We start from the raw sequence: 71811 nt of genomic DNA, 5'->3' as shown, positions 1-71811 counted from the left end.
TATCCTATTGTGAATATAAATGAGAAAATTGAAGACAGGTCTGGACATTTTTATTTATTTTTTATTAAACCATACAAAGAGACATAGCCAACAAAGTTAGATGAAAACTAATTATTGCCTTTTTCTTCACACAGCTGAATGTTTAAAAAATAAGGCAATGTTATAACTCTAAGGGCAAATGCATCCTTGATTATGTTCTTTGGTCTTATGGGGTTATGTTAAGAGGCTGTTGTAAATCACATAGCCTTGATAAAATAGAATAACAGATAGTCATAGGCGTAGGCAAATGATTCACCCCAATCTGGAAATAAAACATGATCCCAGGCCATCTTTATTGACCTCTGTTGATGTTTGAACCCCAACAGTCTTTAGACCAGTGCAGATCTTAAGCCAGCTGCTCTGGGATAATGAGGTGGAGCGATAGTAGCAGCGTGTAGTCTGACCACGCTGAGTGCACCTACATCAATGCTAGTGCTGCTCCCATGCATCATAAACAGGCTGCCTTTCCACTCTTACACTCCTTCAAATGAGTTTCTGATGGAGGTAAAAGATTATTCCTCTCAGGATACCCCCTGCTGGGGCAACAACAGGGGTGTAATTGAGTGCTGCTTATAATTACTGAATTGTTCACCCAAAACAAAACTTCTTTACAGAAATGATGAATCAGAAGTCAAATTGATCTCTTAAGGGATATATTGAACATGTTCTGAGGTGATATAACAACTCAACTGGCTTTTTCCTTCACAGCTGCTGGTCTCCATGGAGATGTAATTTCTTTTCCTGTAATGTTTTCTTTATAGCAATCAACTTCAAGTTTGTATTTATTCAATAACTGGATTTTTTATTAAAAAAAAAAAAAAAGTGGAGAAAAAAAAAAAAAACACCTAGAAAATGTGCATTCTTATACCTTTTGTGAGCTTGCCTCTCCACAGACCTGACCTGTAATTTAGCCTGATGGAGTCACCTGCTTTTTAAATAAGTTTAATACCATACTATGGAACATTACAGGTAAAGCATTAATATCTCTGTGGAGACAAGCAAGTGGTAGACGCTCCACCAGAACTGCACCTTTAACTTGAACAGACTTCTTCAGAATGTTTATAATCACTCAAAAAGCTCAGACATAGAGATGAAGCATGAATGACTTTTAGGACCTAAACCTAAAAATGCTGTATTTTAAAGTACGGAACAATTTTGTGCTGTCAGTTAGTAATGGATTGATTGATTTAGTAATATTTTTTGTTACTACAACAGTTTGTCTTATGTGATTCTAGAGGCCTGTTTGTACAGTACTGAGTCTCAGAATGTCTCACCATTGTGTTTATTCCCTCTTTTATGTGTTGGATCCATCATAGCACACACATGAGACATGCCACTAACTGTTGCTCAAGCCCCAGCCATACTTCACGTTCACTCACGTTCACTTTCTCGTGTGGCATTTTTCTGTCAAAACCTGCTGATGTCTGTGATGATGATTCACTGTTTTCACTTTAAATTATTGACCCAAGATTGGATTTTTAGATGGGTTTTTAGACTTAAGGCTTCAGGTGATTCAGTAAAATGTCAGATTTGGTTCAACCGTGAGGAATCCTTTGTTGAAAGTAGTATTAAGTTGATACTTTTTTATAATGTTGTTTCTTCATTAAAAACATACCTGGAGTTCTGTTTTGTTTCACTCACACACGTAACACAATAAATTTGGATATTTAAGCAGCGTTTTTCTCTCAGATGGAAAACACTCTGTTCCACCAAGTGCGCTACTGTGTTTATGTTTTTGTTTTTAACTCCATACACCTTCACTAGAATCATTATTTCATTTCTGTCCTGGAATATCAAATCTGTACTAAACAAGAGGTAAAAGACAGCTGTTAACCTGAGAACTACCACTGGTGGAACTCTGAGCTTGGAGATGTAGACTAATAATAAAGGGTTACTCAAACAATATTCTAACATTGGTTTAAAGCTCACATGAGTAAATTTTTGTGTTATATAGGACCATTAAATCTACACAGAAAAATAACATTCCATTTTCGGCTTCATCTGAGTCAGGCGGATGCAAGACTCAACTCCCCGGATGGAAAACCCAAACAATTCCCAGTCCATCCAAAAAACATGTCAATCCAACATAGGTCTTTCTCAGGCTAATAATCCTTTGCTACCTCAATCTCTGCCATTAATCACTTTTTTTCCCCTTATTACACAATATACACAAATGTTTTCCACTAACTCCAGCTACAATACTCCAGCTGGGACCTACTGTCTGCCTGATTCCTAAACTCCAATATCTTCCCCCATTAATGAGATGGATAGGATCTTATAACATGTGATGGCTTTTATGTGTTCCCCCGAAAACAAAAATCATGTCTTTTTTATTGCATTACATTTCTATAATTCAGAACGTGTCACCCAATATTACAAGTGCAATAATTTCCTGGCAGCGTGCGGTGAGCTGTTGTAGACATTAGTGTGTGTGTGTGTGTGTGTGTGTGTGTGTGGGTTTGTTGTGTCCTCGTTTGAAGAATTAGCCTGTGTTTAATATTGTTACTATGCCTGACAGTTGACATGCATTGCCACTTAATACAGAACTCAACACTGCCAAGAAATGAATAAGGAAAACCAAAACATCTGCTGTTCGTGGTGATAAGAATTTTTTTTCACTCAACTGAGAGCGCCAAATATCTAATTAGAAAAGTACAATCTGTCAGGGAATATTGAACATTTAACTTATTTATTACTTCATTTGTCAAACATGATTTATTGATTCCTTTTCTTTTATTGTGTGAGTTTGTGGAACAGATTTTAATGTGTTGTACACAAAGGCATACAAAGACTAATAATAATCTCCCAAAAAAGCTTCATCAGTGTGTGTCTTATGAGTTTTATTACCATTAAGATGTGGAGTACTCCTTCAACCTCTGCTGAATGCATTAAATCTTATTACCAAAGGCCAAACTAATTGACACTGCTAGTCTCCAGTTTCCTGAGCCTAGGGGCAGAGCTGTCAAATATGAGGCAGGCTTTTCCCACAGCACCCACCCACTCTGCTCCATCGCCCCCTCTCTCACCCATGGTGGAGCACAGGCCGGGTCCAAACGGGGAACCAGAGGGGGAGAAGGTGGTGCTGATCTGTGCCTCTGCTCCACTGCACCAGCTGCTGAATGCCCCCTAGAAAAGACACAGTAAGATTTCTATAAACTGCAAATAAGGCACAGTAAATTGTATATTGTTTGTTTGAGCGTGTGATGGACTTAAAGGTGCACTGTGTAACTTTCTGGTGGAGGGTCTTCATGAAAGTTTTACTGTTTTGTTTAGAATGTCGCACACTATGGGGCATTTATTGTGTCTATTTCCATGAAGACATGCCCACAATGCCCCCAGGCCAAGTTATAAGTTACAGGTCAGGTGTGTGGAGAGGTGCGCTCACTCACTGTAGGAATGTATGTTTTACGTAGTATTTTTTGAGTAGTAAAACACCTGTAAGTGGATGAATGCAACATAGGTGAGTTTAATGCCATAATGTGAAACCTTTCAGGCAAAGAAAAAAATATCTTCATGGAAACAAGCTCATGGCCTGAAAGGTTACACAGTGCACCTATAAATACCACTGCCGTTACAGATGCAGTCATTATTGTATATCATTGGTATATTATTATTATTATTATGTATTCATTTGTTTTAACTGGTCAGTTTCTCCACTGTTTTTGAGCTGTGCATTCATAAATCATGTTTCCTGATATAGCCGTTTCTGCCAAAACATTTGGGCATGTGTTGACAAGCTGTTCATGGGCAGAGAACTTAAACAGCAGTGCGTTTTTCAGCAGCAAATATTAATGTAGCTAACTAATGCCTGCGTCTTTTATCCTTTCTGTGATAATCATGGTTTCACTTCATAGAAACCACCTGACCTCGTAGCATTGGAATTCGTTCGCTCGAGGGTAGGCGGGTACTTTTTTTATTTAACCAATTGCTGTTATTTGTATGTATGTAATGCGCCGCTAACGGAGCTAACTGGTATATTATGCTTTTTCAAAATCCTGTCGGAAGAAGGGCAATAACATCTTTCCCCTTGATAAAATTCACCAAACATTCTCTTTGTTCTGGCTTTAAATCCTTGATCTTGGGAATTGTTGCCAACACAGCTCTTCGCTGGAAGTGCCCGAGCTCGCACTTCCAGGGTTTTGCGAACTGTCTAGTGTATTCCAATTCCTGACCTATTCGCTGGAGAGAAATGCAATTGAGCGGAGGCACTAAGTGGCTCCAGCCTGGCGAAATCATGATCAGATGTGTTTAACATTTAAAGCCACAGTATGAAACTTGTTTAACCAAAAATAGAATATATTCAGAAAAAAAACTGAAAAATAAAATCATGTTTTTTTTGTTTTGTTTATTTTTTTCCTTTCTTTTTTGAGTAAAACACCTGTAATTGAATAAATGCAACATAGGTGAGTTTAATGGAATACTGTTAAACCTTTCAGCCAAAGCAAAAATTCCAGACCCTCTACCAGAAAAGTTACACACTGCACCTTTAATACAATAAAGGAAATTATTGTTATAGATTACTGTACGCATATTATTATTCATCCATTCACTGAAGTTTATTTTGAATAGTCAGGCAGCTCCACTGTTTCCGAAGCATGTAGTCATAAATCATGCTCCCTGATAAAGCTGTTTTATGCTCGAACATTTGGACATGTGTTGACAAGCTGTTCATTTTTCAGCAGCAAATATTAAAATAGCTAACTGTCCTGTGTCTGTTTTTTTTATTTATTTATTTTTTATCCTTTCAGCACTTTTGCAGTAATCAAGATCAGATGTGTTTAAAGCCACAGTATGTAACTTCTTTAGCCCAAAACAGACCAAAATAAAAGCATGTTTTTTGTGTGTGTTTTGGTTGTGTTTATTGTACTGAAAAACTTCTCCACAAGCCTGACTTTCACTCAGCCTGGTTGACTTGGTTTATTTGTGCTGCTTGTAGAAACCTGTAGTAAGAAATGGAGTTCTGCAGTCTGTCGAGGTATGTTCTTTCTTTAGACTGATTTTGTTTTGGGCTTTTTCTGAACAAAGAGCTGCTCACAGAGAAGCACTGTGCAACCACTGTTTATTTGTATTCATTACTCAATAAATAAAATGTCATAGGCAATATTCATAAACCAGTGGAGCAGAACAATATTGAGATAATGAAGTAATGTTATGAATTTTTCAAAAGTGTTACCAGCAGATCATTTAGAACATGATACTCCATCTTACCAACTTTATCAGCAATTTAATAGAAAAGATATCAGAGGTTCTCAACCTATTTACAGCAAGTACCACCCAAGATAATATGTGGCTTTCCAAGTACTACCAGATCTAAATCTAATAGGACAACAACAGGTCTAAAATTAGACTAAACCATAGATAAGGCAGTTCTGAAATAGGGTTATGGTTAGCCCTAAAACAAAGGAGGACAAAAACATAGATTTGTCTCTAAATAGTTGAACTGCAGAGGGCCCATGTACCACAGTTTGAGAAACACTGATAGAGAATGGAGCAGTACAGTGAGTTTATAGTGGTGCTTTACGTTCAAGGGCCAGTCACACTCAAACTCACAGCTCTATGACGTCCTTCAGCAGATGTCCACTTGGAAGTGTGTATCCTGTAATGTCCTGTCCACATGGCTCGCAGTGAATCTAGTAGGGATGGCAGGGATGGGGCAGATTGTGTTTGAAATGAAAACTCCTCTGTCTGAAGAGGTGTTGGGCGTTTGTTGAACTTTACTCACTTTGACATGAGTCATCACTACTGACAGCTCTGTTGTGTCTGCTCTGTCATATTCTTGAGAAAATTGTTGTGGATGTTTCCCAGAACAATAGTTTTCACTCAATAAGCAAAACAATATGTGATGGACAGTTAGTTCTGTAGGTAGGCTCTGGCAGGAAGGAAGTGATGATGTAGTAGTGGTAGTTGCCACTGAACTAAGTGGACTGAGTGTGACGTCAACAATAGCGTTCGGCTCCTGTCAAATGAAGCTCAATAAGGCTAGCAGTTATGGGGCAAATTTGGGACTGAGTTCCATATTAGGTATAGCAATTTATTTATGTATAAAATAACAAAATAAAAACACCAGGATCATGCAGAGTGGGTTAATAAAAACATTTTAAGATCAAAATGACTAGTCTGACAGCAGCAGTTATAGACAGGGGGTGGTGGTATTTCAGCAGAAAGTGAATTGGAGCTGGAGTCGATAGAGCTGGAAGTATGCTCATGTTCACTTCCTGTATATCGACCATGACATTTAGCCATTTATATACATTCTGCATATACAGTCTATTGTTGCCATGGTGCATAAAATTATGTTGGGATGCCTAAAACTGTTATATTTTGACAGTGTTACATTTTAACTTAATGTTTTAAGTTGAGCATAGGTGAGTAGGCTGTTCATTTGTTTTTTCTTTTTTAATGTTACTGCTAACATGTTACTGCTAACATGCTGTTACATGTGACACTTGAGTGTTGGTGTGAGTGTTGGTGGTGGTCAGAAGGCCAGTGGTGGCAGCCTCGCTTCTGTCAGTCTACCCCAGGGCAGCTGTGGCTACAGTTGAGACTGCTGATGTCTTCAATATTCCCTGAGGGTGTGATGCTAACTGAAGTTTAAAACTGTCTAAAGCTTTGTTACTTAGTTGTTACTTTGATACATAGAGCACCCCCCAGCGTGATTTCTCTGCGAAGTATCAATAGTAGCTTCAGGATCAGAATTTATTTTCAGTATAAAAAATATACTGAAACAAAAACACTACTAAGGTCCAGGTTAGCAGCAGCATAAAAAAGAATTGTTTAAAATATTGTACGTCAAGTGCAGTGTTTAAAACAACCCTCACCCATCCCCATTTTCTAAAGTGCTTCAAAGTCAGAACAATTTTGTTGGCGCATTAGTGTCAGGGCTACAGAGTTGATCATGACCAGCTTCAGGGTAAAAGCTGTTCTAGAGTCTGGTGCTCCTGGCCAGTAGGTGGTGCAGCCTTGTGCCTGATGGGAGAGGTAAAAAGTCCATGTGCTGGAGGGGCAGAGTCCTTCATGAGGCTGTAGGCTTTTTTTCCTGCACCCGTTGATGTAGGTGTCTTAAGTACAGGGCAGACTAGAGCCGCAGAAGCACTCAGCAGCTCTCACTATCTCTGCAGGGCTTTTCACAGAATCATGTTGGACATGAGGATGCTCTCAACCACACACCCCTGATACCTAGAGCTGGAGAAGCTGCTACATCACTGTGCGCCGCCATGCCATCTCAGTGGTGATCGCTTACCACTACCAAGTGTGGAGTGAATGGATATAATTATGAATGCCATATACTGCGCATTCTAGGCAGAAATTATCATCATCATAGAGACAAACTATCATCTTCATGGAGCCATGCCCTCCACCAGAAAAGTTCCATAGTGCACCTTTAAATACAAACCTTTTACTTGCATTTGATGATTTTGTTATTTTGCCAGACACAACTTTTTCAATTATGTCTCCATGCCCAGGTATGAGTACACCTGTCCTGCTTGTACTTCCTTATGTGTCTAGATTGTGACGCACATATAATCTCAGTAAATGTCAAATACAACATTTTTATATTTCTAATGTGTCCCAAAGCTGATGGGGTGACTCAGCCCTGAGATCATAACCCTGAATGATTTTACAGCGGTCATACAGCGCCATAAGGTAATCCATCAATCGCTCAACCAGGACTCCTTGTTCAAACTACAGCAGAATCTTAATTGTGGCTGAGAGCTTAATGTTTTCACACTGTGTTCGTGGGCCTTTTCCAACCAAATGCTTCTGCAGCTGAGCCCCTTAATTAGCTTTGGCTGAATGGTTATCACCTCCGTCATACGCAGGTGCCCAGAATAAAAATACTGGCCACAAAGATAGATTTATTGCCAGAAAGAGTAATTTACTTGTCTTGGGGTTTTCGACATTTTGACTTCACTGTGGGTGCTTCACTGAACAGCAACCTCTCATTCATGTGAAGTTCATCCACTCAAAAGTTTTGTGATTTTGCCAAACTCCTAAAAAACACCCCCACACAAAGACAATTTCACCCAATACTTCATCTTCACAAATCAAATACAAAATCACATTGCTGAAACTGGTGGGAGCTGATTTTTTCTTCTTCTTTTTTTTTTTTTTTCAAATTTAGAGCTAGAAGAAGGTGCTATGGATAAAATGCTCTGAAATTTCCCCATGCAGCGCTGTCATTGTCAGGCATTGTCTCGGCATCCACCTGAGTGTTGCATAATTCATAGACCCAGCGCCGGGACCCATCACTGTAATAAGCCTCAGTGACAAGAATACACAGTTTCAGCAAATAACAACGTCACATGGAAAACAGGTATTCTTATGTGTTTGCCTTGACATGACTAATAGACTTTATCTTGGACTTAGCCTTCAATCAAATCAGATCAACATTTCTATATTTTAAGGACAGCTTCTTAATATATGCAAAATTACCTCTGGGCACAGTCGTTGAAAAGGAAAAAGAAGGAAGCATGTGGACTGTAACCTAAAAAGCAGTGAAGATAGTTGACATAGAGAAAGTATTACCGTGACAACGCTACTGTGTTCACTTGTGCCTTGATCCCGTGAGGTTTTCTGTCATGAGAACTGGATTATAATAGAACTGGATGTGAGAACAGGTGGTCATGCAGTCAGTTAACCTGTATAAAGAGTTTTTTGAGGAGGGTAAAGCTGCACTGTGTAACGTTTTTGGTGGAGAGTATGCCACCTGCATGTTTCCATGGAGATGGTATTGCATTATCTAAAATGTTCCTCAGTATGACATTAAAGGTATATTCTGTATATTGGTATACAAAATATACCTGTATAGGTATATATTCTGTAGATTTTTTCCATAGAGATGTTATTGCTTTGTCTGGACTGTTTAAAATTATATTCTATCATCGTGAAGACCAAGTCAAGTTACAGGTCAGATCTGTGGAGTAGCAACCCTGCTTGTTCTCAGCTAGGACGTTAAAAAAATCTGAGAAATGTCTATAATAACTTATATCCCCTATGGATGGAGATGTTTATTAGTGTTTATATGTATGTAAATGATACACAACTAATATTAACTATATTATGCTGATATTATCTATCAAAATACATGTGATTCTCACCTACGCACTTTGTATGTTACCTTCAACAGTTTGTGTAGATTCATCTTGCCATGTCCATATCTCACTCATCACTGTATTCTCTATGAAACACTGGATTGGTTACTCCCTAATGCAAGAATGCTCTTTCATTTTTAAATGCATTTTTCTTTTCTGTCCATCCTGTCTTACCTTCAACAATACTTTTTTTTTCCATTTTCATCACCATACTCACTTAAACAATTAGATTATCCTTCCTTTGTGGTACCCAAGACCTCCAGAATCATCGGCCAAAGAGCATTCAGATTCAAAGCACCATCGGACTGGAACAAATTACCAAACTCTGTGCTCCACATCACTCCATATATTCAAGAAAGACTTATTCATTCATCTTAAAACACAATGTGACTGCTTTTAGTGAGGGATCTATTTAGTTGTTATATTTATGGTTCTTTATGTGTATGTTTAATGTCTATCTGTATCTATGTATTTTGTCTTAATGTTTTATGTTTCTGTTTGTTAGATATGTTGTTTTGTTTTTGTATTGTTTTTGTTTTGCTTGTTTGTATTTTTCTGACTTGTTGTATTCTTTGGATGCTAAGGATCCCCCTTGAAAATGAGGTGACTCACCTCAAGGGGCTTTTCCTTAATAGACAACTGTATACATGCAATAAAAGACCAAAAAGTGTCATTAAATATATCAAAAAAATTAATTAATTCATGTAATCAAAAAATCAAACTAAGAGTCAGAAATAAAATGAGTAACAAAGTCTTTGCAATGTCTTGTGGGAGGTTGTAATTAAAAGGTCAGAGCTCCTTCCTCATGTTTGAACCTGTGTCAGTGAACACCAATGAACACATGTAACTCCTTTACAATTGTAATGAACCTGTCTAATGAGAGCGCATTAAGGAAAGGTCAGAGCTTTAACTGCACACGACTCACCTCCACTGATGAGATTAACCCAAACACAAAGATGTTTGTTTTACGCAGATTTTTTCTATTGCTAGCCCTGTCTATGCCATTTGGAGATTATGGGTGCAGGCTAATAGTATATGTCAGAATTATAGAGATGTCAAAGTGAACCAGTAAATTGATAATTATGATGTCACAAAAAAGTAAAAGGGTTTTAACTTAATTATATAAATAATTATAAAAATGTGACGGTTCTTCTCACAATAATTTTGACACAAAGTCTTGAAACTGTGCTTTAATTTCTCTGTGAAACAAAGTTGTGAATTAGTGAGGGTTGCACTCATAGCATGACATTGGCAATAAGAGGAATGTCATGTTAACATTGGATAAATGCTTTTTGCAGGGCTGTTTTTATATCATTTATGTAATGAACCATTTTGCCACGTAATTTACAGTGCTCTACTCAGGGTTAGGTGTTATAGTATTATTCATAGCAATATGAATTATAATGACAGATGTGTCCTGTTGAGTAATGACTAATTGCTATTTACCATATTTACACTAGTTACTATAGTTACCATGCTATTTCCATCCTATTACCCCTGTGTTTTCTAAAAGTAATAAAGCACTTGAATCCCTAAACGTCCTTGTTATGCAATAAAAGGGGTGCACAAAAATATTGAAATATCGATATATCATGATGCTGAATTTGGTGATACAGTATTGTTATTGTGAGCTGCTGTTTTCGATATATCACCAAGAGTATTTTCTGTGACCGCACTGCGATGTTGTTATATATTTAGTGTAAGGAAACTTGTTTATTCAGTACACTTGATCCATTCACAGCTTTGATGATTAAAATGTATTTCATATTAATTAGTGGTTTAACAAAGAAATACTGAAGCTAAAATATATTTGGTTCAGCAATATTTCATGTGTAATGTGCAATGTTTCATCATATCGTGATAATATCGTATCATGAGCCATGTTTTGCGTGTCATATTGAATTGTGAGGGGCCCTGTGATCCTCAGCACTTTTAAATACTCTTAAAATGTGTAAATGTTAATGTGTTGACCTAAATACAGTTGATCATGTGTTTGCCTCTGTATTTGTCTCTATATGTCCCCACAAACTCCATCTGTTTGCTAATCAGAGCACACAGCTCCCCTGCCTCCCCACCGTTACTCTTCTTCACGGTGAAGAAGCTCCCACTCACTCAATATTTTAGCCCCAACTCAAATTGTTTAGTCCCCCTGTGCAACAACAGCCGTCTGTCATCGGAGAGCCAGACCAAGGCTGCACCTTTTTCATGTTCGGCTGCACCCCTGTGTTGTGCTGTTGCTAAATTTTATATGCCAGATGCCCTTTCTGTCAAAATCAAGGTTGGTTAGAAGGCAATCCCTTACTGACTGGACAGCTCTGAGGCAGCTTAAAGGAACTATTTTCTGTGCACAGTGAATTTGATAGTGTGGCACCCATAGTGATTTTTTGATTAGAGATGTGTTCAGCTATATCCTTAAAAATGACCTCCTGGCTCCACTTTTTACCAGGTTTGTCACGGTTTCACAAATCTAAAAGATAATAGGGTGGTATACTTTTTTGGAAGAGTTGCTTTGGGTCAAAGACACATTTTTACCTTGAATGTTAAAATGAAGGATTGAAGGCGTATTCTCTTGGGCTCAGAACTTTTTTGAAATGTTGATCTTGGCATGTCTTACTCATCATCTCTGGCCCTCTTGGGAGCTTTGCATTTAAATATTGAACACAGAAACTCTGCCTCTGTGCAGATAGCTACATCTTCACTGTTAAGTATAGCCAATATTTGGTCTTTATTTATGCATTTTGTCAAACTCAAGGGCAGGCTGGTGTGTTAATTAAATGAGAAATGAGAATCATTCTCTTATGAAGAAACCTCATCATGTCAAGGATTTTATTATGAAAAGAAAAAAGAAAACTGAAAAAAAAATCTCTTTATAATGATCTTACCTGAACCAAAGGGGTTATTTGCAGTATGTAAATAATTTCAAGATGTTTTCAGTGTGATTAATGGATCAAGGTGGAAAGTATTGATTGGTGAGCTAATCTTCAACATTAGAGCAATATCTGTAACTGTTGACTACTATAACATGATAACTGCAGCCCAACTCACAGCCGGTGTACTTAAACCAGGCAGACTAATCATAAAGTGACTTTTGTTTTTTGAAGTGAAGGCTACAGTAATGACAGCACTCTTCAGCCACAAGTGGTTTTCACTTCTGAGGAATCCTTAGTGCAAGTCCAGCACTGTCTTTGCATTGGCCTTGGTAAAGCTCTTTAAAGATCATACATGCTTTTCATAGGCAATATATAATAGACCTTGTTATGATAAAACACAATTTAAAAATTATAATTTAACAACTGTGTTGTGATTGTGAATAGTCTGAAAAGTTCTGAAAAGAGACAAAACTTTTTACCAAATATTTATTAGGCTACCTGATTATCCATCTAATTCTCTTGCCACAACATTATCTGAACATGATTTGTACATCTGTGGATGCAGCCTGCTGACTGGGTCGTTTCCATGGAGACCATTATCTTGATTGAACAGTGTAGCTCCAACTGTCAGAAATGATAACTCTGGTTTAACTGGAAAATGGATCATCACATGAAGTGGACTCAAGGACCTCAGCAGGTGTTTGCAACTAACTTAAATCTTACTAACTATCTAAATTAAACTATCTTAAAGTCTTATTCTCTAATTTCTACTTAAGATGGTGGGATAATACCTGTGGTAAATATAAATTATAATTATACACCAATCAAGATGCTTTTTTTGAAGAAATGTAAAAAAAAAAAAAAAAAAAAAGAAAAGAAAAGAAAAATTTACAGGAAGTAGAAGTGTTGGCTGCTTTTTTTTTTCTTTCTTTTTTCTTTTTAATAGCATATCATTGAATCACCTAAGAAGTACAACACGTGCAGTTCAAAGGACACAAGTAAGGGACTGTTGGAGTTTGTGAAATGAGCTGTTTTTTGTTTGTTTGTTTGTTTGTTTGTTGTTGTTTTTTTCGTGTAAGAGGCTAGCGAGGGAGCTAGCTATGACATTTGAGATGCTACAGGATTTTTACCCCATATATGGGAGCAATTGTGGTAGACAATCTTCCAGAAGAAACACTTTGAGGGAATGGACCATTTTGTGACCAAACAGGACACCAGAGCAGCGTAAGAACAAGGCCTTCCCTGTTGTGATTGCAATGCACAGTGGAAATATTGCAGCAACATCAACAGCAACAGTTTGCTGCAGCAAAACTTGAATTTTACTCAAGAGCAATAAAGTATTATATTATATATAATATTGCCCATAAACAGGAAGTTGAAACTCATGAGGCGATATTAAAATAAACTCTATATTATAACCTCAACACTTTCACGTAGCCTAGTACCATAACATTAGCCCACATCTTTTTTGTGCCTTTCATCTATTGAGAAGATATGACAAAGACTAGACCACAGGTGAAAACTCAGTACTGACCTCTGGTGGGCAGGTAGATCACAACAGCACCTGAAAACAACACACAGCAAAGTCCAAACCACAAGCTGTGCCCCAGTTCTGGTTCACAGCAGATCTTATGAAGTCTATTTTTTGAGACTAAAGGCAGACCCACTAGGCTTGGCCCATTTTGAAGACAAGAAATAGCCTGGCAGTGGGAGACCGTGGACTTGAGTTTAATATGAGGATTACCAAATAACTTCTGACACATGCGTTTTTTCTTAAAATATTCTGCATTTGTCATACTATAAACCCCTATCTTTGCTTCTTTTTATTCAAGCAGACCAGCTCTAGCTACAGCAGTATATAAAGGTTCTGTGAGGTGTAAAAATGCAATTTTCTCTTATATTTTTATGTTATTCATTATATTATTAGAGTTTTGAGCTATGGACTAAATCCTGAAAGAAGAAATTAATTGAAAAATTGTAAAAGATAGCGGATTAAAATTCTGTCATAAGTAAGAAGTGCCTTTCAGATCATTTCAAAATACATCTTAATTGGATCCATGTTTAATAACTCTTTTTTAGCCTTTATCAATCATGAACAAAGACTTAATTCATAATGAACAAATAGCTTATCAAGAATGATTCAGACTTTGTATGCGACTCTTAACCTCTTAATCAAGTACTTACTAAACCTGAATCATTCAACAGTTTGTCAAGCTCTGTTCAAGCGTCATTAAAGCTGTTATCATAAAGTGGCTCCACGGTTTCACATAAAATTAAAATTACATATTACAGAAGTAATTTGGTGGTTTATCTTTCCTATTTCATGTTTTATAAGTTCAGAGCAGGGTCATGTATCATCTCGTCTTCCCTGCGAAGCTTGAGTCTGGAAGAATGATGTGCTGTCTGCCCAGCCCTCAAGACAGATCACCAGTTCCTTGTGAGAAACACCGACCACCACTCAAACAAAATGTACTGAACACTTCATCTCATTTATGCATAGATATATTTTTGTGTATTACATATGCAGTCAAAAGCTATAAATCAGAGACTCATCTTAATGAAGGTAAAGTGGGGATCAAAGGGGTGTTTCCAATAATAGTTGCTTCTTCTTCTTCAGACTCCACTGCATTGACGTGAGAAAAACAAGCCTCTGTTTGATTAAAGCCTTCACGGTTAATTATTTCTGCCTAAGATAAAAGAGCCAAAACATGAGGTGTCGGTGATGTTGATTACTGACTATATGTATATTTAAACATGTATCACACTGATAGTGTAAACATGTAATGGAGTGTAGAAAACAGCATTGCATATAAACCTTTAACCCAAGGCACTAATCTCCTCTATATTTTAACTGTTTTTCAAACTAGATACTCATACACTGACCACATGAAAATTTTGCAAAAAAAATTATATGCTTATAAGAGGTGCAAAAGTATAGCTATATTAAGTCTTTAATTCTATCACTATATTAGTTAGTATGAACTGTATTAATGTATTAATTAACTGTAATCATTTTCAACAGGGCTTTGAAAACCATTGAAATTAAAACATTTTATAATAATTACACCATAAGTACTCATAATAAAGCATGAACAAAGTCATAATAAACTAATATTTTATTATTTATATATTATATTATTCAGTCTTATTATTAATTACTACTCATAATCCTTTTATTAAGTAGTTAATTAAGTTAAGTAGTAGAAGCCTGAATTATTCTTAATAAACTATTAATTCATGTGAATTAAGTCCTCCTTCCGGCTTTACTAGGGTGTAGTGTACTGTAGCTATTATAAAGTCTCACCTAAATATGTTGAAATTGTTATTCTAGTGCTCATAGTCACTTTGCTCATCGGGCTAAAAAGACAAGTTGTGGGTGAGTCAGAGGTTATTCAAACACACATGAGTTTATTTGGCCTTATTCCAGTTTATATGGGACATGCTCCCTTGGGTGTCATCAACTCAAACTCCGCCATGCATTCCCCTCTCTTCTCCTCTGCCTTTTGGAATAGACCTCACTGTTGCGGTGAAGGGGCCACTATCTCTCACACAGCTGCTCGTCCTCAGCCTTCACTTTCAATCAGCTGTCTCTTTGATTTATGGCTTCCTGTTGTCACTGAAAATTGTCGGATTTCTGCCGGCCGTCGCAGAGCTGCACTTTGATCGGCTGTATTGGGGATTGGTAACCGCAGGGCCTATAGCTGTGAGGTCCAAAATAGTCTGGAGTCAGGAAATGAGACAGAGGATGCAAAAACAAGACATTTCTCTCTAGTAGCGTGGATGCTGGTGTGCAGGTTGTAGCCTAGTGAGGATCGAAAAGTAGAAGAAGAGCCAGAGCTTTCTGCTGAGGCTGATGTTGTGTCAGGTATTGGACTGACCCCACACAGGAGGAGGAGGTTGCTGCTATAAAAGAGAACTGTACAATTGGGATTCATCCAGCTCAGAGACTCTTAAGGGTCAAGGTCAGGCTAAAGCCCTATGTTCATTCCCACAACTGCTTCAACTTCCTGTCTCAGCATCTGGCAGTATTTGTGTTTCGCTAATTCAATAATCATTTCAACATAAGAAATCACAACATCTAAAGCTCCTCCAGTTTAACTTTTCTGTTGGAGGGTCTGCCATTCTCTTTTCCCCATGAAGATGGAAAATTTGCCTAAAATACTTTGCAATACAGGATTAAATAAAGGATTAAATGTATCTATCTCCTTGGAAGCAGGTGGTGCAACTGTCCAACCAGCCCCCACCCTTATTCTGAACAATAAAACCACCTGCAATTAAATTATTATTTTTGATACACTCTAAGTAAAGCAATAATATCACCATGGAGACAAGCAGATAGCGGTCCCTCCACCAGAAGAGTTGGGCTGCATAGTGCACTACAAAGAAAAAAGATCTTTGGTTTGTTGATATTGTGAGATAGTGATTTTGATTCTGATAACTAAGAATATTTACCTCCAGGGAGGGGATATAATCTTGTGCGTTAGATCCCACAAATTGAAAATGCCACAAGATCTTTCGTCCTAGGTGGAAAAAAATTTAAACCTGTATATGGAACATTTGCTGAGAATATCTCATAAAATACAAGATGAATATAGAATTATTCAACAAAAAATCTATCCATTAACAGCTATTATAAATTATGTCAAAGCTGTATATATTACTTTATATTACTGAACCAATAATAATAAATCAGGAAAATCCCAATAAACCATTTTTAAATAGCCTGAGCTGCATCAAATGGTAGAATAAACTGATAATTAGCCATAGAAATTATTTTTTCAGCCCTCTACAACTCATATCTCATCATATTACAACTAAAACGACAAAAATCTCCCCATTACTGAAAAAATAAAATAAAATAAAAAAATGTATAGATGTTAGTTATTGATTACAAAAGTATATTGTTTTATCCTTCATACACTGAAAGATTGAGACAGGCCTATTATATTTATACATATTTGGACATTTTAGTGGTTGGATCTTTTAAACCATAGAGTCAGAGGTCTCATCATTTGTTCCTCTAGTGGTCATAAGAGTCACATAAAATGAGACTCCATCCTTTATGTAACAGATGTTTCAGACACACTTCAAAAACTTACTGTTTATTTTTTTAAAGATACAATCCAATCTTGCTTTTCATGTTTTTTTTTTGCAGACTAGCAGCCAGCATGCACCAACTTGGCAAAGCAATGTATAAGAAGCCTCAAAGATGTGTTCAAACCCAATTGTTTTGTGTTTGCACTTTTGGCCATGATTAATTACAACTGTCAATCACAACCATGACTCCTCCCCTCATATCTGTAAATAGCCCCTAACACCAGATACCTCACTCACTGACTACAGATCTATATGAATAATTCTGAAATGAGAAACAAGACATGTTGATCGATGTTGAAATAGCTCCGGAACAAAAACTGCTCAAGGCTGAACTAGTAAGGTGAACTTTTGTCAGTTTATACCTGCGCTATTTTTAACACATGTTCAACATCAAATGAGAATGTAGGTTAGGAGCAGATCTGGCTCACATCCTGAACTTATTTGCCTTCATGTCTTACTTTTGTAGAGCGCTGTCTTTTATTCATGCAGTCAGCTTTTTTGAGTCAATTGAAACTGCCACAGCGCTGAAGAAATATCAGTCTATTCAGTTTAAACTTTAAACCTTTGTAATTATAAGTCTGCCTCCCATTTCAAAAGACTCAGATGGAGAAATCATAGACTGATAGCTGGATAGCTGTTATAATGGCATCTGCAGCAGTGGTGGAAGGTAACAAAGTACAAAAGTACAATATTTAAGTAAAGATTTGAGGTCTATATACTTTACTTAAGTAAATTTTAAAGTGGATACTTTTTGCTTTTACTTCACTACATCTGAGAGCAGGTATCTGTACTTTCTACTTCACTATATTTTAGATTTGGAGTGAAGAGTAAAAAGCATTTATGGTTTGAAACCTGCTGAAATAGCTGAGAAGTTGAATCACTTAAGATCAGCTAAATTCTTTCTCAAAATCATTACAATTCATCCTTTAACTGTTATAAAAAATATCTGCAAAAACTTCTACTTTGTACTCTTTAAAGGTTGTATAGAGGATTTTCCAAGGAATGAGAAATCCAGCGACTGTTTGTCATTTTTCAAATGTTGTTGTCATAATTACAAGGCTACTGCATCTCTATAATGCTATCACTGACAATTTGAAACAAAAAAAATCCTACATTTTTAAACATGTACTTTAATACTTTTACTTAGTTGGTGATGTCATAATAATATTTTTAGACCTTTAAGAGCATTAATGTCTTGATATACAAACCAGCCTGTGTTATGTACTTCCTCCTATGCATTAACAGGCAGGTCAATGGAGTGGTAAGAACTGTGCAGACAGTGAAGGTGAAGGTCAGATGTATTTACAGACAGGAGATGGAAGGGACTGAAAATATGGTGCATTAAAGCACACAGGACTTGAACGTCAAAACACAACTATCATTACTGAGAGCAGCTACTTCAGAAAAGTACTTCTAAAGGGTTATATGCATTTTATTTCTGTGCTGGTGTTGGACTGTAGGGCTTTTACATATTTTGTTTATTAGTGTTCAGATCTTTAAGTGATTCCCTGTGGGTGGATGCATTGACACGTTACAAAATCTGAAAGTGAACTAAGTAAAAATAAAAAGTATGGTAACATTTTATAATAATTACAAATTAATAAATCTTGAAAAAAGCCTTAATTCATAGACAAATTGTGTATTGAGAGGCTCAGGTTTAGAGTTAAGTTACTAAGTCTGAATAATTCATGATTCTTAAAGGGCTCATATTATTGCTATTTTCTGATCATGTTGTTTCCTCATCAAAACCATACCCAAATTTGTGTTGTGTGGAATTTTAAATGAGTGCGTATACATGCACATCAATAACCCGGTTATGATCGAGTTTTTTGAGTATCCCGATTTCTTCATGGTGCATGTAAACGCAGTAACCCGGTTTCAGTATCCCGGTTATTAGAAACCGGGTTACTGTAGCTGGTTTATTCCGATAGTAACCGGGATACTTGTGGCATGTATACGCAGTATCCTGGTTACTGCAACATAAAGTTGAGTGTGCATGCGTCCAAAAGACATTTTCCAGTCTTTTCACCACAACAGTAGCGACATAAATAAATTGACCAACATAAATAAAGTAACCAAACGAGTGAAATGACTGTAAAATTAAGAGCTGCGCTAAACCTGCACACGTACAACTGTCTCCTACACTGTATACGCACAGAACAGACTTACCATCATTAGCGCCTCTTTTGTCACAAAAAGAACACACATAATCCACTGAGTTGTGTCTTTTAGTCCAAAAGAATCTGATCGCATCAGCGGCACAAGGAGCGAACTGTTTTTATCACTGCTAACAGTTTATGCTAATTGGCGATGCGGTCTTAAGTTTCATTTCTGTAAAACGTAAACAAATGTGATCAGAGCTGAATTATATCATCAAACGGGCTGATGTGGTTATGGTTTATATGTTGTAAAGTTGAGTTTATTTATGCAGAAGATGTTGGGTTTGATCTGCACAGTGGATTGTGGGACATCTCGTTGCTCCTTATGCTAAAGGAGCTCACGGTTTGTATTTTTCCAGGTTTAATCTCTACTGAACAAAAGGTAAGAGGCAGCTGTTAACTTACCTGTTAACTAACTAACTAAGCTGTTAACTGAAAACTACAACTAAACATCTCAAGGTGGAACAGAGCATTTTGAGGATTACCCAAACGTGTGAATGAAACATAACACTACTCCTGGAATGTTTTTAACAAGGTAATAATGCTCTAACATGATCTGAATCTCACAAGAGTCAATTTTGCGTAATATAGGACCTTTAATAAACTATTTGTTAATTATGAGTTAAGTCTCACTCTCAATTAAGGCAAATGAAGGTATCAAGTATGTCATATTATTTTCTGTGTATTAGCTGTTTGGCACTAATACTATGGCTACCAAGACCACCACCATTCACCAAGGTTAGGTAGGTGAAATGACTTGCCCGAGGACAACACAGCAGTCTGTCTGGACCTGGGATCAAACCATCTTCTGCATTAGATATCCTTTATACCAGTGGTTCCCAATCTCTTTTTCCTCTACACCATTGCAAACCACATCATGCCACCAAAGAATAAAAACATTATGCATTCTAATTCCCCATTTCACCCTCACACTACAAAAACTAAAATCTTGTTAATTTAAGATTACTTGAAATAAGAAAGTTTTATCATGATTTGAGTAAATTTCACTTGACAAGTAAAATTATCTAACAATGGAACAAGACTTTTTGTACTTAAAATACATCTTGCTACACTTAAGATACAAAAAACAACATCTCTTTGCACTTAAAATAAGAAACAAAATCATATGTTGCTTGAATTAAGAAAAACACACTTAATCATTTGTTAAACTTGACAAGTTTGAAAACTCAAAATAAAGTAAAATGTTCTTATTTTAAGCCTTACCTAGATATTGTTTTTGCAGTGCATATTTGAAATAAATATACTCAGAAAGAATTTAATGTGTGCAAGAATTCATAGAAAAACAGGCTTTCAGTCCAATAGGGAGAGAAAAATACATGTGAAAATAAACCGTATCGTAGTTTGGCTTTGTGAGGGGGAAGGCTGGTGCCGGGACAAAAGCAGATGTAATCTCAAGTGCTGGTGCATGCTCAGGTTGTGAAATGTGCAGCATAAAACTCTCACTGATCTGAAAGGACAAACAGAGCGTCCAGTAGCACAGCTTTGAGGAATCGCATTATAGACGCCACAATTTCCTACTTCTATCACGTCCTTCAGCGTGAGCCGTATCCTCACTTGGGTTTGTTTCTACTACATTGTGGTCAATCAGACACAAGACCGCTCTGTATGCATGGTGGAGTGAAGCCGGGTGAATAATAAAGAAGTATGGATTTGAATACGAAATGTTTACATCAAAAAGTGAAAAACAAGATCCATGCGGAAATTTTAAAAGAGATCTCTACAGCCTCTGAATAAGGTTGTTTTTGCTGAAAGGAAGAAATACAATAAAATTGGGTTTGCGTTTGGTTTGTTTGTCTGTGAGTGGAATAGAGTAAGCACGATTGGAGTTTGATCTGATTTTCCATAAATGTCAAAGATAGGTCAAGCAAAACATAATTACTACGTTCAGGAATTTGTATTCTAAACACAAATGGTTTTACATGATTGCGAGATAAGGCAAATTGAAAAGCATCAACACAAAAATGCACACATGTATTCACTCACACATGGTTCATGAACGAGCCTATATGTTAAAAAAATAAATCAGTTGGGCTATAGCGAGATTATGTGCTGCTTTGGGGCCAGTGAGCTGTTTTCCCATTACATTATTTGTTGCAGTATCCTAGTTAGAGCAGGTGTTGTTGTAACATCCAAACCATCGTGTGAAAACCCAGCCATGTGGTGGACTTTTAAAGCAGTAATTATGATTTTGTCCAAAAATAAAACATTTTAACACCCCCTTTTTCACTCTGGACGAGGAGCTGTGTGTATAACTGTGACTGTAAAAAAAAACTCGTGCTTTTATCGTTACTATCCCTCAATTGTTTACATGTAAGGGATGTTGAGAATGATCACAATGACATATTTTGAAAAGTAATAAGGAAGTATTATAATTAAACGGTAAATAGTAAATGGTCATATTCTTATTCTTGTAGCGCTTTTCCACCTACTCAAAGCGTTCTACATCAAAGGTGAGTAGGTGAATGGTTCCTCACCTACTCACACATTCATATACCAGTGTACGCAGACACTAAGGTAAGTTGGGTTAAGAGTCTTGCCCAAGGACACAATGACAGCATTCTGTGGGAGCTGGAATTGCACCTCCAACCTGTGAGTAACTGTATGTGACTGCTCAACCAATGATTTTTTTCTAGAGAGTTGAATTTGAACTGGCAACCTTTGGATCAGAAGACAAACTACCGACTGAACTACTATCATTTGCCCAATGAACAATATTGAAGACGACTGACGTAAGTCCTTTTCTAACTGAACTACACTGAATAAGTAATGAATAAACCATGAGCTGCAATGAATAAATAACACAATGGAACACTTCTGTTGTTAATATTCATAATCTATCGTGCATATGTTAATTATTTGACCTTCCACAGCTCACGACTTACTAAACTTACAAAAGAAGATACCAACAATATGGAAATGACTGAAATAATATTATTTATCATCTAATTTATTGAACACTGGTGTTGTTCAAATAGGTCAGGTTTGGAATTAACCAACAAATCCTGCCCTTTCTTAACACATACATTTCCATTTTAATACTTTACAATTTCCACCTAACAGTTTTTTTTTTCTTTTTTTGTTTTTTTTTTACTTTTTTGAGAGTGTACAAAGTGCTCTCTGGCTTTTTGGCTGCCCTTTTTCCTTCTGGTTGGAACCACAGCTTTCTAGTTTGGCACAGTTGATTTGGGATGCTGAGACCGTGTTCACATTTTTCCCAGTTTGGTTTGAGCCAAGTTTAGTCTTGGTGTAGATCTTGTTTTTTGGTCCTGTTTTTGTCCTAGACTGACATCAGTCTCTTTGTTATTTTTGCTACTTCTTTTGAATTTATTAATACCATTTTTATTTTTGCTTTTTGTTATTATATTATATTATGATGTGTGAGCTATTGAGCTACTGTGTCCAAATAATTTCCCTTATGGATCAATGCGGTTTGTCTAGGTTTAAGTTTAGTTTGGCCAGTTTTACTTTTTGGTTCCAGTTTAGTTCTAGTTAACTACAAATTATCATGTGCTGTTTGTGCTCATATGAACCCTTACTAACAGACTCTGCAAAAAACTATTTCTAGGTAAATTAAATTGGCTTAAATTAAGAAAAGTTTACTTTATCTGTGTCAATTCAACTTGACAAAAAGATTTACCAGTGGAAGTGTGTTTTCTTACAAACAACATAAGATTGTGTATCTTATTTTAAGTGCAAAGCATTGTTGTTTTTACTATCTTAAGATGTATTTTCATATTTTAACTACAAAATGTCTTGTTCTATTGGTAGATTTTACTTGTCAAGTGAAATTTACTCAAATCATGATAAAACTTTCTTAACTGATGTAATCTTAACTTGGCTAGATTTAAGTTTTTGAAGTGCAGTATTGTTTCAGAAGAAGAGAAAGAATTTGCATGTAGTTTTCATTTGCATTTTAATTTGCTGCACCTCCTTTTGAAAACCTACAAATTGTTTCAGCCATACCTCTCCTATATGCACCAATACAAAAGATTAAATATGCATCAAAATGAGACAGGTGGTCTGACTTTACTCAAAGGCCAGAGAAAACCCATATTTGACTTTTGGTGAGCTGAGCGACCCAGACATCTTCACAAAGTCTGGTCAATATTAAAGTGTGAAAAATAATCATTCATCACAAATACCAAATGTCTGACCCCGCACACTATAGCTTCAATAATTATACCAGGACGATTTTTTCAAAACTTGCTTGGTCATTAATTTGGACGTAATTAAATGCCATAAAAGCATACATGATTCAATGAGCAGTACTGTGTGTCTATCAGGCAGTGGGGGGAGAATCCTTTAGCTCATTTTCATGCACAGACGCACACAAGACCAAGGCTAGTTATCAAACTGTCAGCTTTAAGTTTTTGCTGGTGCCCCAGAAGCAAGCACAAATATAATAGCCAATGGTGTCGAACAGTGTCATATTATAAAGATGACCCAAAGACATTGAATTCTACCAATTCTCAGTGTGCATCCATTTTTATTGAAATTGGGTGTTGCTACATGAACCACTTTTATCTTGTTAGGGACAATTGAAAAAAGCAATTACCTGCTTTTGCTGCTTTGTGCCTGACAACAAGGTAACAGGCAGAGGACAATAAGGAACTGCTCACTTCATCTTGTGCTACTAAGAGGGCCATTGGTGAACATTTATAACCACCTCTTCCTTTGTTTTGGGAATAGACCCTGGCCCTAAACAGCACTGACAGCCAACTTGGACCTAATATACTTACACCACTTGGAAATACCTGGAAGACATCTTTGGTCAAATGCTTCTCCACATTTTGTAAAGGGCAGACACAGGGTTTATAAGATTTATCTGCTTCCTTATTTTTTGTTCATGCCAGCAATGACAAAGCACATAATGGTTGGAACATGTATGTATGTTAATTGTCTGATTTTTTTGTTCTTCTCTTTAAATTGATGACACCAAAATGTATTGGCATATAAATAAATAAACGACATTACTCTGCACTTCAAAATGCTACTATAAAGATTTAGATTCTGGTAAAATCAAGTCAAGTTGAGGTGTTATTATTAAAGATATCTTTCTTCTATCTCTCCTTTGTGATTTTATTTTGACAGCAAATCATCTCCTAGTGTTATTTACTTATATAGCTTCTTATTTAGAACAATGGGAGATACAGGACTACATTAATCTGTGCACTATTTCTTCCTTACAACCTCTTGTATAGAGCTGAGAGATATATTTGTATTATTTTATTTCTATATTTTGTATATTTCTATATTGTTACTTTTGCTACTGTGTCCAAATAATGTCCTTTGTGGCCTTTGTCAGTAAACTTTGTCTAGCGGTTCTATTCTGTTCCATTTGTATTAGTCTAGTATAATGGTCAACTAAAATGATGCTTTCAAAACATCAAGACAGTCTTGGTCAGTTTTTCAGCTAATATATTGGCTTACTGTAAATATTTTTTATTGTTGGACTTACACAGCAATTGACTCTACTCTGTCTTTAATGCATACTGATTGAACATAAGTTTTACACTGGATGCCCTTTCTGGCTCAACCTCGTATCCATGGTTTTCACAGTGATGAAGCAATGAATGAAGAAAAATGCTCAACTATAGGGCTATAAACAGGAAACTGAAACTCATGAATATTTCTCTAGATCTCGCTGTGAAGGATCTGACGAATTCATTTTCACTGTGTCATGTGAAGGCACTTTTCTTGGTCTTTTGACATAAAAGCTACCAGTTCTTCACATGTTCCTGCTGTGAGACATTACATTTGATTCAGAAGTAACAGAGACTCTTGAGATAATTAAAAGCATTGTGCGCCATTCTCCTGCAACTGAGCGGCTGATTAGAAATGTAATTGAATCGGGAGGTACGATTCACAGAGGGAGTTGCCGGTTTTGTTAGAGTGTAATGAGTCTCCTACATGACTATATCATAATCAGAGAAAATGACATACGTGCTGTTAATGTATCTATAGAGAAATTAGCCTGATAAACACATAAAGCTTACACTTGTGAGCTTTTAACCATGTCAGAATGCTGTTACTTTCTCAAAAATGTATCTGGAGTTGTGTTTTGTTTCATTCACACATGTTTGAGTAATCCTGGTTTATTAGTCTGTCTACATCTTCAACCTCATATTCCTCTGTTTCACCTTGTGATGTCAAGCGGTAGTTTTCAAGTTCAATGCTACTTTTTACATTTAGTTCAGAAGAGACTGGCAATTCCAGGGTTGAAATCATCCAAATGATTCTACTGAAGGTGTATGGAGTACACAGTGGAGCACTTCCTGTATTGCCTTATGACATCACAAGGTGGAACAGTGGGTTTTTCTATTTGAGAGAGAGAGATATGTTTGTGAAGAGGAAACAATATTATGGCATAGATCAGAAAACAGTGTGATATGGGTCCTTTAACTTGGTTCTTTACCATTGCAATATATAGGGCCAGTGCCTTGTTTGAAATACTTGATCTATGACTGTTTCTTGTTTAGCTTTTTCATATTTTGTCAATTTTGCTTAAACTTTGATACATTCTTTGTTCATAAATCTGTCTAGTGATTTTGCGCTGCACCTCAACGGAAAGTTTTCAAAATCAAGTGCTATACACTGAAATACGACTGCAGTGGATTTCATCTGTGAGATGGATTTTGGATATTTTCAAGGGGTTCCTCTCCAAAAGCTACACTCTTTATTCTGCTCTTGCATAAATTTAAAAAAATATGCATCCACCTTCTCTCTCCTCCACATGCACTATCCCTTGATGATATTTTAACACATTTCTCATGAATATTGCTCAACTTTTTGGGTTGGAGAGTCCTTTTAAGATGACAGCTTTCAAGTAAAAAGGTGATTATCTTTGGCTGCTTTCCAGTGAGGAGCAGTGAGACATTCCTGAAGGGATATAAATACTGTATTTATCCCAAGCAGACGCATAAACAGAAAGTAGGATAACATGAAGTGGGACAGCTACATGGACTTTTCTCAAGAGGCTCCATAGTACAAAATATTTGGCATTCCATGTATGTTTTCTATCCGGTACATCCTGTAGGAAACACTTTGTCATAACATTTAGCTATTTCCTAATCTTTCGTGACATTGCATGATTTGTTTTCTAAATACAGTAATTCATTTGCTTGTGATTAAAGCAACACTGTGTAACTTTCTGCAAGTGGCACATGATTTCATCTAAATAAAAAGTTAAAACCATACTTTGGAGCATTTTCCATGGAGATAGATGGGTTTTGTGCAATACTGTGGAAGGAAAAACATCTCCATGGAAACAAGCAGGTAGCGATAAGTGAGACAGATATAAAAACAAGAATTTTAGAAGGAAAATTGGTTAATGTGTTCTAATCAGGATGTTTTATACTTCAGGCTATCATTAACATCATTCACTTTCATAATTCAGAAGATGCCTCCTACAATAACAGAACCTGCCTCTCTGGAAACACAAAACAGAGGATTTGTGAGGCCTGGCTATTTGATATTATCTCTGTGGAAGATAACATGCAAGAGAAGCAATAACAGTAAAGAGAAATGGCATTTTGAAAATAGGCAGTTGGACAGTAGCAATTTCATACTATGTCGCAAAATATACACGATAAACTGAAGGAAAGAATGAAGGCAATATCTGGAATGCACCAAAAGACACGCACTGTATTGTGAGGTATAAATTGAAATCAAACATCTGTCTGATATCCCATAGATGTTGCAGACACAGCGGGGCCTGGACATTGTTCTGTGGAGAGCTGGTACTGAGAGCGAAGGGGGTGAGATTATGGTGTTATGTAAGTTTAGGTGTTCTCTGATAACTGATTGCACTGGCTCAGATTTAAACATGCATTTTCTTTTAAAAGTACTCTAATATAATTATTTAAAGTCATTGTAAAATTTTGTTAATTAATTGGTCAAATATCCAGTAATTCTAAAACTTTTCACATCAAGAACATCAAAAATAGTTGTCGTTAGAAGCACTGCTATCACAAAAGAACTTGATCAGGTCTTGCCTAAGTTTTGAGAACTAAATCTAGACACAATCAGGACAAAATGAGGTCTGATGATTTAATTCAGAACATTAAGTGGCACAATTAAGCCTTCACAAATCCTTAAAGGGCCCATATTACTCTATTTTCTGATATATGTTATATTGTTTCCTCATCACAAACAAACCTAAAGTTTTTGTTTGTTTCATTCACACATGTTTAACACACAAACCCTGCATATTTTAGTTCTTCTCTCAAACAGAAAGCTCTGTTCCACCCTGTGATGTCGTGGTAATACAGGAACTGCTCCACTGTGTTTTAAATCTCCATATTACATTCACAGAAACATTTGGATAATTTCATCCCTTGAATTGCCAAACTCTACTTAAATAAAGGCAAAGGTTAGTTGTTAACTTGAAAACTACCACTTCATGACATCACAAGGTGGAACAGAGCATTTTGAGCTTTAGAAATGTAGACAGGTTTATAATGCAGAATTATTCAAACATTTGTGAGTGAAACAAAACTGCAGGTATGTTTTTCAGGAGGTAACATTCTAACGTGGCTTAAAGCTCACAAGAGTCTCTTTGGTGTAATATAGGACCTTTAGTAGTTATTTTTTTTATATGCTATCTTATATTTTTTTTAGATTCATATTTATTTATTTATTTATTTTTGTCCAGTGCTGTATCCAGATTTGATTCCTAGCTTGTTAAGGTCTGTCAAACAGACTGGATACAGACCGTGTGATCCAAATATGCTCTTGGTGACTGCATCTTTCTCCACAGACAACCTCAGAGTGATTCCGAATTATTTCCAAGTGCAAGGTCCAAATCTAGTCAACACTACATGCAACCATTTGCAGAGTTACAGAAACGTGAAATGGGCCTGCGTGTGACATTTGACAGCATGACACGCTGGTGCGTAAAATAGAAACATATCCCACTAGTACTCACCTGCACATTTATTCATTTAGACATTTAGATCTGTACAACACTTGGTCAGTAATATTACAGATACATTTAAATAGTGTAGGAATGGCGCGTCACGGAGGATGAGCAGTTGAGATACACACTCCCTGGATTATGATGTGATGTGCGCTCCAGACTTGTCCCGCGTTGTGACCTATTTTCCCTCCCACTTATTTATGTGCGTTTAGTTCTGCAGATAATTTTCTTGAAGGCTTTCCTAAAATCCCTGTTAAAAATTGTGTATATGATTGGGTTCACGGAGCTGTTGCAGTAGCCAATCCAAAAGAAGAGGTTGAAAAGTGCGCCAGGTATGTAGCAGCTGTCTCTGCAGATTGCATGCAGGCTGTAAGTAAAGAAAAAAGGAAACCAGCACAAAACGAAGACCCCCATGACCACCGCCAGGACGAAGGTGAAGCGTTTCTCCCGCATTTGGGCCACTTTGGTTTTGTTCGCAGCTGCGAGTTGCTGTCTCCCGCTGGGGTTCTTCTGTTGCTCCGGGTGCATCTGTACGGCCCGGGAGGATGCCCAAGAAAGGCGGCAGTTCTGTGGAGGACAGCAGTTGGCGCCCTCCACCTTTCTCCGTTTTGTGAAGCGGTTGCTGCGCGGTTTCGTATCCGACTGGGAACAGCTCTCCTCCAGGTCAATGTCATCCAATTCCCCTCGTCTCTGCTGATTGCTCCCGGAGCTTTGGCTGCTTGGACTTTCAGTTTCAAAACGGTCTTTATTTGTAACGAAACATGTCTCTGACTGAGAGGGTTGCCTCTCCAGGCCGTTTTTAGCCACGAACACAGTGGAGGAACGCTGCTTTGCCACTTTGTAGATTTTGCAGTAAACTAGAATCATGATGAGCCCAGGGGCAAAGAAGGACACAAGGCATGAGGAAAGGATGTACCAGGTCTCATCATTGAGCAGGCACTCGCGCTCACCGTGTTTGGTCATGAGGAGAGGAGGGAAGGAGATGACCGCAGAAATGAGCCAAACCACAGCGATCATGGATTTGATGCGCTTTGGCGTGCGCTTCAAGTTGTAGCTAACCGCTTTTGTGACAGACCAGTACCGATCCAAACTTATGGCGCACAGGTGCACAATTGATGAGGTGCAAAACAACACATCTAGCGCCAGGTAAAATGCGCACCAGGTGCTTCCGAAGTACCAGTAGCCCATGACCTCATTGGCCAGTGAAAATGGGATGACCAGTGTAGCCACCAGGATGTCTGCTGAAGCCAGAGACACTAGAAACAGGTTCTGTGGCGCGCGGAGAGCCCGGCTCGTGAGCACTGCTACAATCACCAAAACGTTGCCCACTATGGTCAGCAGTATAATCGCGGTGACCACCAGGATGATGAGCGCAGCCACCAGCTCTGTGTGCGGCAAGGAGAACTGTGCGTCAGTGCTGTTCTCATCGTTCGACAGGTTCTCACGAAGCACAGTTACTTGTGTCAAATCCATTCTGTCTTCAAAGTGTCCATGTGCGTCATTTTGGCAGTTCTTTCTCTGGTTACCCGTGTCCTCGCCAGTGGATTGCGCGCTGGATTAGTGAGTTGGATTACGCATAACGCTCCTGCCTGATAAAAAACACCTCAGGCGCTGATTATTCGAAACAAGTCCATGAAAAGTTCCCATGATATATTCCCATAAAATAAGACGCAATCAGAACTCACAATCCGCTTGGTGCTGTCGAGGATGCGCGCTCGCTCCGTGCGTAAAGCCACAGAGAGTGTTGGTGCGGAGTAATGCGCGGAGCTGTTCAGGGCTCCTGCAGGATCGAGGTGACATCACTCCCTGGACCAGCCCCTCTCCAAACTTACAGAGAGAGAGCAGAGGGAGAAGGATCTGTGCCGCTTTGAGCGGTCTTTGGACTAGGAGTGTTTTCGGGTTGGAATTGTTTCATCTTTCACAAGCAGCGCAGCTGTTGTGTTTTTCCAACTTTTCTGAATACGGCATCAGGCACGCAGAAAGCGGAGCAAAGGATGTGCATTTTTATTCTGAGATTGCCTGAAATTATAACACAACTAAATCAGGTGTTACTCAAATTAAAATTTCAGTAAAACATATATTTTAGTTAATTGGTTCTCAAACGTTTCGCCTGAAGAAAAAAGTATCATTTAAGAAAATATTTGGTCTTTTGAGTATACCTTAAACCCCTTCTAGCTTTTCAAAAAGATTATATAATATAATAAATAATACAATAAATGTATCACTATTAATCATAATTTAACTTAAATCAGTTATCTTTAATGGATTGGTGCAGTGCTAGAGTATAGGTGCATTGAAGCTGAACATCTGTAACCCTTTCACTGTTTTTTTTTTTCCCCAGGCTGCTCTTCCTCTCCTCCCACCTGCAGAGCTCATACTGTTCTTCTCTGTCATCACCCACAGTGTGGGACATGTGCATGTCTTGCACAAGATTGCTCCAAAATCTTTTTGCACAGGTCATTGTGGTTACAGATCAACACAGATGATAATGTGAACAAGTAAAATCTGTGGTCAGATATCATCTTGCAGTATCCTATACCAATACACAGGGGTGGAATTGTGCAATGTAGCACCAAAAACTATAAATAGTTTTAGTCTGATGTGAGTTCAATGCAGAAAGGTATTGAAAATGTTCACCTTCATCAGAGAAACCTTCTAAATATCATGGGGTGTCTGTAGCTCAGTAGCACTTCACTGTCATTCCAGTCTGGCTGGAAGCAAAAGGAAGGGCATCTGGTGTACAAAATTCACTATGCACTATGTGTATTGTCCAAAAACACCCTAAACCTTATATCAGTACTCATAATGATGACATTCTCTTAAAACAAACATCAGGTTGCTAATGTCATTGCTGAATCTGTCCATTCATCAAGAGCCGCTAATAAAAGAGGAGGCTTGGCACGCAGCAGGAGATGTACTCTGAACTTTAGGAGGCCAATTAAAAGCTCAGAGTACATCCATGCTATTGGCTATATGGATTTGTGCGGCCTCAATCTGTCACTGCATTTAAAGGGCATTATCTTGTCTGTTTATGGTTCCACTTTATCATCCAGCATCAGTGTGGTCCTATACATGGAAGTGCGGGTTCACTTATGTATCAAGTGAGATGTGACCAGTTATTTAACCAATACTATTTATCTGCCATATAAACAAATGTTTCTCGTTAAACCTACATTCCGCTAGCTTTAATAGCCAGTCTGGGGAATAATTAGAGCCGTGTTATGTTTTATTTACAAATGGAAGTCATTAAATGCAAACACAGTGCAATGAATTATAGGTTAGATTTAGATTATGTAATGAGAAAGTGTAATATAGTTGTACTAGAAATATTATTTAAATTATTTTATCAGTGTTGGGAAAAATATTTAGAAAGTGTATTTAGTTACTGAATACTGAATATTAAAATGTATTTTGTTATGTATTCTGTTACATGAGCCAATCAGAGTACTGTATTCTGAATACTTTGAATGCTTTTACACCCAGTTGCAATATATTTTAGTTTATTTAAAAAAAAAAGCTTTATTTCTGTTGCCCTAGTGGTTATTAACTAACACTGAGAGGTCTAATTTCAGAAGAAAAAATACACATGCACACTCATTAATCTCAACAATAACTTGCAGTACAAAGACAAAATTACATGATAAAGTACCACCATGTATACTTTTTAATTCACAAAAGTAACTGCATTCTGAATACCAACAACTTAGAGAATAACTGTACGGGAACATAATTACATAAATTAGTATTCAAAATATGTATTTTTGGTACATGTATTATTGTATCATGAAAATTTAAGCCATGTTAGAATGCTGTTTCCTCATCAGAAACGTACCTGGTGTTGTGTTTTGTTTCATTCATACATATTTAGGCTTCGTCTCTCAAACAGAAAACACCCTGTTCCACCTTGTGATGTCATGAAGTGGTAGTTGTCAAGTTAACAGCTACCTTTTACCTTTAGTTCAGTGGCGATTGGTAATTCCAATGCTTAAATTATCCAAAGGGTTCTAGTGAAGGTGTATGAAGTTTAAAAACACAGTGGAGTACTCCTTGTATTACCTCAATTTGATATGATTTGACAGAGTGTATTCTGTTTGAGAGAAGAAGCCTAAACATGCAGGGTTTGTGTCTTAAACATGTGTGAATGAAACAAAACACAACTCCAGGTACGTGATGAGGTAACAACATTTCAAAACCAGCATAATATAGGACCTTTAAACCACTTAGCCACTGCAGTCACCAAAGTACTTTTCAATTCTATGGGTATTCTTGAGTGATCATATAATGCATTTGAGATGAATCAATATTTGTTACAGACTATCTTCACATTCACTCCAATCTGTCATTGTAACTCAGACACACACAGAGTCCGTGCTGAGAGATTCTGAATAAAACTGGAAATGTCCAAGCACATGCAGCTCCTTTTGGCAGATGCCCCTCACTAATTCTATTTTTCAAAAACATCTATTTATAAAGTCAATAGCATCTGCTGGAGATTTGTCAATGCGCTGGTGTGTGAGGGATGCCAGCCATGATGCTGGAGCTGCTTTAGAGACAACAGCCAAGCGTAACACATCTATCCAGTATTTGGAAGAGGAAATGGATGAGCTTGTACATTGTTTACGTTAAGTCCACATTCTGCTATGGGATGGATGTAAAAGACTGAAAAAGAAAAGTGGGGATAGTGACCAGCTGCTGACCCTCAGCACCAAAAGTGAGAGCCACAAACAAAGTCAAACAGACTGAGAGTAAACTGAAATAATTGTAGCAAATGAGGAAGTCTGGGTGTGCATGAATTTGCGTCAATTAGCTGTTGCATCTGTTTTTCATAAAGCAGCTGGGCTGAATTGTACCCAGAACAGAGCGTTATTAGTATTCACCTGTCAAAACAAAAGTTTATTATAACACAATTTACTTTTGGATAAATAATAGAAAAAAATAAGCTAAATATATCTGCAGTTTATGAAGTCTTATTTTTCACACTTTAGAATAACTACACTTTAACTAGCCTTAAGAAAGCATGAAGAAAGACAGAATAATGGACTAGAATTGTCACAATACAAAAATTTCAAACTCAATTTTAATATTAAGGAGTAAACTTGATACTCAACAGTCATTCTGATACCACAATGATAATTAGGCGATAGAATGTGATTTTCAACATTAAATAATAATAATTGACTGTACTGTAGGTTAGGCAGCACTCACAGTCTTCATATACATATCTACAGAAATTAGAAGGCCTAAGCTTTAAAATGATGCCTCACACAAGCATGTGGGTTCTAAGGTTTTCTTTTAATAAGCTATGGCATTTGGGTATGTAGTGCTATTGTGCACACGCCAAAATTAGGTGGATGGGAACAGGTTTTAAAGCCGGGCGTACACTGTGCAATTTTTGACCCTTTTTGAGCCGATTTTTCACTCGTGCAACTATTTTGGGGATCAGACACAGAAGCGGAAGCAGGATATGAGGTTGTGGAGGACGATGGCAGGCCGGCGAGTGTTTTGGACACAGGACATGGAGACACAACTAGTTGAGCAACACAGAACAGAAGTTTGGTGAAAAACTTGATGCTACTTACCTCCAGTTCCTTCTGAAGAACTTACAACCCGTACTGCCCACTTCTGCCCAGCCATTTCTTTGACCAGATTCGTCACCTCTTCTTTTTGGGCTTGTCTGCACAGAGAATGACACAAATTGCCAAGGCAGCGCATCTGTTTTTTGCCTGGATCAGCATTGTGTCTGTGGTTTTCTAATAGACACATCAAGAATCTTGGACTTCCGGTCATTGCGCAATGCATACTGGGAAGGATTTTCCGAAAAAGTGAGCATCAAACCGCTATGTTTGTTTTCCCTGTGGGATGCGTCTATTGACAAAGTCGATCTTTTCTAGTCTTTTGAACCATATCACTTTTGTTTCTGGTTCTGATATTGTCATATTTTAGTTTTGGGATTCGGACATCATTAATTATGTGGTTGTTGGATGTCCTAAAAGCGGAAAACGGCTCGAGAAATTTGTTTGCGAACTCCATAAATGCAAAAGGGAATCAGATCTGTGTGACTACAAACCTCTGTTCAAACTGTTTTGCTTCCCAATGGAATTGAAAAATAGTGAAAGGCGAAGGCGATGGGCACTACTGATACACAGGAAGGACGAAAAAAGAAACTTTGACTGCCTAAATCATCTCGAGTTTGTAGCGAACATTTTGTATGTGGAGCACCATCGAAGCGGGATCCCGATTCCTTTCTCCACCTTGGTTACGAATTTAAAAAATCAACGCCAAAGCGAAAGGCACCAGCTGTTCGCCAAGAAACAACTTCCACTGCAAAGCAACCAAGATGTAATGTTGCTGTAAAACCACAAGAACAAGAAAGTGCGAGCTCAGTCTCTTTGTTTTCTGCACCTCTCGCTTAACAAATGGGATCCCGCTTTGATGGCACTCCACATACAAAATGTTCGCTGCAAACTCGGGATGATTTAGGAAGTCAAAAGTTTCTTTTTTCGTCCTTCCTGTGTATCAGTCCTGCCCATCACCTTCGCCTTTTACAATTTTTCAATTCCATTGGGAAGGGAAACAGTTTGAACAGAGGTTTGCACCCGGGCATAAATTGTCATTATTATAAAGTCTAATTGTAAGTATAAGCCTAAATGTTTTTCTTTTAATTCAAGTCTTGGAAATGTATCCTCAAAAATCTTACTCAAAGTTCCCGGAGGGTAAGAAAAAAATTGATTCTGAAGTAACAACTTGTGGTTCGTTTGATTTATTATGTGAATAAACTAAGGGAGACGCAGTGACAAAAGTGAATCAGAGAACATGCTTTCATCTGAAGTGAACTGAAGACTTATTTCTGTATAGTCCCTGTAAAACAATACAACATCCTAGCTTTTGGGTGGGCTTCCTGATGATGCTGTGATTGCATTTAATGGGCCCATTTGTGATAAATGGCAAGGATTACACAATTTCTCCATTATCTCATTGCTCTCAGAAATCTGGCAAAATTTAAAACTCTTTACACCCCTTGGGATAATAAGTGCTCAGAAAAGAGCATTACGTGAAATGTGTTAAAGGGTGCGTATTACGCTCTTTTCCTCATGAAAAAAACATACCTGGAGTTGTGTTTGGCTTCATTCACACATGTTTAACACACAAGCTCTGCATATTTAGGCTTTGTTCTTTTCTCAAACACAAAACACCCTGTTCCACCTTGTGATGTCTTGTGGTAATAAAAACACGAGTCCAGGCTTAACAACATTATAACATGTCTTAAAGTTCACAAGAGTAATTTTTGCGTAATATAGGACTTTTTAAGGCTCAATTACTTTTCATTGAAGCATTGTCATAATAAAAATGTCATTTTTCTTCTTCTATATGTCTTGGTAAAATATCTGTTAGTTCTTGTTCTTTCAGTTGTTGAGCACTGTCTGAGCCCTGCTGGGGAAAGACTTTTTGAGTTTCTCTTGGAGGATTTCATCTTTTCTTTTCATCAAATCAGGACCTGGAGTGTGCCCTGATGGTTTCTGTCAAGGAGAATATTCCTTCTTGCACCATCGGGTCTCAGGTCATGGATCTCATCTGGAAATGGCTGTACGTCCCATTCAGATTGATGGGGAGTTCTTTTTAGGAGTTAAAGTTATTCATGTGAGATAGACGAAATAAGAAATTGCCATGTCTGCAAAAAGTACCAGTTTGTCACTGTATTCTTCTGGTTTTGGTTCTGGCTGATTAATCAGCAAACTCTAAGTGGGTATCACGCACATGAAGGGAAAAAGAATGCATGATGTAAAGGTTTTGCCAGCTAAAATCTATGTCATTTGGTAGTTGATTCCATTCTGAAATGGTGAGTGAAAAAAAATAATCTTATACTAGGTCACTGGGTTTTAAAGCAGACCTATTATGCAAAATAAACCTTTTAGAGCTTTTAACCATGCTGTAGTTGTAGTTTCCCCTTCTCATTTTACCATCTTGAAGTTGTATTTGGAGCGCTTCTTGCATGTTTGAGCAATCTTTAATCACTTACTTTCAAGATGCCATATTTGGGCACATGGAAGTCAGCAGAATTGTTTCTTTCATTAAGTCATTTTAGATTAATATTTTGATTAAAAATAGCCAAATATAACATAATAATCCCCTTTTGTTGTGGAAGGTCCATCAAATGCTTTTCTCCATGGAGATGTTTTACCTTTGTCTGGAATATTTCAGGCCAACATACTGGCCAGATCTGAGTGGAGAGGCAACCCACTCACAGTCAGCATGCACGTTTTGCTAGGTATTTTTGAACTATAAAACCACCTGTAATTGGATAAATATAAGTTAGAACTGGTCAATGCCATACTGTGGAACATTCCAAGCAGAGCATATCCATAAAACCAAAACAGGTGATGGATCCCCAACCAAAAAGTTACACAATGCACCTCCAAAGTTTGACCCTGATGGATACATTAGAAACAGGTAATGTCAACCTGATGTTAGAATCTTGAGAGTTAACTTTTATGACTGTCTTATTATTTAATATTCATCCAAACCTTGTCAAAACAGAAGATGGTACAGAGATGAATAGAATCTGTACAATGTGAGTCTAAGATAGACTCATACAAATGGAAGATTTATTATTTTATAATTTTAACCCACTCTGAGTTGTAAAATATTGTTTTTTCCAGCTTGTCAGACTGTTCTAAAAGGCCACACACACATTTATTTATTCTCAGAAGGATCATTGCAAATATTTTTTTCAGTTGCTGTTGCACTATTGCACTCTTCATTGCCTGGAGCAAGGCCAAAAAGCTGCTGCTCTGGTGCTCACAAACCCACATCATCCAGGTCTCATCTCTCTCCCTCCATGCTTTAAAAAATTATTTATATCAGTTCTGTACTCTTCAAGTTAACATTTTAATGCACATTCAAGTGTCTCCTCTAAACCTATGTCTAGGGGTCTCTTGACTTGGTTATGATTTATATGTGCAGTTTGATCTGTCATTTCAACAGACTATTCCTGAAAGTATCTCTCTAGCAAAAAAATTTGGTAATTTACTCAGATTCTATGACAGTTTGTATATAAGTAAGTCTTTATTTATATAGCGCTTTTTACAGACATTTTTTTGTCACAAAGATATAAATGCTTTATAGAGCATTACATTACATTACATATATATCTTTTAAGTTATTCATTTATGAGACTTATTGACTTAACTTCAGTCATTAGTCCTGTCTGCACATCCACAATAGCCCACTTCTCTCTTCATATCCAGCCAAGGCCTCCTCTTTTCTCCGTGAATCAAGGTGCACTTTCACACACGTACTTGTAAATGCATTTTCTTTATTTTCTATTGATACTTTGGGGTGACATTATGCTGGGGGTGTTCTATGTGTACCTCTATGGTGGAATATTACCACGGTGACATAATGCACACAGACAAATAAAATAGTTTTAAGATCGTCTGAAATTAGGTTAAAGTCTAATAAAGCCTCAGACAGAGCAGAGCCTACAGTTAGCATCACACCACGAGGAATGTTGATGACATCAGATGCAAAGTACCAAAATGCAGACATGGTAGAAACATAGTCTAGAAAGCAGCCACACAGAGCAGTCTCTTTGCATACTCTTACCTTATAAATGTTATATACCTTACAGTGTTATATTTTTTTTGGAGGAGACTGGATATTTGCTCTCTTCCCACTGTCTCACGCATTATGTAACATTTTAGGAACAGATAGCTCGAGGTTCATGCGTGAGTGAAGGAAAACTGAGCTGATTTGTTATAGTAAGCATTTCCAGAACTTGCACATGGAAACTGAAAGATGCCTTATAGTTATTTTGGTGCAAAATTAGCATAATTATTGTGCTATGCCTTTAAGCGTGGATGTGTATGTGATATGTAGCCTACTAATGAGTGGGAGAGTTATCTGAGTATTTAAGTCACGTGATTCACATTTTGTTACTCCTACCTAATCCTTTGTAAGTCCGGATAAATAATAAATACACGTTCAATGACCTTTCTTGTGTCCCAAACAAATAATCAGATTTCCACTTGATTTTTACACAGCTCTGGTCCCAAAAACCACTAATGAAAATGGAAAGTGCCACAGAGGTAATGATGCCCTGAAGGTTGGATGTCAGAGCTAAAAGTTTGGGTTTGTGAGAGCAAAGTTTTAACCCTAAATGATGCAATTATAGATATGAAAGACCAGTTTTATCATGTTTCATTTGGTGCTCACTTGATAAAAAAGTGTCTGTAGGCTCTTACAATCAGTGAGCAAATTAAAGGAGGCAAGGATACTGAAAAATTAAAGATTTACAGTTTAAATGGTCACCATGTGTCTCCTTGTACTCCTCGGAATAAATTATACATTGAATTTAAAGTAGTTTATTTGCATAATTCCCTGCATATTATTATTCATAGATTTTGATTATAATTAGTAAGAGCAAAGCAAGGGCATGAAAACATGGGGTCTGCATGAAATGTAGATGGACTATGGCAAGAACCCAGTGACTGACAATAAAACAATAAGTAGATCTTATTTAGTGTGCACATTAAAACTTTTTCTTCTTCTTTTTTTTCATTTAACATGAAAAAACAAACAAACAAACAAACAACAGAAAAAACTCCCACACCCCACCTCTATCTCCACATCCAAAACATAAAGAAAATAAAAACTCTGGGCAAACAAACAGTCAGACATTACTCAGGTCCAGTCTTGCCAGGTAAACTTGCATTTTTAATTGGATTTTTACTAATTGGAACAGAGTAGAACAGGTGCCAACTCAAATTCAAATCATATATGCCCCCATATGAACTACAGTGAATACGGCGCTCAACGTTTTTCTTTCATTTTCCATTCAATCACTGGCGATTCAAGTTTTTTCAAAGAGTTTCTTTTTTTTATTATTATTCTTCAAAGAATATGAAAAGAGAACGAAGTGTTCTGCAAAAAGTGTCACTGTGTTTATTTTAAGACAGGACAACAGCACATTTGCCCAATACGTATAGATGAGTTTAGTGACAGTGTTGGGTTCCCTTTGAATTTGGGCTCTTCAAAACAGATTCACATTGTAGATGTGTAGAAGTGTGATTGCTCTGAGTAAATCAAGCCTTATTGTTCTGTGCACATACAGAGGTGTGGGACAGCTCTGCACCCCAGGTCTCCCTTCTCGCTTCAAGCAAAGAAACTGGACAATAAAGTCTTTGTATATTTGGCTAAACAGATTACAGATCACGGCGCGGGTCACAAGCATTTCATTAATACAGCCAAACTCACTTATTTAAAGATTTGGCTTGAAAATGGTAGTTTTGGTGACGTTACATAATATTTGGCAGTGTTATCTCTCTATCTTTTTATCTATCTATTTCTCTATCTATTTATCCATCTATTTTAGACTCCTCAAATCAGTGAATTCTGACACTATCCTTTGTGAGCCATGCCATTCCTGTTTTACATTCAAGACTTTCTTCTTGGGCCTGAAACCTTTGCATAAAATGAATAATTTAAATGTAAGCCCTACGACTCAAAGCTAAAAAGCAAGTCAATGCCAGCCAATCAATACCTTCCCTCAATTCAATGCAATCCTTTCATATTTGTAAATATTGATAATGAAGGATGCCAAGGTTGAGAGACAGAGGGAGGTACACACACCCAAGCATCTTTTCTCTTTGTTGTGTCTTCTTCCATTTTCTGGACAATGTAGCACCTGCTGAAAGCCATTGTCTCCTCTCCTGCTTCTTTTTTTCCCCTTTGCAATGCTTTTGTCTATTTCCATATTTTGTCCATCTGTTTTTGTCTTGTCTATTGTGCGAGGAAATGCCCCCATCTCTGTCTCTGTTAGCAGACAGAAACCACTACTGACCTGCAAAACAACCCGGGTTCTGCCAAAACAAACTTTTTTTTTTTTCACCTCTTGCTCAAACCTGATAAACAGTATAGGTTATATAATATTGCTGCTTGACCTGGAACTGTACTGTGTGTGTGTGTGTGTGTGCACGTGTTTTTTACCTTTTAAATTAATTTTGATATTTAACAAACAAAAATTTACAAAAAACAAAAACAAAACCAAACAAAAAAATAATAATCTCAACAGATATCTGAAAAAAAACTCTCTCTCAAGTACAACTGGACCAAAAAGGGTTAAAGTGCTGCTGAGTACTTCAGGGTAGTAGGCTATAAGTAGAATATTTAGTCCCAAAAAGCAATGCTAGAATGACCACAAAAATGTGAAATTAAAATAAATAAATAAATAAATAAGTGATACAATTGTGTACTATAGTTTGCACAATTTATTTATTATATGTTGTGTCAAAATTATTGTGGACCCAATCCGGTCTCTCATTGTCTTGTAGGAATTTTGTCTTGTCCCATCGCTCATAAAAAGGTAGCCTATCAAATATTGTATATCAGCGTGCATGTCAGAGTCACATCGAGGCTAATGATACTTTCGAGAAGAAGAAACCACACGATGAACAACATTTAGTCTGTTCCATATGATCATTTCACAGTCTGCCACTCAAAGGGGCTGCTGTCTATTTTAAGTCCGGAGTGATTCAGACCTGCTCGTGTCTTATTTTTGAGCCAGTTGGCCCCATATTAGACGTGCTGCTTCTCAGTGAATGCACTCATGTGTTTGGAACTGAGGACATGTTATGCTTTAGTTAGTACATGCTCTGATTGCAGGTGTCTCATTTGGTTTGTCCTTGTATGGACAGGATTGTTGTGGGGGCACATTCGGTATTCGGAGGTCTGCTTTGTGTCTAATTGAACTTGGATCTCCATTTGAGAACTCAATTAAATGTGCTTCGGTGGTACTTTATTTTCTGAATGCTCTGTTTTAGATCACTACGGTGGTTTACAATTAACCAAATGTAAAATAAAGATCAAATACAGAGTACCTTGCTTGGAAGAATCCAGACTCATCGCTGTATAGCAAATACAGAGAAATATCCTTCTGGATTTCCAAGCAACCGAATACCAGAAAAAAAAAAAAAACATCTTTCTTCTTTAAAGGCGCAAGGAGGCTCCACCACCTGCTTGATGTTATTGCTTTATCTGGAAAGTTCCACAGTATGACATTAAACCTATTTATCTCCATGGAGAGAGGGAATGCTCCTAGGCCAGGTTATAGGTCAGATATGGAGAGGAGGCATGTTTTTCAGTGTTTTTTGAGCATACAATCACCTTTAATTCATTAGAAGCAAGAAAGTCTTGATATCATCATCCAACAAAGCATTTCCATCAAGACAGGCAGCCACCTGAAAACTTAAATAGTGCAAACTTCCCCTACTCTGACTTGTGGATTTTATACATTTAAACTACAGATTCATAATGTACGTTACATTACATTACATTACGTTACATAGCCTATCACAAAATAGACCTACAGCCAACACTTTTCCAGTGATCTGTGAAAGTCTGCTACACTTCTTTGCACACAACTTAATACTATCAGGATAAAATCAAGTCATTTACAATATAGGATATACATTAAGCCTTACTAATCTCACCTGTAACATCCTCAAGTTTATTCAGCAGTGTGCTGTGGGCCAAGTAGATACATAGCCTACTTATTGTGAGACATGTGCGCCGTCTAGTGATCAATGAGAATACGACACCAAAACATTGTCAGTAAGAACGTCTAATCCAACTATGACAAAGAAAGACGTAGAGATTCTTTTAACCGTTATTATGTTGTATTTACCTGCTGGACAGTAGCATTTCATATTTAAAGACTGGAGCTCAACAAATCCTTCAGAAGACATGCTGCAGTGATTATTCTGAGCTCGGACTCCAACAGTGACACTGGAGTGGAGATCGTGGGCTGCTACTCAAACAGAAGGGGGGGGGTCTCACCGTTTCTCAGATTTTTTTGTGTGCAATTTTGCAATTTTTTACAGCGTATGAACGCGTATTGTGTATTACAGGCGGGTACAAATTACACACAGGTGGGTCAGGACTAAACCAGGTCTAAACCAGGACTAATCTTGGACTTGAGAGAGAACGCCGTTTCAGTCACGTGATCATGATGATGCGCAAATTTCTGGTGGAGGGCAGGAAGTGAAGACAAACACGACAAACACGGCTCTGGAGAACACAGATATGGAGAAGAGTTCTTATTGTAAGGATTTAGAGCCAGTAGCAAGGCAAAAGTACGGGCAGTTAGTTGACAAATATATTGGGCATGACCCCATCTTATTGAAAATGAGATAATTTTCAACCGAAGAAAAATATTTGCCGACAATCAAGGCAGAGGATATCACGAACTATTTAGCTCTTCAGACATCGTTCTACACCAGACAACAGATGAAGGCGTACAAAAGTTTGGAGACATATAACTTTTTTTGTCAGTGGATGGGTCCTCAACCTTGGTGCAAAACGCCTAAATGATGATTATCGTTTGGTCTTCGCCAGGGTTGAGTGTTTCTCTTATTTTATGTGTATAGACTGTTATGGGAAAAACTGCAGTGTATCAGCAGTAACCAGTCTATCTGGGTAACAGGTTTGTAATCCACTTTTTACGGCGTTTTTCTGTCAGCTTTTCCCATTTCTGACCTTTGTGGACGACTATATTCGGTACTCTAAAAAAATCGCTTTTCCTTCTCTCGGTTAGAACAACTGGCACAGCCGTAAACTACACAACACATCGGCATTTTCCTCCAGTCAGTTCACTTCCTGACCTCCATCTGATTTTGCATGCTGACAAACGTAGCCCTGTGACGTCACGTAAAACCCAGCTATTCGCGCGTCTTCGTGATCACGTGACTGAACCCCTCCTATTGCAGCGTGAGGTCCTTTCCGATGGTGAGTCCTGTTTCAGTTCTGGTTTAGTCCTGGTTTAGTCCTTGTTCAGTTGTGGATTAGTCCTCCTCTTCAGTCTTGGAATCAGTCCTAGGTTAGTCCTGGTTTGGTCTTGGTTCAGTGTGAGAGACTTGATTAATGAATTTACAGTTACGCATGATTGTGATGAATTAGTGTAACCTTGTTCTTCTTGTTGTTTTGAATTCTGAACGTTGTTGTTTTTGCGAGATGTATTTGAACGCCCCGCACAGTTTCTTGGTACGTGCCTTGAACTAGACTGACGTGTGTTTTTTGTCTTTACCGCGGCTAGGTACGGTATGAGAGCGGGACTGTTACAGCCGATTTAAATTTTTGTGTGTGTGTGTGTGGCTTTGTAATAAATATCCCCTGTGGAAGAGAACTGAATCGTTTTTGTGCCTAAAGATCTGCAACATCAGCACATGGCGTAGGCAGCGCAAAAGTTTGATATAATCTCCGGTTAACGGGCGGGTGCGGTGTTGTACTGGGTATCATTCGTTTTTCAATATAAAATCAAAAATAAGAAAACGAAAAAACAACAGTTTTCTTCATTATTTGTCCCCAAAACCAAAATAAAAAAACGAATAACAATTTGTTTTTTCAGTTTTCGATTTTGTGTTTAAATGAAGAATGGAAAAAAATGGATAACGACTGTTTACGTGACTTCCGTGACTGCGATGCCGCACTTTTGCACCGCGTACGGACTGAACCAGGACTGATCCAGGTCCGGGACCAGACCGGGACCAGACCAGGACCACTGGACCACTGGACCACTGGACCACTGGACCACTGGACCACTGTTTGTGTCTCGCTCCTTCTGAGTCACAGAGAACTACGAGAGACGCTCAGTTTAATGAACGGTACTGAAAACCCGGACATTTGCATCACTTTATAAAAAAAAACCCAGACGCCCAGGACAGGACGCAAAATACGGACATGTCTGGGGAAAAACGGACGTTTGGTCACCCTACGACGGTTTGTGTCTGCTTGCTCCTTCTGAGTCACAGACGCTACGAGAGACGCTCAGTTTATTGAGCGGTACTGAAAACCCGGACATTTGCATCACTTTATAAAAAAAAAAAAAACCCGGACGCCCTGGACATCAAGCAAAATACGGACATGTCCGGGGAAAAACGGACGTTTGGTCACCCTACTTTTAACACCCCACACAGCCCCCGGCCTCTCAGGTCTAACTCTCTCAACCTACTGTCTGTCCCACCATCCCGTCTCAAAACCAGGGGAGGCTAAGCGTTCTCTGTTGTTACCCCCAAACTTTGGAATTGTTGGGTAGGAACTTCAACTAGAGTGGACTGTAGGCACTGGTTCGGGTGTAAAACTGTCACTGCTCTGGGGTGTCGGCCAGAACACCTCTTAAGGCCCAGATGAATATTCAGTAGGAGGAGGAAATGAGGAGACAACTGGTGGCGTTCAGGCTCTTGTATTGACATAAGGAGGTACACATTGATGGGGTTGAACATGAGTACTATGCATATGGGTGTGTGGTTTCTAGGAATAAACAGAAATAAAACATTCAATTACTAATTGTAATAAACAACAAACATACAATGAAACAGTAATAGGAAACTAAAACACATAATAATAAGGTACAAACTTACTGCAGTCATAAACGCACACTTCCAAAAAACCAATCTGCTAATCTAAAGTAAACTCCATTTTACAGGAACCACGTTTTCCCCAGTCACAATTTAGACAATATAGGAGGTCAGAGCGCCCTCTAGTGGACCCTCCACAGATTACAATAAACAAGAAAACTTAACTAACAAGAACTTAGAACTCAAAGGGCCTTTTGTACAGCCGCCCCCAAATGTATGAAGTACATTTGCTCACAACAAAAGGCAACTACCAAATAAACGCTCATCTCAGGGCGACAGTCCTTTATCTTCATCTGGGAGGGCTGGCAGGATCACCAGCCTTGCAACAGGTCGGGTGAATGTTCTATCCTTTATCTTAACGTCAGCAGACCTGATGTGTCCGTCGGGACTGGGGTGGACCTTGGAGATGCGGCCCACGAGCCATGAAGCCCGAGGCAGCTGTGGATCCACAATCATTGCCACAGAACCTTCTGTGACATCTGCGGAGGATGACTGCCACTTCTGCCGGTACTGCAGACCAGGAAGATACAGCCGGATGAAGCGAGACCAGAAGTGATCGGCAAGCACTTGAGAATGCCTCCACCTCCGGCGACTCAGGAGCTCTTCTTTAGGATAGACCACTTGAGGAAGTGATACATCCGGCCGCCCCATTAAAAGGCAGTTGGGAGTGACAGGATCAGGATCACTGACGTCAGATGGGACATAGCCCAACGGTTTGGAATTCAGGATGCCCTCCACCTCCACTAAGACCGTGTGGAGGACTTCTTCTTGCAGGGGCTGGGCTCCAACTGTAGTGTAGAGCGCAGTCTTGACTGATCGAATCTCCTGCTCCCATACTCCTCCGAAATGAGGAGCTGCTGGAGGATTGAAGTGGAAGTGGATCTTCTGAGGAACTAGGAGCCTTTGCAGGTCAGAGGTCATGAACATAAAAGCTGTTTGGAGTTCACTTTCTCCACCGCGAAAGTTGGTGCCTCGATCTGAATACAGCTCAGCTGGAGTTCCTCTCCTGGCAATGAACCGCCGGAGCGCCATGAGGAAGGAGTCAGTATCGATGGAGGTGAGGACATCAAGGTGAACAGCCCTGACAGTAAGGCACTTAAAGATTATGCCCCACCTCTTCTCCACACGACGACCTATCTTGACTTCGAAAGGTCCGAAGCAGTCCATGCCTGTCGAATAAAAGGCAGGCTTGTACAGGCGGAGTCGGGCAACTGGTAAATCAGCCATCTTGGGGACAGTGGGCTGTGATCTCCATCTGCGACACTCAGGACAGGTTCTCTAGAAGCGCTGAACAGCTTCCCGGCCTCTCAGAATCCAATAGGAACGCCGGATCTCCGCAAAGACCCTCTCTGGTCCTGGGTGACGCAAGCGACTGTCAAAGTCCTGGATAAGCAGGCGAGTGCAGGGGTGAGCTGGATCCAACACTACAGGGTGAAGATTGGAGAAGGCAAGATCTTCAGAGCGACGAAGACGCCCACCTACCCTGATGACTTCACTCTCGTGGTCGAACTCAGGGGCAAGTGCTATGAGACGACTACTGCGGCTGATAGGTTTGCCAGACTTGAGGAGACGATATTCCTCTGGAAAGACCTCCTACTGAACTCTCCGTAGGACAAGGATCTCGGCTTGACGGTAATCTTCTGCAGAGGGTGGTCCTTCTCTGGTGGCCGCCCCATTTAACTGCAGGATTGTCGCTTCTAACAACTGCATCCAGGTATTACACTCACTGAAGCTTGAGGTGACAGGGTTGGCGGCAGCAGAAACTCCGCAGAAGGCCTCTTTGCGAAGTTCAGCAGGGTCCAGAGGCTCTGTACAGATACTGCTCAGGGTCTGAGGGCCACTCATCTGGGGGTAAGAGCAGAAAGGGGGGGCCTTGGCTCCATCTGTTGGGTCTGCTTAAGTCCAGAAGTGACTTTCCTCGCGTTATGTCATCAGCAGGGTTTTGGGCTGAATCAACCAGGTGTGAAGGTGGGTGAGCTCCTGAATCTCTGCTATGCGGGTGCCAACAAAGACCTTGAAGCGACAAGACTCAGAACTCAGCCAGGTGAGTACTGTGGTGGAGTCAGACCACAGCACGACTCTCTTGATATCCAGGGTGAGCTCGTTTCCAAGGAGACTGGAGAGATATGCTCCGGAAAGAGCGCCGCACAGCTCAAGTCTGGGCATAGACAACACACGTTTGGAAGAAACTCCAGAGCGAGCCATCAGGAACGTTAGATGTGAACTGCCATCACTCATCATTGTTCTCATATAAGCTACGGCACCATAAGCCTGTTCGGATGCATCACAAAATATGTGAATCTCCCTTTCCCTTACAGACTCGGTAAGGTGCTTCGGCAGGTAAGGACGGGGAAGCAGGACTTGAGGGAGGAACTGCAACTCTTCTTCCCAGGTCCTCCACTGCTGCAACAGTTCCGGTGGTAGTTGAGGGTCATCCCAATCTCTTTGTTGGTCCCAGAGGCGCCTTACTAGCATTTTGGCTCGAGTGGTGTAGGGCAGGATAAACCCCAGAGGGTCATACTGACTTGCGAGAACTTTATAGATGTTCCGCATGGTGGGGGCTCCATAGGTAATAGGGCGGTGTCTGTAACCAAGAGTATCAGTGGGGAAGTGCCAGCTAAGGCCCAGAGTTGGCTCAGAGGTGTCTGCTTTGTCCTGAGCAAGCCACAATTCTGCACTTGTGGATCGGAGGTCTTCAGGTAAGTGGCTAATAACATCAGGCTCATTACTAGCCCACTGGCGAAGGACAAATCCAGCAGTGAACAAGAGGGCTCGCAGCTTGTCCACCAGGTCCTGGGCCTCTTCTAGGGTTGGCACACTCTGGAGAAGGTTGTTGACATAAAAGCACTGCCCCACCGAGTGGCAGAGCTGTTCATCAGCTTGGGCATGGTCTCTTGTGTGGCGTTGCAGGGCGTAGGTTGCACAACACGGGCTACACGTTGTGCCAAAGGGTAGAACTTGCCATTCAAAGACTGCTGCAGGTTCGTCTGAATGCAGGTCACGCCACACAAAACGCAAGAGCAAGCGGTCCTCCGGAAGAAGGCGAATCTGGTGGAACATGCCCTTTATGTCACCACTGACTGCCACTGCATGCTCTCGAAACCGGAGAAGGACACCGAGGAGGGATGCCCCTAAGTTTGGGCCAGGGAGGAGATATTCATTGAGGGTATGGCCCTGAAACTGGAAAGAACAGTTAAATACAAGGCGATGCTTGCCATTGTGGCTAACAAGGTGGTGTGGGATGTACCACGTCTCATCTGCTTGGGCAACCTCAGAAGGAGACAACTTAATCACAGACCCAGCCTGGACCAACTTCTCAATCTCAGAGCAGTAGATCTGAGCTCGCTCCGGATCTCTTTGGAGTCTCCTCTCCACACCTCTTAAACTGGGCATGACAGCACTGGGGGTAGCCTTGAGGTGTGGCATGTCCTTGCGGCGGAGGAGAGGGGTGGCGTAGCGGTGTATGCTTCCTACCACTATCCAAACTGTCCTCAGCTCAAGCAGGTCGGTGGCGTAGTTATCCTCTCTTGAGCGGGTAACTACCTTGCCTTCCTTCACTGGAATAACATCTGCCTGCCATAACTTCTCTACATGTTTCAGTAGCTCACTCACCTGAGGGGCAATGGTGGTGGTGAACAGGCACTGTTGCGGCAGGGGAGATGAGCAGATGAGGCTAGAGGGACCCTGTAATGTCCAACCTAACTTGGTGTGCATTGCTGCAGGACCACCTGGTGGACCCAGGCGAACAGCTTCCGTTGGAGTGATGAGCTAGGGGTGGTCACTGCCGATGAGAAGCAGGGGTTTGACCTTCTTGAAGGAGCGTATTGGCAGACCTCTAAGGTGTTTATACTTCCTCTGAAGTGATTCCACTGGGTAACTGTGCTCAGCTAGGTCGATACGAGTGGCTGTGAAGGCGTTGTTGACCTTATACTTCAACTTGGGTTTACCACCAGGGGAGATGTCAAATGTAACAGAAGCGCCGTGCAACGTCTGCACATCCTGTCTGATGGTGCGTAAAGGAAGTGTCTCTGGGACGCCTTGGAGGTCGAGCCTTTGGGCAGCCATGGGCAGCAGCATGGTCCTTTCTGACCCATCATCTAGTACTGCGTGGGTGTTCAGGGTCTTACCATTATGGTGGAGGATGACCGGAACGACTTTCAGCAGAACTCGGCCACTCTCTGTGGGTCTGTCGAGATACAGGACACCAGTAGGATTCTCACCTTCCTGCGCAGGGACCGTAGCTGGGTCAGGTGCTTTTGGGGGCTTAGAGTTGACCTGGTGAAGGACCTGTAGGTGGCGACCCTGACACAGGTTACAAGGTTTCTTGAGAGTGCACTGAGCTGCCTGGTGGGAGCGTGCGCAGCGCCAGCACCTCTTGTTAGTCTTTATCCATTCAGTCAGTTGCTCTTGGCTAAGCTTGATAATGTCTGGACACTGACTCAGGTGATGAGCTCGGTTATCACAGTAAGCACAATAGGGCTGCTGCTTAGGTTTGTTAGAGGTGTAACTTGGAGGCTTGGGTGAACTTTCTGCACCATGGAGCACAGTGGTGGTGCGCTTGCTGGGTCTGGCATCAGGCTTCTCTCTAGCACCCCTTGTAGTGGGCAGGCCATCGAAATCTTGACACCAGGACTCATACTTCAACCACGTGGCCAGGTCATCTAGGGTGTAAGTCTGGCCAGAGCGGTTAAACATACACCGTCTAAACTCAGCTCTCTGCTCCGAAGGAAGCTTACTTAGGAGTCGAGCCACATGGGAGCCACACTGGAGTTCAACCGCACCATCAGGGCCTAACGTCTTTAACATGCCCACAAGCGACTGTATCTGAAGGGCAAATCGCTCAAATGCCACCACATCCCCTCTGCGAATGTCAGGTGAGTCCATCACAGCTGCGATTCTTCTCAGGGCAAGCTGATGGGGCTGGCCAAGCTTGTCATTAAGGGCATTCATGGTGTCGGTGAAGGGTGTGGGCGAATGAAGGTAAGCATCAGCTATCAGCTTTGCCTCCTCTAGGTGTAGATGATCCAACAAAACCTGGTACTTGAATAACTCTGTACTGTCTGGGGGCAAGAGGTTCTCAAGGGCCATCTTCAAGCGTGCGAATTCCCCAGGATCCCGGCATGTGAGCTTAGGAATGCTCGGGCGAGGCCCCGTATAGGCAAACTCTGAAGCTACTGCTAAGTTTGGGGGTCTCTGAATTGATAATGTGCCCCATAATGGATCGGGAGGGGTTGGAGGAGGCGGGAATGATGCATCTGGCATGGGTCGTGCTCTCAGAGGTGGCATTGGAGTTGTTGACTTAGGCTGTGAAGTGGTGACCACTGGAGTGGGCGCAAATGGTGGATTGACTGGGTTCTGCTGTGCAGCCAAAGTCTCTCTCTTCAGGTTCTGGAGCTCATTCAACATTGTATCAAGGCGGTAAATCACAGGACTCTGTATGGAGGTCGGTTCCTCCTTAAAGTTAACTGGGGGTGGGGGCAGAGGCCAGTCCTCTTCTTCTTTAACAGGCTCTGGCACATGATGAACTGGAGTGACTGCTGGTGGTGGGGTGAGCTGCAGACTCTCAGCCTGGTTCAGCAGCTGCAGCATACTGGCGTGTATGGCCTGAAAATCAGCCAACCCCGCTCTCATCTGCTCCTGGGATCGCTGACACAGGAGCCTCTCCCTCTGCATCTCCTCCAGCTCAGCCCTCATAGGTGTGACATAGCCCTGGGAGCGCTCTTCATAATGTTCAGACACAAGATTGGGAGGGGAAGCAGTAGCGCCAACTAGAGGTGGTATTGTCTCTCTGGCCTCGGGATAGCGCCCATCGAGTCTTGGTAAATTAATCTCATAATCTTCATAATGGAGGGGCCGACGTACCTTGCGGCGGGGGCATGCTCCGTGGGTCGAATAGTTCTGAATATCATCCATCTTGATAGAGCAGAGACAGCTTATCCGGCTCGAAGGACCATTAATGTTGGGTAGGAACTTCAACTAGAGTAGACTGTAGGCACTGGTTCGGGTGTAAAGCTGTCACTGCTCTGGGGTGTCGGCCAGAACACCTCTTAAGGCCCAGATGAATATTCAGTAGGAGGAGGAAATGAGGAGACAACTGGTGGCGTTCAGGCTCTTGTATTGACATAAGGAGGTACACATTGATGGGGTTGAATATGAGTACTTTGCATATGGGTGTGTGGTTTCTAGGAATAAACAGAAATAAAACATTCAATTACTAATTGTAATAAACAACAAACATACAATGAAACAGTAATAGGAAACTAAAACACATAATAATAAGGTACAAACTTACTGCAGTCATAAACGCACACTTCCAAAAAACCACTCTGCTAATCTAAAGTAAACTCCATTTTACAGGAACCACGTTTTCCCCAGTCACAATTTAGACAATATAGGAGGTCAGAGCGCCCTCTAGTGGACCCTCCACAGATTACAATAAACAAGAAAACTTAACTAACAAGAACTTAGAACTCAAAGGGCCTTTTGTACAGGAATGCTCTCCCTCATCTCCTGAAATCTTGCTCCTCCCTACTTCACGTTAAAACCCTCCTAAAAACACATTTTTTTCAACATGGGATTCCACAGCCCATGAGTTAGGGTTATTTTTAAATGTTCTTGTAGGAGCTATTTGCTTATTTTGTTGATTCTAAAATTTGTTTATTATTTTTGTTTGTTTAGTTAGCTTACTAATTTAGTTTTGTTAATTTGTATAATATATTTTTGCTATGTTAATATTATTCTTGCTAATTTCTTAGTCTAAGTTGGTATTATTTATGTTAGCACCTCTTTTTGTTTTTGATTTAATTTGGGTCACCTAGGGGATAAAGGAGGGTGGTACACATGGACCAGAGTGCACCTGGGTGGGCCTATGGTTTTTTGCCAGTCACGAGGAGAGGCAGCAGGAGTAGGCCTTAAACATGTATTCCTTGTTGCTTGCCAAAAAACTAGAAAATAAATCTTGGAAAATCATCTCTAGTCATGGACATTGATTTGTACTGCGTAAACCACATACCCATGGTGCCCAAAGGGGATTATTTGAGTTATGTTTAGTTCTGAGTTTGCTCACGCTTTTGTTTGTTACTTTTATTTGACAGTCACTACAGTGCTATATAAATAAAATGACTTGACTTGACTCGTTAGTTTTGGCAGATGGTCTTCCATCCGCGACCACTGGATGGCGACAAAACACAGCGGGACATTTCGGCTCCGGCCCACGTCCTGCGTCACCAGTGTGCTATCCACGTGTTAACCAATGAAAGCCTTGCCCTTTGTGGTCTGCTAAAGATGACAAGGAAGTGGGGCGACAAGGCCCTCAAAGTTCTCGTAAATGCGGATATGTTGCCTAGTAAATAGTACCTTTTAACTTATTATGTTTGTTAGCGGAATACTATGAAGATCTCCTGAATGAGTACAACTCACGCGATTTAACGTTACGTTAGTTTACAACACTGTAATAGAAAATGGACAATATAGAGGATTGTCACAGCCCCGGGGCACTAGCACATTCAAGATTTTATGTTTCAAGGCTGTTGTCGGACTGTTTTCTTTGACTGTTGACGCCGTTGTTTGTTTTTCTAAGAGCCAAAGCTTATCAAATCCTTCAGAAGACATGGCTGTAGTGATTGCTCTGAGCTCGGACTCCGACAGTGACTCTGAAGTGGAGATCGTGGGCTGCTACTCTAACAAGAACAAGATGTTGCCCCTGTCCACAGTGCGGGTCCAGGTCGATGCCCTCGACGTCAAGACGCCACTGGTATGTTTTCAAAACAAAACATTTACAACTTTTAATGCAGCTAGTTCTCAGCAATAATGCCAGTAACATTTTCAAGGTAAGAATGTGTAATATTTTTGTATTAGACCTAATAATTGGTTGTTTGGTGTTAGATCAGGTGAACCCTAGTTAACCCTATCGAACCCAGGATTAATCTTTGGCTGAAACGTTTCCTTATGGCTCTTTATTATTTTATTATTTGCACTTTATGTCATAATTTATCTAGAGTGGTGGCAGAGCAGTTAGCACTCTCACCTCACAGCAGGTCCTGGATTTGATTCTGGGGCATCAAATTTTTCTGTAGTGCTTTTCCACCTATACAACAAGGAACTACTCACCCATTCGTACACAATGACAGAATTCATCTGTGGGAGCTGGAATCAAACTAACTGGTTCAGTGTTCAGTGGATCTGACCACTCAATCCATGATGTTTATGCGGGCGCGGGATTCGAACAAACAACCTTCAGATCAGTGTACAAACGCTCTACCAACTGAGCTACTGCCGCCTGCTATTCCACTACTCCACAACTGTGTGGAGTTTGCATATTCTCCCCATGCCTGTGTAGGTTTCTTCTGGGTGCTTGAGTTCCTCCTACCACTAAAAACATGTACTCTTCTGAAAAACATAGTCTTAATCTCAGTGGGACTATCCTGGTTAAATAAAAATCAAATATTAACAACATGCTGTTATTGTCCATGGATTTTCAGTTGATGACAAAAGAAAACTCCTGTGGCAACAGGAAATTCAAAACATCCACACATTATCTTTCAATTACGAATACAAACAAAGGGCACCTTCAAAAAGAAAAAAATAAATAACTGACACCTGCAATGACAATTATAATCGTGCTAGTGTATCATATTTATGGCAAACATAGTTATGTGTCTTTTTTCTTTTGTGTTTTTTGCAGAGTAATCTTGATGTCACAAATGTGAAAAGGGCTCCTGCTGAACTAAATATACTTTCAAGACTTGTTTCTTCACCTCCTGCAGTGGTGGATTTGACTGAATATAACAGATGTGAGGACCAGGAGGATGTAGTTAATTTATCATCAGATGAATGTCAGGTTGTTGAAACAGATTGTCCAGGAGACTCAAGAATTGGTGAAGAATCAACCCAGGTTTGTGAGGAAAGGAGACCTTTTAAAACGCAGCACATGATAAAGCCATCTTGTCATTTGACAACATCCGTAGTGTTAAAGAGGCACTCTATTCTTGAAAATAATCTTAAACGTTTAATGTCAGAAACAGTCTGTGTCATTAAAACTGGTGAGACAATGTCATTGCATTTTAAACAATGTGACGGGAATGTTCTAATTGAAGGTACTGAAAAATCAAATACAATAACATCTCACAACCTTCAGGCCACCATGGAGACTCCACAGAGCAATTCCTGTGCAGGACCAGTCACTGGATCTCACCAAACGTCTTCTCTGGCTCAGTGCATCCCAGCTGACCATTTCCACCAAGAGAATGTAATTTCTCAGCCAACATCAGCACAAAACACTGATGAACTTTCATCTATTCCCTCTCCAGCATGTGCTTCTGCATCCAGCAAAGGACAAAATATATTAACAAATGAGCTCTTTGCCTACAGCCCTTCCCTCCCTATTGGAACTCTAACTGTTCAACCAGCATTTAGTAAATCCAGAAACTGTACTCCTGCCTCTACTGCCTCTACTATCAATCCATCTGATGATGCCCACTCCCTTTCTAAATCTGAGTGCTCAAATATGACAGCACAACTTAAACCACTACATGATGAGATCATGTTAGACAAACTGTCTCATAGTTTTAGTCCTTCCCCCGAATCTGCCCCATCTGGAACAATATATTCAGACAACAAATCTTTCAAATATGAAGAAAATTTTGGAGTCAGTAGCCCAGTATCATTTGATTGGGAGGAAAAGAGAGAGGATGAATGGGCAGCCTTTGAGCTTGGACTGGACATGGACTCTACACAAGATGATAAGTATTATGTATGTCCTGCTGCTTTCAGTAGATTAGTGCATGGTGGAATTGATGTTCTGGTAAGAATTTATTTTTTGTAATATTTCTCTATACCTTTTTACTACATAACAATAATACATTTATATTTTAAAGACTGATGAAGAGGGAAGGACAAAAAATCCAGAGATGCTTGGTCCCTTGAGCCTCAGCCTGGTTTATAGTACCATGCAAGAAGGTTATACAGAAGGAACTTTGCAGCTTCTGTCAGACCTGCTCCAGCCTGGCTACTATCCACCCAAAGATATCACCCTTCACCTGTTGGAGATCCTGCTCAACCCACAGTCTCCACATCACCATTGTGTGCAAGCTTTCAGTCTTCTGATGAAAACACAAAGGTTAGACCACGAGAGCTGAATATTTATCAGTTTTATGTTGGATTTTGTTACATCCTCTTTGTTTTATAGGCACCACATTGCTGATAAATGGTCTGTTTCATGGGACTGGGAAATGTTAAGCAGTACCATGGAAAAGAAGGTACTTTAGGCTGACCCTGTGCTTACTATTGTGGTAGCATGCTACTAAACAAAGCAACATTTTCAGCCTTTGTTTGATTTATTCTATCTTTAAAGTGCATTTGACTGGCTTTAATGTTTTTGTAATCATTTGTTTGTACAGTGGGATAGTGGTAAATGTTTGTCATAGTTTTTTCTTCAGTTGAGTTGAGAAAAATTTACCCCTGCTTGTGCCACATCTGTCACACCCATGTCCAACCAAGAAGTAAATTATAAACCAGAAGATGTAATCCCTCATTTGTTCTGGAATGGTCCAATGTGGCAAAGGTTATCTCGACACGTTTCATTAAAATCAGTAAATCCAACAAACTGTCAGAGTGACTACCTCTGAAACCTTTTCTATGTAAAATTTTACCAAAATTGTCAAACTACAGAAAACCAGGTGTAATTTTTATACATAATCTTCAATATAATAATGTTAGCTGTCTCTTTTTGTGAAATGAGTAGTCTTATCTGTCACATGCACTTTAAATCCTCTGAATGGTCACTTTTTTGTATTTGTAATGTGTAATGTGTTTTTTCCACTTTTCCTCCTGGTCAAAGGAACTCTGCCCTGAAAGTGTACGCATGTTCTTAGATTATGTGGTGCTTACCTTAGAGGATGACTTCAAGACTAAGCAATCTACTTCTGCACTTTATCAGTCCATTGCTAAATCCATGTTGTCAGTTGATCAGCAGTTTCCTCATATAAAGTAAGCATTTTATTTTTTAGGGATCACAATTTGTCTTTTATCTCTGTTGCTTTTGAGTGTGTGTGTGTGTGTGTGAAGTGCGTGTGTGTGATACAGATCTGTGATGTTTTAGGGACGTCTGTAAGTGGCTGTTTTCTGCCATTATGAAATCAACAGATGTTAAGGATATGAAAGGTGAACATACCAGGTAAGAAAGAAATGTCATGTTTTTAGTTTAATTTACATATGCTTACAATTCATCAGCAATACTGCCATGTTACACTGCATAAAATAGACATAAATAATACTAATCCAAAAACTACATTATTATTGACATCTTTTCTCTCTTTGCAGAATGGTGGTCCTCTTCCAGAAGATGCTGTCTTTGGCTCTAGAGGTGGACTACTCTCCAGCTATATGCTCTGCCAAGCTTTCTCAGGAGCTTTTCCACATGCTCATCAGCAATGTACCACAGCGACCACAAAGGTAATAAACTATATACTCTGCACTAATGCAATAATAACAAATATTTATCTTTTCTAATGAAAGTACTTTTTATTTATTTTTTGTTTTTTGTTTTCTAATGGCATTATCTGTTCTTGGCCTTCAGAATGCTGCTTCTGGAGAGCCTGCAGAGCGAGAGGCTTAGGTGTAAGCTGTTGGAACATCTGCTGGACTATTCCTGCCCAGTCAAAACCTCTGTGCCCATATCGCTCAGTCTCCTGCTCCACTTCCTGAAGAACTGCACCCTGTCTCTTGACACTGTTGTAAATATTGCACCTATATTTTTTGCCATTCCTTGCTGACTATATAACAGCAGTGACATAGACACTCAGCATTAAAATCTTCCAAAATACTGAATAGTATCCTGTATACCCCATGGCACCTGAGCAAACTGATAAAAAAAAGGGACCAGCTGAAAAAAAGATTTTATGTTGTATCTGAACTATTGTTTACATATGTTTTCTTAGGATGGCACTGAAAAATGGCGGAGATGGGAAGAACTGATTCATTATCTCTGGATGTTGTTGATCAGCTACAGCAGTGCAATGAAAGGTTAGCCTGCCTTCTAAATCACAATAGCATACTTTTCTCTTTTAAAAAAAATATTAAACTGTCTTTTTTGTTTACTATTTAGGATATCTCATTGGCTCTAAAATAGAACAAAGAGACAGTGTTGGCACAAGGATGTACAAGCCTGAAGACATGTTGTCCAAATCTGCTGTGTGTGAAGCAGTTGAGGCCTTCCTGTCCAGATCTCAGGATGACGTCGGTGAAGCGCTACCTCCACATGTTGAGGAGTCACTCTCCTATTTACAGGATCATTTAATGGATGCCTGTCAGTGTTAAATTAGTGTTAAACTGTTCAAAAAAACTTTTAAGCTGTTTGATAGTCGTTGCCTTGAATTCATATTTATTATATTTTTAAAATTTTGTGTTTCTAATTCAAAAATACATTGTTGCACAAAAACAATTAAGGCTTTGGTGTCTTTATTTGACTACATACACTATATTCTATACTGGTGTAACTATTTTTCAAATTAATAAACGTAACAGAAAAGTACAAAACAACATAACCCATTCATTTTATTACTTGTCATAACATTCGATGCATGAGTTAAAAAATAAAACAAATATGGATGTGATGTTTGTGTGGTACCATATTTGTACCGTCACATTTTGTTTTTATGTCTTGTGGTATAGAAATACGTATTTTTACTAAATGGTCTATTTGGCCTGGCTCAACAGCTGGTTGGCCCGTCTACACTGTGGCCAATAGGAAGAAGCGCAGTTATCGGCAGAGAGGAAAAAAGCCCTGACAGTCGCCATGATACAGCAGCGGAAACGGGGGAGAAGTAGCTAGAAAACAAAAGAGAACACGCAGTCGTCCTCGCTATTTGGTATGCTCTTGAAGGTAAAACTGAAATCCTTCTCCAAATTTATGAACATTTTCCCTCTTAATCTAACGCACGTCTAACGTATTTTATATGAACTGTACATATCTCGCAATCAAGCACAGCTGAACAGAAAATATAACGTAGCTCAGAATTATTCGGATCTTTCAGCTAACGTGCTAACAGAAGCTAGGCTAATTGCTCCCTGTTGGTACCAAACGATTTGTGAAGCTTCGTGTGCATTTGTCTTCTGTGTTAACGTAAATGTTATTGTTTTAACCTGGTTTTAAATAACGATTATGGGCTAAATGAGTTGATACTTTGTGGCCTAGCTAGTGTTAATGCGCATGCTAGTGTTCCGCTATTATGTAAACAACAAATGTACAAAATCCCAGTTCCACTCAAGAAATTGCTTGCATTTCATTTTACTTGCATTAAAACCCCAATGCCCTTGATGTGTACACTGTACGTCTGTCGAAATTAAATAGACTTGTGCAATGTTTATGTGCAGCGTTACTTTGATGGCTAACCTGGCTATTTAGGTTAAGCTAGGCTAATCAGCTAGCCCAATTTCATGTGTTGTTGCTAACATTATCGTGACACTGGAAGCAACACTCATTGATATTTATTGTGTGCTTTCTTTAAAACATTTACTGTCATTTGAAGTTTGGAGTAGCATTGCAGCCATGTAACCTTGTTGTTACTTTAGGCATTTGGTTAACTACTGTTATGTAAAGTGTAATCTCTCTCATTTAACAAGGCATTGCACCAATTAGCAACGCCTTTCGTTTATTTTAAAGCAGGTTCATGCGAAGATCAAGCATCCTAAATAGTTTCCACATTTCCTGTATAGTTGAAATGTAACGTTCTTAATGCCAGTGTGAATATTATTATAAGGTGTGGGTAATAGTGTACCAGTAACAGCCCAATCAAATTTCTATCCTAATTATAGAACCAATAGTGGGACAATGTGATGGAAAACATTGAACAGACAAGGCGAGGGTGAATAGAATTATATTATGTTTTGAATGTATTAAATTCTATGAAACACATGTTTGACTGACTGATGTTTCTTTAGTGTTATAGGAATGCCCAAGGAAAAATATGACCCGCCGGATCCGAGGCGGATGTACACAATTATGTCCAGCGAGGAGGCAGCCAATGGGAAGAAGTCGTACTGGGCTGAGCTGGAAATTAGTGGTGAGAGTTGTGTTTTGTCTTTTGTTTTTCAACTCTCTGTCACATGATTTTGACAAAATGTGAGCATGCACATTTTGAACACTGTAAAATCAAAGGGCAATCTTTTCAGGCACTGGCTATTTTGGGCATTTATATAGAGAACGACTATTCATGGGTTTCAAGCTTCCTTCCTGATTTGAAGAATTTGACAAAAACTTAAATCAAAATGTTATAACTATTTTGTATGGGGAAAGATCTCACAAAATCGTTTAAATCCGGGTGATATCCTAAGCCTGAAATCCACAAAAAAGCCAATGTTTACTTTATTTATTTGATTTGGACAGATACAAAAACATGTTACTGATTAGATCAGAATATTCCAACACGTGACACTAAACTGATCTATCACCAGTGGGCAATATTACCAAAAAGTATATGTCTGCATTATTTTGACCCTTTTCCTGTCATTAGACTTATTTCAAGCTCCCTCTGCTGATAACAGTAAACATTAACCATGAAAAAAGACTTTTAGCAGCCATTTAGCAATAGTAGTTATTGAAATTTGAGTTTAGAAATGCTCACAATGAGTCTGATGATGATTGATTGACTGAAACAAAATTAAATGTCAGGTATGTTTTTGGTGAGGGAACAACCTTGGGACATGTTTAAAAGCTGCAAAAAGTAAATTTTGTGTGGTTTGCCCACTTAAATGTGAGGAGTGCAAGTGCACGCCCTGGGATAAGCTGCTACTTGACAAACCTTTTTTATGATCTCATTTGACTGTTCAAATATTCGTTGTACCTCACACACACTGCACCCTACAGTGTTTATGTGCATAACCTCATGAAATCACAGCCCCTGTGAGGACGGCGACCCCGGTGGCTCAAGCAGGACATCTGCAGGTGGCACTGACTCTGTGTTTGTTAATGGGAAAGCCAATCAAAGAGGAGCGTTTAGCCACTTGTCACAGGTCTACAGTGAAAATAACTAGCAGAATAGGTTTGTATCCATCTGCAGGCTAACTACGCAATTTCAACTGTACATTTCAAAGCAGAAATTAAATCTTTCTGATCCTGGTCTCCTTTAAACGTTGCGGAACTGCCCCAGCAATACATTGTATGGTAAATGCACACATGCATGCTTTCTATTTTGATGGGGATCCGCGCTCTGGGCTCAGGTAGAATGTCAAAAATAGGTTTTGAAATCTACATGGATATGATGTGCTGCTCTATACGTACATCTAGTCCTCCCTATTCACTTTTGATGCATTCAAAATAGGCATCCAAAATGTCCCTCGTATGCTTGTGTAAAGCAAAATACATATGCAGTGTGTTCTAAGCATAATAAAGCAACATTGGGAGGTGAGTGCCTCTCTTGACAGTGAGAAGGTTCTGGGTGCAATGAGTAGGTGTGGGTTTCCTGTGTCATAGGTTTACCTCCAGGTTGTCCACTTTCATCTACCTGAGAAAAGATTTAGCCCATATAGTGATGACTTGTAGTTGTAGCAATTTTCAAATTTTGTTTTTTCATATTAATTAAATGCAATGAGACACCAGTAGTTGCTTAGGAAGTCCTGGCGGAAAAACATGCAGTTTTATCCCACCCTCTATCATAACTCTGTCCCTGTTTCCTCTCTGCAGGTCGAGTGAGGAGTCTCAGCACAGCTCTGTGGTCTCTTACCCATCTCACTGCCCTGCACCTCAGTGACAACTCCTTGTCACGCATCCCGCCAGACATTGCCAAACTACACAACCTGGTGTACCTGGATCTCTCATCCAATAAGATCAGGAGCCTGCCGGCTGAGCTCGGCAACATGGTGTCTCTCAGGTAGCATCTAGACCTTTGCTTGTATTTTTATTATCAGTTTGTATTTGCATTATTCTGATTATATCTGTTTTTGACAGGGAACTGCTTTTAAATAACAACCAGTTGCGGGTTCTACCATTTGAATTGGGAAAACTATTTCAGTTACAAACACTGGGGTTGAAAGGTGATTCTCCTGAAACATTTGATATTTTTTTTTCCTTTCTGTTTGAAACTCACATATCTTGTTTCTTTTGAAAGGAAACCCACTTGCACAAGAAATTATGAGCCTCTATCAGGAGCCTGACGGCACACGGAGACTGCTCAACTACTTGTTAGACAATCTGGCAGGAGCGATAAAGCGCAGTGAGTTCTCTGCCCAGTGCTCCAAGCTAATCATTGAATAATCTCAACGCATGGGTGATATCAATTCAAGTTAGATATTTTTGGGGAAAAATATCAAATGACCAAAATATGAATAGGAAGGGAGAAGGGAGAATCTAGTCACATAAATACGGTTAATGCCTATGTAATATAAACAAAATCAATGGGAAAAATGCAAATTTTACAAGCAATAACTAAATAAATTTTACACATCAGAGCATCCTTGTTAGCTATAACTGTTATTTTCCAAGCCAAAATAAATAACACAACACACATAAAGCCAGAATGTATTGAATTGTAATAGATGATTCTGTCTCTTCAGTACCAACAGAGCAGCCCCCAGCTCGGTCGTGGATTTCACTGCAGGAGCCTGACCGGACGCGAGCGTCAGGTAATTTTGAGCAGAATGTTGATGGGAAATGTTATAATGTGTTATTTGTAGATAACCCTAAACATGGCCATGTATCCTTTTCTGTAGCTCTGTTTTCAGTGATGTGCTACAATGTGCTATGTGACAAGTACGCCACCCGTCAACTATATGGCTACTGTCCGTCTTGGGCTCTAAACTGGGAATACAGAAAGAAGTCCATCATGCAGGAGATCCTCAGCTGCAATTCAGATATCATCAGTTTGCAGGTGAGGTCCACAAACATTTACTCAATATTAATGATTAAAGATCAGATGTATTATTAGGTTTTTTGAAGCAATGTTTGAGCATTTTATCCTTTTTATATGTCACAGAATTAAAATCAAATGATTCTGCTTATTATGCTATTTTCTGATCTATGTTATAATGTTGTTTCCTCATCAGAAACATACCTGGAGTTGTGCTTTGTTTCATTCACACATGTTTTACACACAAATGAGTTTTTCTCACAAATGGAACACTTCTGTTCCACCTTGTGATGTCATGTGGTAATACAGGAGGTGCTCCACTGTGTTTTTAAACTCCATACACCTTCATTAGGGTTTGGCTTAGGGTTAGGGTTAGAATAATTTGGATACTTTCACACCTGGGATTACCAAGATCTACTGAACTAAAGAAAAAGGTTCCTATTTACTTAAAAACTACTACTACATGACATCACAAGGTGGAACAGAGCATTCTGAGCTGTGGAAATATAGACAGACTAATAATAAAGGATTACTCATGTTTGAATGAAACAGAAGACTACTCCAGGTGGGCATTCCATCAAAGTGGAAATCCAGGTTTATCCTGAAATCCTGAGCTGAATCTGGGTCAAACCAAAGCTAGTTCAGGCCTGGAGTTTATGCTGCACTTTGTGCACACTCGCGGTGACTCTGGAAAGGCCAGGTCAATGGAGCAACTACATCACGGAAAATGGGCCAAAAATTTGATGTTTTTTATGATGTGACTGAACGAGAGAGGAACCACAGCGAGCACCCACAGAGTATGATTTAGGCCATGGAAGTTTTCCGGTTATTCTGATCTGAGCAGCAAGAGGAAAAACACCACTCCCCCCTCCTCTCCCGGTCGCTCCATGGACAGAGAGGAGGCTGACTGCAGAGTGCAGAGCCTGGTTCATACTCCTGGGGAATGAAGTTACCTGACCCCTTGCATGGTAGTATGTGCAGAGCTTAAGCTTCGCTGCTAGTAAAAGTAAAGCTGTAACGGACACATCTTCACATGTACCATAACAAAAAACGATAAAATCTGCTCCAACGGACGACATAAAGGACAGAATCCACTGAAAACCAGTTCATCCTCAGAGTCCAAACCAGAGCCTGTCTGTGTGTAAAAGCTGCACTGCCCCTCACAACAGCCATGTGCAAGTTAATTTTAATGAAATAATGGCCATAGGCTTTACATGGCTTGTGCCTTTTATGATGAGTGCAGCGTCCACGCACACACGCGAAGGAGCTTATGGACTGTAGAAGTCTGAAGCGACACGCAAGTCACTTTTTAAACTGTATCAAACACACCTGTGCGTGACTGCCTTTGCTGAAACTTTTGACTTTCTTTAGAGGTTCTTGGAGACAGAACTAATTCAAGCGCAATCAGAGGTGGAAACGTGGTCCCCCATGAGGCATTTTTGGGGCAGTTCCTCACCAGCCAGCTTATGAGGAAATTGCCTCTCCTTTAGAATGGTGTAACCTTTCAGTTGACCTGTATGACCTCAAATGACCTTGAATGGTCGTCAAACTTTCTTTGCAACATCAGGCACGGGGGCTTGACAAACGTACCAGATTTGGTGACAATTGGTCCATAGATGGCAGAATTATCGGAGGTGGACAGACACACAGGGTGAATACAAAACCTGGTCAACCCTTCAGGGACCAGGTAATAATCGTGACAGTTAGCCTGGTCCTGTCCAGGTTTGTTTCCAGGTGTTTGTTACTGCGGCAACCTGGCACCACCTCTGGTATGATTTTGACGAGGTAACTACATTCTAAACATGGTGTAAAGCTCAAGAGTGAATTGTGTGTACCGTATTTTACGGGCTATTAGGTGCTCTGGATTATAAGACGCACTGTCATTAAATGGTCTATTTTCTAACTTTTTTCACAAACAAACCGCACTGGACTTTAAACGAAACACAACAGTTCGATGGGTCAGTTGGACTTTGTTTGGCGCCTTCACAGTGACTCTCGGCTTTGTTCAATTGTGGTGCATAGGGAGGGTGCTGTCTGGGTCCGCTGGATTGTTGGCCTATTCGCAGTGACTCAGTTGTTCAGTTGTGGCTCAGAGTGGCACAGTGGACTCGCTTTATCGGTTCGTTCCTCGTCCGCGTGGAGTGATGAGTGTGGCTGAGGGTGTGTTTTGCTGCACGGTCACGGTCTGCTCCATGCGTGTTTGTGTGAGCTGCAGGTGGTGCGGCTTTGTAGTTTACTGAAGTCATGCTGGGACACCCGAGTGGATTCGTGTTTAGGGCGCTCTGGATTGCGGGGCGCACGGTTGTTTTTTGATGGGGTTAGAGGCTTAAGAGCGTGTCTGATAGCCCGGAAAATATGGTAATATAGGACTTTTTAAGCAAAAAAACAGAAAGTCCAAATGTTTACATACAAAAAAACTCCAGCAGAGGGAACTACTTCTGGTTCACTGAAGTTCACACAGTAAATATGCTATCTATGAAATTTCTTTTTTTTTTCTATTATATATTATATATATTATGTGTGTGTGGGTGTGTATATAAAGAAATAAATAAAACTTATAACTTAAAACTATGATAAAAATCTCCAAGGAGATAGAGGGATGGATGGATAGATAGATATATCTATCAAGAGAGAGATAGGTATTGAAAAGATTACCTAGCAGTGTTTTAAGTGATTTGACTGACCACATTACAGGAAGTAGAGACCGAGCAGTACTACAACTTCTTTTTGCCGGAGCTGAAGGAGCAGGGCTATGATGGGTTCTTCAGTCCAAAGTCTCGAGCCAGGACGATGTCAGAGTCAGACCGGAAACATGTGGACGGCTGCGCCATTTTCTACAAGACGGAAAAGTATGTTGACATTTTATTCCCAACTCTTCACAGATAAAGGGAGAAAAAGTGAGTGAAAGGAGTCTGTATTCACACAGCTGACATAATTTCACGTACACACCATAAACCATGTCTTACCTGTATTTTTTTCTTGATGGATGTAACAAAGTGTGGTGACTGTTTGTTTGCCCAGGTTCAGTGCAGTGCAGAAACACACGGTGGAGTTTAACCAGCTGGCCATGGCAAACTCCGAGGGCTCTGAGGCTATGCTCAACAGAGTCATGACGAAGGATAATATCGGGGTGGCTGTGCTGCTCGAAGTACACAAAGAGATGATGGAGGTCTCCTGTAAGTTCATTTGCATGTGTATGTGTGTATTGCTTGTCACAATGTTTTGTGGCAATATGCAACTAAAGATATCTTTTATTTTAAGCCGGAAAATCCCTCCATGGCATGGAGAAGCAGCTGCTCCTGGTGGCCAATGCTCACATGCACTGGGACCCCGAGTTCTCGGACGTCAAACTGGTCCAGACCATGATGTTCCTGTCAGAGGTGAAGAACATTGTGGACAAGGCCACACGCAGTCTCAAGTTATCGTCCGTCTCTGGAGAAACCAATGCCATTCCCCTGGTGCTGTGCGCTGACCTCAACTCCCTCCCAGACTCTGGTAAGTGCTGGGGTTAGGGCACTGCTCAGACACCTCAGGGTGCCAAAGGCTCTTTCAGTACCAAGCTTTAATGCCTGGTGGTTAACTCAGCAACCGCTTCAGTTTTGAGTATCCAACTAAAGGCAATCTGCTTACTTCGATGTGGAGTGTGTAGTCTTCGCTGGTACAGTACTGGTGTAATTTACCACCATTATGACTGAACCTGGGAAACATTCTCAATTTATGTACCAGTATAAGGAAAGGCCATGTCTCATGTGAATGCTCACAACTTTCAAATTCAGTCACTGAGCTCCAGAGGCTGCACTAGCACTCACGACGAGAACAGTTAATGTAGGCGCTGGAGTTATTGAGTGTTAGGAAAGGGCCTTTTTTGGATGTTAATTAAAATTAAATCAGCATTACAAGTGTATCAGTATTTGATTTGAACTTCATATTTTGAAGGAATTTTTTAATTAAATATTTATGAATAGTCCTTCATAGCCAACTTTTCTCATGTACACGTATTTTGGTTGCAGTTATTTTTCACTGCCCATTTTTGCCCCATATGTGACAAAACCTCCACCTGTGACCATCTTCTTGTTAATGTAAACAGATGTAAAGGAACTATCCATAAACCACTCAAATATCAGAACTACCTTTACTGTCATTTATGGTGTTTGGTTTCTAGTACAGCGTACTGCAGTCCTCAAAACTGCAGCATTTTAAAACATGAAAATTCATCACTGAGTTGTGCATGAAATCAATAATTGGCATTTTAACTCAACTTTCAGCTTAATTTGCTCTAAGAGTTGTAATAACTGAAACATTGTTATGATTAAAAACATTTGTCCGCATGGTTAGTGCTGCACTAAATATCAATTCATCCACTTTAAGCTTCATTGCTTATAATGAACAAAAATCTGTGAAAATCAACTTTGATAGATTCAGTATGGTGCTGACTGACATCTCTGCTAAATAAACAATGAAGGCTGATGTGACTAAACACCCATTTCTCAAACAAACCAGAGAATTCTTCAGGGTCTGAGATGAACTCACGACAACAAAGTAAAGTTGCTATAAATCTTACAAGTTAATCTCGGTTTACAAAAAAGTAACAACAATCACATCTCTTAAGCTTCATTGCTTGTCTATTTTCTTTGGAAAAGAGTGTAGAGTATGACTAAATGTATTTCTTTGGGCTCAGGTGTGGTGGAGTACCTGAGCTCTGGAGGAGTGGACTGCACTCACAAGGACTTCAAGGAGCTGCGTTACAGCGACAGTTTGACCAAATTTAACTGCAATGGCAAGAACAGCACGTCCAACGGCAGGATCACCCACGGCTTCAAGCTAAAGAGCGCCTATGAGAACGGTCTGATGCCTTACACCAACTACACCTTTGACTTTAAGGTACGTCCTGAAAGAAGTCATGTTTACTGTGCTCTCATTAGCTTTTGGTCCCATGTGAATGCAGCGTCTATCTGTCCTACTGCTCCCAAAGAGAGGACATGTGAGCCATGTCAGACATGTTCATAAAGGACTCAGGTTTGGTCAATGGTGAGATGTACATGGAGTCACTGTAGCCCAAGACCTCCTCATGGCCCAACCAAAACTACACTGGCACCACGAGTGACTAGTGTTTCTCCTTAACATAATATATGGGATCTTGATTGACAAAAGTTCATACTTTTGAAAAGTTAATTCATGGTTTAAAAAGTGTAGGTTTTATAAAATGGAATTTGAATGTAAATAATTGTGACGGTATCAAGAAGTGCATAGCAAATATTTGCTATATCCGTGTTTGCCTGATAAAGGTTACATTTTTGAATTTGGCATCACTGCCGCCTTTTCCACGCAGATGTTGTAGCAGAGCTTGGACCAGATAATGATTTGTATGAGTACAAGTGCTCGCTGGTAGTGCGACCCATGATTATTTCATATGGCCTTGTTTTTAATTTGGTGGCAAATAAACACCTTCTGTCGATGACACTTCATGGGTTCACTTAAATGGTATGAATGTGGGTTATTCTACCTCTACCCACTGTAGCTGGTGCAGGAACCGGCACCATTCTGGCTGGACTGAAAACAGCTAGAGAGAGAGTGTGTGTGTGTGTGTGTGTGTGTGTGTGTGCGCTGGCGTGCGTGCGTGCGTGCGTGCATACGTGCGAATGGGTGGTTCGTTGATGGTTTTAAGCTTTGTTAGAGTCAGATGGACGTAGGAAATGTAAATATGACAATTTACCATTTGTTATTCTGGTCGTCAGGGTGTCATCGACTACATTTTCTACTCCAAGCCTCACCTGAACGTGCTGGGGATCCTGGGCCCCCTGGACCCCCACTGGCTGGTTGAGAACAATGTGACCGGGTGCCCGCACCCCCACATCCCCTCTGACCACTTCTCCCTTTTCGCCCAACTGGAGCTGCTCCTGCCCAATGCGCCCCCACAGGTCAATGGGCTGCACCTGCCTGCGCGCAGGTAGTGAGTCCCTGCCACACCACCAGAGGGAGCCGCCACCACAGCCGCTCTGTTTTTAATCTTCTCCCTCCCACTACCAGCTCTCCCCCACCACACTGGAGGGACGACGAAACACAACCTGTAAAATAAACGTTCAGTGAGGTCTGGCCGACAGGGATTTCGTATAATGTTATAGATATTCTATATTTTTCTTTATCCTTTCTCCTGTTTTTATTTTTAACTGCTCAATTCAGTCAGTGTTTGTATCAAATTTTGTGTTGCAAATCCCCTTTTTTTTATCAAATCCTCCACCTTCTTTGTCATTATCTTTTTAATCTAAGCAGACGGTAGCTCATTTAGTTTGTCACACACAAAGGTTGTTTAGTGCAAGAGAAACCAAGGCTTTATTGGCACTGAAAGGCGAGCTACTCTCTAACCAGCAAAGACTGCACACAGTTTCAGACTTCTTTGATCAGCACTGGGCCCTAAGATGGCCACAGAGTTGTGTGTCTCTGATGTGAGCGCTTTAGAGCAGCTTCGACCAGTCATGGGAGGCCATGTTTCCTGCTGTCATTCTGTGGTGCTTCGGTCTCCTTTGGTGCTACAAGAATTTACAACTGTCCAATGTCCCTTGTAGTGTGGAGTTTTAAGAGGATGTGAGACAAATAGTGCAGCTACCGTCCTGTTTGCAGACTGTTTCGCCCCGACTCGTAGTGAACACAAGGCTAGTCTAGTGTTAGGAGCTTACATGGCCCACATCACCTTTAGGCAGGGCAACTAGGCTGAAGGGAGAGAGATTGGGGGGGCACCTTTCCCACTAATCTTTCCTTTTATTTGAATGCTTTTAAGAGAGCGTCTAATGGCTGAGACACAGGAGTAAAACCAGCATTCCTCTCACTGTCCTCCCACACATGAACATACACACACACTAACACACACGTGCTAACACACAGCTAATTCGTAGACAGATTTGTAGCACTGTCTCAAAGGCCAGTAGTGACTTTCCCCAGCCATAAACCCCATATACAAAAACAGTGGTTTTTCACAAGTGTTTGTACAGAATAGGAATCTCGACTCAGTCTTTACATGATTGTATATGAACCACAAAAGACCTGTTTTCTGGCGTTTTTTGTACTAAGAGTAAATTATGATCAGATTTGAAAAAAGATTGTATTGTAAACTATGGCTAAATTTTTATCCAGTTAATGTTGAGATGAATTGATATTACCAGCTTGTACAAAAGACGTAAGAAAAGGTTGTTCGAGGCGTTTACTGTCACTACTTTGCACTCCCCTGAGATTAACTGTAATTAATGTATTTGATTTGGCCCTTCTCTGCTCATTTGTTTTCGGCACATCGCTGCGATTGTAAATAGACACTGAGTGAAGTTGGCCTGTTGCTTGTTGCCCATTAACAAAGTCATTGATCCGCGCTGCTGCCATCACATTTGAACACACCCGACTAAAGGCAGCCCACATCTGTTCTCAAATCCCACTTGTACAAACCAACATCGTGCCTCACTGTAGCAGTTGTTGTTGTCTTGCACTATTTACACTCGAAGAACGCCTGAACAACCTTTTCTCCTTTTATTTTTAAATACTGTTGACACATTTGAAGATTTTATGTCCTTTGTTTTTGTTAAGTTCCTTTTTTATGAGCTATGACAATGTCATGATGATGTGTATAATCCTCCTTCTCATTCAGCTCTATAGTATTCAGGTATGCGTTCCCCTTTGCCCCTTCCTCATCCCCTGTTGGGACATGAGTGGTCGTCTGTTCTCAAATCACTGTCTTGAGTTACACCAGTTTAGTATCAGCACAGCTTTCTGTTCAGACCCTCTGCTCCATCTGCCCCCGCCCCACCCACCTGTAACCTCCTGACCTCAGACTAACCTCCATGATCAGACTTAAGCTGTGTTTTGAACCCTCTGCCCCTGTGTACAGCTCCGTATCACTGCAGTTATAGTGCCATTGATGGACCTACCTTTGTCCCACTGAAGGTGGAAGTCCCACTTTGCTTTTAGACACATGAGAAAAGGGGCGGAGACTCAGCTGATGCTGTGATACATTCGTCACATCTCAAAGCCGTGAGACAAGCCTCAACTCTTATTCAGGCAGCCATGTTTGAACATGGACCACACACTGAGCACTTAGGCCCAGCTGAGCCCCCCTGTCCTGCCTCTGAAGGCTCTCTTAATGTAATCTCAAAACATTTTAAAGCAAGAGGGAAGCAAGTAAATAGGAAGTAAACTTAGCCCTCATAAAGTTGACCCATTTGTTTGCCCCACTTGGTTGTTTTTAAACATTTTTTTTCCAATGGAAATGTGTCCAGATTTTTTTTTTCTGAATGGCATTAGTATTGTAGTAGATTTAAAGGCTAGCTTTTTGTAAAGTGTGAATAAAAGATGTATCTCATGTTTCCTTTCTAAAATGATATTGAATTGTGTTTGTTGATGTGTAAATCATGAAATCTATGATGGTGTTATGTTTGCTACTTTGTTTTTATTTGAACTCAATATTTTCCATAAACTGTTGTCCCATCACAAACCAAATGCTCTGTAGAAATCATGACGTGTAGATGGTTGTTCCCGGCAATGCCGTAGGAGGATCTTCTCTGGTCTTTGGTGTTGGTGACACTTTAAGCACAGGGATACTCAGTCTTTTTGGTCGTATCTTTCAGCTTTATTTTTGGATGTGGCACTGGCAGAGGAGCTGGTGTCGGTAGTGTAGGCAGCAGCGCTGTCTGTAGTGGCTGCAGGTGAATAGACATCACTGGTGCTGTTGTGTTGACTGGTCCTGTGATGGTTTTCAGTACTTAGTCCATCTCACTAGTTCTTGTGCATCACAGTGGTTTCTCTGTTACACTAGCTAGCTACTATTGGTGGTCACAGATTTGTTTTGACATTATTTCAGGTTGACTCCCATCCTCCCCCACCCTCTCATTGTTTGTGACAAAAATCAGTGATGTCACCCGTAGGCTTCAGCGAGTGGTCACTTGTTTAGTGTTGTACTTTTCCCTCCTGCATTGTTTCATAGTTTGCTCATTAGGCGTACAACAATTTCCCAGGCTGCATCGCTCTGTCACGGTACACACCAAAGCTGCTTCTAGTGCATTTCACCAACCAACATGTCCATCCAATACTAACCATAGTCTCCATCAACTGTAGGGCTGAAAGGAAAGCACTGTCCTTTTCCTTAACTCTCATCCACTCCTTCAAACCCATTCTGTTAAACTTTGGCTCATTCCATCATTTTCCCAAAAACTTGGCAATAATTCCCTTAACCATTCAAAATCACTCACAATGGATTTTAAATATTTTACCTGAAATATGTAGCTCTTTTGTCTTTTCAAATTGTGCTTGCTTTTAATCTCTGCATCTTCACTCTAATGTTCTGGATTAGTTTGGCTGTCACCCCAATACCTTTTAACACTTTGGTTACATCCATCTTGTATATTTACTCATCTCTTCTCCCCTGCCAATTTTTAGTGGTAGTTGTTCAATGATCAGGATTGTCTATCTGTAGTCAAGCTGAGTACATATATTGATCTGTGTCACTGTGTTTTATGCACTGGACCAACTATTGTTTACCATTCATTAAATACCAGCAAAAAAGCGAATAATAATGACAAAACACTTGCACAATGATGTAGAATGTCCATTAACCCAGACGAGAAATCAAGGCAGCTGTTTTCAAATCAATACTGTTTGCAAACGAATTGAATGGTAAACAATGCTTTTCTGTTGTACCCTTAGCCGTCCTCTCCACTCCTTTTGGACTATAGTTTGGTTCTTTGTTTTTCTGTTGACTACAGGATCTGCTTGTTTCCTTTACACCTACCTATGTATTTTCCTACTTCTGGTTGAAAATAAATTCTATATTATCTGTTTCAAGCGGTGTCACCTCTTATTCTTTGCATATGGTTATTGGAAAAATAAATTCTATATCTCTTCTTGTCTTGTACTTTTGGCTTCCTTTTTTTTAGTTTTGCAGTCTGGTATGTTGGTTGGCTGAACATGGGCTGAAGGACATTGTTCTAAAACCTCTAGTAGTTAAAAAATATACATATATTTTGGACCTCAGTCATGGGCTCGCCCGAGCACTAGCATGTAATTCAATGTAATGACAATTTCTCAGTAATCAAAACTGAAACTCAATTTGGACTCAGTTGCGTAACTTGCAACAAAAAAAAAAAAAATGCACTGTAGTCCTATATAAAACCTGGATTCCCAACATTTTCTTCCTTCCTCTGCTGCACTGGAGTTGTGTAATGATACACGTAATAATCGGTAACGACAATCAAACTTGAAATTTGAAAAACGTAATATTGTAGATGATATATTCCTCGCAGTCTCCACCAGGGGCGCTCTTCGGTCTCGTGTCAGCAGCAGCTCCCTTCGCCCCTTAAGTCTCTTATCACACTGCACTGTTCTGAGCCAC

General features: G+C 39.8%; 5 protein-coding genes across 7 annotated transcripts; 2 read left to right on the top strand and 3 right to left on the bottom strand.

Moving 5' to 3' along the window:
* Positions 1–28393: 28393 nt before the first annotated feature.
* adra2db (adrenergic, alpha-2D-, receptor b) lies at positions 28394–29668 on the bottom strand. The gene has a single exon (XM_020922015.1). The coding sequence runs from the start codon at positions 29666–29668 to the stop codon at positions 28394–28396; it is 1275 nt and encodes a 424-aa protein (XP_020777674.1).
* A 14745-nt stretch (positions 29669–44413) lies between these two features.
* On the bottom strand, positions 44414–46706 carry LOC129410677 (uncharacterized). The gene is made up of 2 exons (XM_055159442.1): positions 44608–46706; positions 44414–44497 (listed from the first exon to the last, which is right to left on the bottom strand). The coding sequence occupies exon 1, from the start codon at positions 45829–45831 to the stop codon at positions 44872–44874; it is 960 nt and encodes a 319-aa protein (XP_055015417.1). The 5' UTR covers positions 45832–46706; the 3' UTR covers positions 44414–44497; positions 44608–44871.
* Positions 46707–48267: 1561 nt separating this feature from the next.
* On the bottom strand, positions 48268–50966 carry LOC129410669 (uncharacterized). Its single transcript, XM_055159403.1, has 2 exons — positions 50897–50966; positions 48268–50786 (listed from the first exon to the last, which is right to left on the bottom strand). Exon 2 carries the CDS (start codon positions 50515–50517, stop codon positions 48373–48375), a length of 2145 nt encoding a protein of 714 aa, XP_055015378.1. The 5' UTR covers positions 50518–50786; positions 50897–50966; the 3' UTR covers positions 48268–48372.
* A 906-nt stretch (positions 50967–51872) lies between these two features.
* On the top strand, positions 51873–57043 carry simc1 (SUMO interacting motifs containing 1). The gene is made up of 10 exons (XM_020921981.2): positions 51873–52357; positions 53288–54406; positions 54480–54721; positions 54791–54860; positions 55442–55590; positions 55703–55777; positions 55924–56055; positions 56180–56336; positions 56541–56625; positions 56708–57043. Exons 1-10 carry the CDS (start codon positions 52214–52216, stop codon positions 56917–56919), a joined length of 2385 nt encoding a protein of 794 aa, XP_020777640.2. The 5' UTR covers positions 51873–52213; the 3' UTR covers positions 56920–57043.
* A 327-nt stretch (positions 57044–57370) lies between these two features.
* On the top strand, positions 57371–69805 carry cnot6a (CCR4-NOT transcription complex, subunit 6a). Of its 3 annotated transcripts, XM_055158995.1 has the most exons (13): positions 57401–57484; positions 58417–58466; positions 58543–58664; positions 60284–60470; positions 60548–60633; positions 60708–60812; positions 61153–61221; positions 61309–61466; positions 64140–64294; positions 64467–64621; positions 64707–64940; positions 66124–66326; positions 67181–69805. In XM_055158995.1, the coding sequence occupies exons 2-13, from the start codon at positions 58438–58440 to the stop codon at positions 67394–67396; spliced, it is 1719 nt and encodes a 572-aa protein (XP_055014970.1). In that variant the 5' UTR covers positions 57401–57484; positions 58417–58437; the 3' UTR covers positions 67397–69805. The 3 variants fall into 3 exon arrangements, with proteins under 3 accessions (XP_020777618.1, XP_020777619.1, XP_055014970.1); XM_020921959.2 differs by lacking the exon at positions 58417–58466 and having other exon boundaries at positions 57371–57484; XM_020921960.2 differs by lacking the exon at positions 58417–58466 and having other exon boundaries at positions 57385–57470.
* The last annotated feature ends 2006 nt before the right edge of the window (positions 69806–71811 follow it).

The sequence above is a fragment of the Boleophthalmus pectinirostris genome, unplaced genomic scaffold (genome assembly GCF_026225935.1).
Source record: "Boleophthalmus pectinirostris isolate CB_2022bp ecotype Guang Dong unplaced genomic scaffold, ASM2622593v1 HiC_scaffold_23, whole genome shotgun sequence".
Lineage (NCBI taxonomy): Eukaryota > Metazoa > Chordata > Actinopteri > Gobiiformes > Gobiidae > Boleophthalmus > Boleophthalmus pectinirostris.
Note: the sequence above shows the minus strand (reverse complement) of the source record. Positions and strands in the feature narration are given on the sequence as shown.

What these genes read in the sequence shown, in the direction of transcription:
- cnot6a (XM_055158995.1), top strand. Translation starts at nt 58,438, where the DNA reads ATGGAAAACATTGAACAGACAAGGCGAGG. An exon ending in GGCTGAGCTGGAAATTAGTG is followed by an intron (nt 58,665 to 60,283) that starts GTGAGAGTTGTG and finishes TCCTCTCTGCAG; the next exon opens with GTCGAGTGAGGAGTCTCAGC. An exon ending in ATTTTCTACAAGACGGAAAA is followed by an intron (nt 64,295 to 64,466) that starts GTATGTTGACAT and finishes TTGTTTGCCCAG; the next exon opens with GTTCAGTGCAGTGCAGAAAC.
- adra2db (XM_020922015.1), bottom strand. Translation starts at nt 29,668, where the DNA reads ATGGATTTGACACAAGTAACTGTGCTTCGTGAGAACCTGTCGAACGAT.
- LOC129410669 (XM_055159403.1), bottom strand. Translation starts at nt 50,517, where the DNA reads ATGGATGATATTCAGAACTATTCGACCCACGGAGCATGCCCCCGCCGC.
- simc1 (XM_020921981.2), top strand. Translation starts at nt 52,214, where the DNA reads ATGGCTGTAGTGATTGCTCTGAGCTCGGACTCCGACAGTGACTCTGAA. An exon ending in TCGACGTCAAGACGCCACTG is followed by an intron (nt 52,358 to 53,287) that starts GTATGTTTTCAA and finishes TGTTTTTTGCAG; the next exon opens with AGTAATCTTGATGTCACAAA. An exon ending in CCCTGTCTCTTGACACTGTT is followed by an intron (nt 56,337 to 56,540) that starts GTAAATATTGCA and finishes ATGTTTTCTTAG; the next exon opens with GATGGCACTGAAAAATGGCG.
- LOC129410677 (XM_055159442.1), bottom strand. Translation starts at nt 45,831, where the DNA reads ATGGCTGATTTACCAGTTGCCCGACTCCGCCTGTACAAGCCTGCCTTT.